Genomic DNA, 72089 nt, shown 5'->3' with positions numbered 1-72089 from the left:
CTAGCTCTTTTAGGAAGAGCAAGGAGTGCAGCTTCGGTGGATCTAGGGATCCACCAAGGTGGGTGGGATCCCTGACTGTAGGGCCTATGGAAGTTTCACATGCCAACACTTCTGGTTATTTCTCTCTTTCCACAATGCACTACATAGTGAGCAACGAAATTTCTTGACATGAGAAATTTTCACGGCTCCTCCAAGATGTATTTCTTAGGTCCATGCTATCCATTTGTTTTTTCATATCATTTTAGGATATGAGCCCAAAAACAAGGTAGAACCATATATCGAGTGGACCACACCACAAGAAAACAATGGGAATTGGACTCCCACCATTGAAAACTTCTTGGGGCCACACAAAGTCTCTGATCAAGCCGATAGTCATGTTTTACCTTAACCCAAGTCTATGTAAGCTTATGAACAAGTTAAATGGGAAATAAACCTTGTAGTTGGCCTTACGAAGGTTTTAATAGTAGCTTTTTCAATCCCCACTACTTTTAGTGGCGATGTCTAATTGAGCGCGTTGGAATTGTCTCATTTTTGGACTCATGTGCTAAAATGATCTGAAAAAATTGATGGGTAGTGTGGATCAAATACATAAATTATGGTGGGCCTAAAAAAAACTTCACACATTAAAAGTTGTGTTGTGTAGTACGCATTCTATTTGGAATAGAAAATCGGCATGTTTTGTGAGCTATATGATGTATACTAATGAGAAGCGAGGGGTTCGAATTTCCCGCTATATGCTTTCGCATGAAGTTAATTAGGGTGCTTAGTGGGGCCATTGTGATATTTTTGAGAAATCCACCTCATCTACCCATTTTGTGAGCTCATTTTAGCATATGTTGCAAAAAAAGAGGTGGATCCAAATCTCAAGTGGGCCATAGCACATAAAACATTGGTCATGGAAACAAGCCATTAAGATTATTGATCCCTAAAGTGTCGATGCTGAAAAAATTATGGCCACGTCATGATGTATGTGCTATATCAACGTCGTCCGTTGGTTTTACAACTGATTTTAGGGCATGAGCCAAAAATTGAAGTAGATCTATATCTTATGTGGACTACACCACAAAAAAAAATAAAAATAAATAATTGTCATCGAACATGCACCATTAAAAACCTCCTAAGGCCCAAAATGATGTTAAATTGTCATCCTACCTATTCATGAGGTCACACCAACCTAGATGAAGGGAAAACATAAATACCAGCTTGATCCGAAACTTTTACTGCCCATAAGAAGTTTATAATGGTGGGTGTTCAATCACCGTTGTTTCGTGTGGTAGGACCCATATACGATTCAGATCTAACTTATTTTTTGGATTGGTGTCCTAAAATGAGTTGATAAAATGGATGGATAGTGTCAATCACACACCTTAAATTAAGGTGGGCCCCATTATTATTTTTTTGCATGCCCACTCCCTTTATAACAGGGTATAACCATAAATACCAATGGGTGTGAGGGCAAACATGTCTTTTTCACACATTAAGGATGTTTTTCCTAAGTGACGGTCAAAATCCAAGAGGTGGCTATTTTTTTGTATTTACAAAGCATAATCTCGTTGAATTAACTATTTTAAAATCAAGCAATTATAGGTCGATGGCCTTGAAGGCGGGCCGTTATATGGAAAAACCTCTAACTCCTACTAAATCATTATATAAGGATGTTTTTTAAATACCTTACCAAAGTTGTGTTGTTGAAATGCTCAATCCTTCAATCCATGTCGTAACCGAGGGCCCTCCTTAATGCATGTGTCACATATTCTCTCCATCCACCGTTTTGCCAGCTTATTTTAGAATCTTAGCCTAAAAATTAACCAAATCTATATATCTATAGACCACACCATAGGAAATGGTGGGTGATTGAGCACCCACGATTAAAAACAAACTTGTACATGGGTCGAGTTAGCTTGGTCAGGTCACTCAACTTGACTCGAAAAAGCTCGACTCACCTCAGCTCAAGATTGGATTCGGACTAAGTCAAATTGGTTTTTGGAGCTCAAAAAATTTCGAGCCGAGGTCGAGCTTGCCCAAGCTCAACTTGACCTGGCTCGAACCCCAACTTGGATCGAATTGGCTCAGTGACTCAATCATTTTGATCTTGATTTTGCTCACTAAGTGCTTGATGAAATACATAAACGAAGTGTTGTTTCTTAGACTACCCTCATACTAGGGTACTCTTGAAATGGGTGTTTGAAGGAAGATTAAATAAACAAATCCTTTCATTAAAAATAAAAAATTATACGGTAAGACTTCCATCATATCTTGATAATGATGTTGCTTGCCGAGTGTTTGATGAAATACTTACAAAACGCTCTTACTAATTTGTATTCGATGTGTGGGAGATTGAAGTGCAATTTATGTGTTTGGGAAAATTTTGCATAGGCTCAAACTCGGCTCGAGGTGGCCAAACTCATTGATTAAACCAAGCCAAGCTAGCTAGTCGGGTTCAAGGACCGAGTTGGGCTAAGTTCGAGGTAGGGTTGGTTGTTGGCTAAGCTATGCTAAGCTCGACTTGGTTCGACTCGTGTATAACTCTAATTAAAAACTTCTTAGGGCCCACCGTAATATTTATCTGTCATCTAACCTATTGTTAAGGTCACATAAACCAGGATGAAGAGAACACAAATATCAGCATGAACCAAAACTCCTGTGGCCCCCTAGAAGTTTTTGTTCAATCATCATGTTTCCTATGACGTATTCCACTGGAGTTTTGGATTTGCTTCATTTTTGGGCTCATGCTTCAAAACGAGCTGGCAAATTAGATGGATCAGATGGCATGGATATACAAAACATACATTGAGTGTCCACGATCATGGCCTGATTATGTTGTTACCCCAACCTAACATAATATGCTTCATCTCCTCTTGCTGGACGTGGATTGCACGGTGAACCCAACTCCACCTACCTAAAGCCCACTGTGACTTTTCTTAGAAATCCGTCCAATCAACTCATTTTCCCATATTAATAGGAGGTGAGCCCAAAAATCAAGCATATCTAAAGCTTAAGTGGGCCATAGAGAAGGAAACAATGAAGATTGAATGACCACCATTGAAATCTTCTTGGGGTCCATTGTGCTGATCATTCGCCATCCAAAATAGTCATAAGGTCACTCCCACCCCATAAGATCATACGAAGAAACCAGTGGACAGGTGAATATTTCAAAAAACCACTGTGGGCCTCATGACTATTTCAACAATTTGGGTTCACTATCATTATTACAAGTAGTGTGGTCCACTTGAGTGTTGGATCTACCTCATATTTGGGCCCACAACCTAAATATAATCTGATGAAAATTGTAGACAGGATGGGCACTTCAAAACCATTATGGTGGGGCACTCTTTATTTTTTTTGAGCTCCTCCATTCTAGTGACGGTGGGGTTCAATAACATTGTTTAAGCTATGTGGCCCACTTGAGTTTTGGATCTTCATTATATTTGCACCCACCGCATAGATTTTTAAAAAACATCATAGGTAGATTTCCCAACATGATACATACGTTCATCATGTGGAACATTCGTCAGGTTAGAGGTTGGAGCCCCGCGCACTACTAGCAATGGCCTTGCTTTAAGATACTTTTTGTAAGTTGAAACACGAAAAGAAAAAAAAAAAACTTAAGAAATTATATTACTTACTTAAGTTTAGTAACCAAACAAACTTAACTAAGAAAAGTAGTTTATAAACTTACATAAGTTTTTTTTTTTTTTTTTTTTTTTTAAAAAAAAACCTACCTATTCAGTGGTATCCAAATGGGCCCTTAGTTTGGTGAAATAAGTCTGTTTGGATTTTTACATGTTTAGCTGTCCAGTGAATGCCAACCAATCCACTAGATGATCAAATAAGCAAAAATTTTAGGTCACAGTACATCTAGCTAAAAACCATGGCCAGGACAAGTTGGGCACAGAAAATGACACATTCTATTTTGGATGTTAATCTTACAAATTGAGCGGCACAATTACATGATCATATATCGAGGATCCAAAATATGGAATCCGGTAGCTTACTCAAATCAACCACATGCAAGAAGACAAACCAACTCACCTCGGTAATTAACAATGGAGATAGTATACTGAAGACACGGTCATGATTACATGCAAGTGGACAAGCCCCATTATATTTTCTCTTCTTTCCTGGACTCATTTTCTTGCAAGTGCATTAGAGAGGGAGTGCAAATGTCGTGGCCTTGTGGATACCCCACTTAAAATGGAACTAAATTACTCTTCAAACTTCTGCTGAGCTTCAATAAAATCATTCCCAAGTAATTCGATAACCATTGAAAATCTAATTAATCAAAGGAGTAAGACTCTCAACATGTCACAGGAACAACCAATGGACTTGATTGGCAGATTCGGAACCTGACCAATGAAATTATGGCCAATCATCTAGACTTCCCGAAAACCTTGTGTTACACCTTATTTTGAAAAAACTATCTCTAATCGAACCACAAAGCATAAAAAATCCAAACAGGTCAAATAGAAAGGGTCACCAACACCTCTCGAAAGCAACCAATGGACCTAATTGGCAAAATAAAATCCTAGACTTGCAACGAGTCAATGGTGACATTATCATCCCTAGTTTCATTTTTCATTCCAATGAGTGTCGAGGAACCATTTTTATGAAAGGAAAATGTGCCAAGCAAACCATCGGCCCACTACAAGCCAACGACCACTTGACATGCTTTATACCTAACAAAGATCTTGCCTAGCTTCGCAAATGCCAAAATCTCAAAGCGGGGACAAGTGTCAATATTGTCTACTTACCATGAGCTGACGATCTCAATATATAAATCCAGTGCCGGAGTTGCCATTTGGTGGGCTCATGAACTCAACAAGATAGAAGTCGAAAAGAGTGATTAAAAGGAGTGTCAAGAGAGGGCCATGTTCTTCAAAGATTTCAAAGATTTTATAATTAATGCCAAGGTCCTGCCCGACTAAAAAGTCTGCCACTTGTAACAAACATCACATTAGTAGAAGTCAACAAAGTCAAGAGTAATGTTAGAATCAGGGATATCTGATAATTTCTTTTGCATAAAAATAGTGTTCGGTCTCTTATTTTCCTTCTCACATCTCATTCAAGCATAGATCACATTTCATTTCACACATCCCAGTCACAAAAATAACAATCATATTTATTTTATTTAAACCATTATTCTTTCCAACTTTACTTGCCTACCCAAAGTCATTTGGCTTTGTAAAGTAAGGTTATGATCTTTTTATTTTTGTCTCTCTAGCCCCTCTTAGATTATGTGAAGCATGACTAGATATATAATGCCGAAATTTTGTTAAATTCCATATAAATCATAAAATCTTGTAAAGTAGAGACAACATATTGTTTGTGTAGAAAAGGGTGCCTAACCTCTTCCTCTTTTGTCACCTTGACCCTTACTCGAAATCTATGGTTGCAGTTTAACCGCAAGAGTCACTTCAGTCGAGGAATCTTGTAATCTCCTAACTGTAATGTCTTGGAAAAATTCGTACAAAGACCCAAGTACCACCTCAGGTAGAAATCACCCAGGACCGAAACCTTTAGAAATTAGGTTAATATTAGCAAGTGTTAAACGGGAGTACTTATGAAATTAGCACTAATCACTTTAAATATGATCTGCAAGACTCGAACCATGTAAAATCATTGACGCTACATTACCTTGAAATCTAGAATCCATCCCTAAACCCAGTTGCTCTCGGGAGCACACCGAAACTCCATATCGGACCTGAACCGCATGTCGAAAGTTCGATAACTGCAAAACTATACATCTATGACCGCATCACTGTACTTGACAACCCTCTCAAAAATCAAGTCTTAATTGTGTCTAGAAATGCATAACTTGAGCCCGGAGCAAAGTGTGTGAGAAACGTGAATATTTTTAGAAATAAAATTCGAATTTAAGTAAACTGAGTCGTGTCACTTGCGGGTCAAATTTAAGGATTCAGACCGTTAGAATCTGACCGAAATATACCCTCGGATCAGGAAAATTTTTCCATACATGGCAGTGTACTTGTGGCCCTGATCGAGTGACGGTGACCGTCGAACTGAAACTGGTCCGCTACGGTCGATTTGTAAACCCGATCGGAGCAAAAACTCAGCCTGACCTAGATCCAATGTCAGCGAGCTTAAGTCCGACCGCACGCAGAAAAGGAGGCTCCAAAAGTGCTCCGTTGGATCGAAATAGCCGATCTTTAGACATAACCTAAGTATACCATGGCCTTGGGGCCATTCCCATCAGTTCTGGGCCTATATAAGGGCCTTAAACCCTCTCTCTTATATGTCATATGAATTTTAAACTCTAAGAAAGAGAGGAGAGGAAAAGGAAAGAAAAGAGAGAGAAAGAGAGAGAGAGAGAGAGAGTTGGAGATTCATCCTGGGGTTTGATCCCGTTGCTCTACGCACTTAGCCACCCTATCTATATCATAAATTCGGCATTTTCGACAATGTACTTGGGTAAGAAAACCTAACCCTAATCTGTTTTAGGGTTTCAAATAGTGTAAAGCGTGAAATAACTAACCTATCTCATACTATAGGTTGCCGTTGTGCCGTAGATAAAGACTTGGTATACAAACTGAGTTCGATACTTATTTTCCGGCGTAAGGTGCGGGCTATAAACATTTAGGTTATGATTTTCAAGGCTTTCAATGTCGGTTAATGATTTATTACTGACATGGGTGCTATTTCACATGCCAAATGCGACGTTTGTTTCGCGTTTCAGATATATATGAACTATATTGAGTTTAGTGTATTCCATGTATTGTAGATGGGATCGTATATGTATAGAATTTGATAGTGTGTTTGCCATGATTAATTGTCGTGTGTTTATACTAGTCGTATGTGTAACAACTCCTTGGCAAAAGGATTTGCCCCAATACATGTTATGGCCAACATATGTCATGTATGTTAAAAAGTGTAGTCTAAGTGTTTGTAAAAATGTCTGAATGAACTAGTAGTTAGTAAATTGTACTTTATATGATTGTTGAGTTATGATTCTCAACTATCTTAATTATGTGTATGATTTCCTCCATGTTTTTTTTATACTATAGTGCCTGTTTAGGTATGGAATGTATATGTGTGAATTCATGTTTAAATTGTATTCCCTAATATGCTCAAATGATTGTATGAATTGAATTATTGATTCATTGCTGCCTTGATTTTCTTATATGATTATCTGTTGAAATTGAATGTGCTTGGGACTATGATATAGTACAGGCAATCGGTAACAAGCCCTGATTTGGTGGCTGAGGTTGTTTTCGCCCCACAGGACGTGTTCGATGAGTCCAAGCTGTACTTCGGTTGTCGACAGTGGTTAGGCCACACGGAGTGCTCGTGCACTTCATGTCAATTAATTCGATGTGCGCTCATACCAGTCGAGCTCGTCAAGTAACCTGATTAACCCGATGTATGTTCACCACGTATGGACGCTACTGTTTGAATCTAAGGTACCAAACTCACCAGTGGAAACCCCTTTAACCTTGGTACCTCGATCCGCTAAGACTCATGAGCCGTGCATGGTGGTATGGGACACCATGGTCGAGCTGTCTGCCTACGCTGGGGTGACAAGCCTCCCCATAGTGTCCAGTAAGCAACACAGCCTCGTGAGCCGAATACGGTGATATGGGACACTGTATTCAAGCTGTTGGCCTACACTGATAAGGTGACGAGCCCTTTGTAGTGACCTCGAGCATACTCTAAGACCGCGTAGAAGCGACGGGCCTTTACGTAGTAACAAGAGTACATACTAGGCCTGCACTGATAAGGTGACGAGCCCTTTGTAGTAACCTAGAACCGTAACATCATATAAGATTTACTAGGACTGACAACCCTATAATGGATCATCGTTTGGAAATTGATATAAGGGAGGTACCTTAGCTTCCCAATCCCACTGTATGAAAAAGGTATAATAAGAAACTCGGTAATCATATTCATGCACCGCATTACGTATGCGTTTGACGTAGCAGGTTAAGCACCGAGGAAGGGTTGCATGCCGCGATCGTGAGATGAAGTCGCTGAGGGAGAATAGGCGAGGGCATGGATCATTATTTCATATCATTCTTGCATTAATCAGAGTATTTAAGGATATTTGATTGTGCTGCTTTATCATTACTGCTTGACTGAATTGATAACATGCTAACCTTTGCTTCATAGTTCCACTGAGTTGATCACTCACTCCCACGTTACGGGACGGTGTTTTAAACACCAACTAGACCCAGTTGTAGTTTCAGGTGATGGCGCAGCCTGCGAGGCGGAGCTAGACTTTGAGGATAATGAGGAGGCATTCTCATACATGCAGTATTCAGGCGGGTTTACATAGACCGTTCTGAATCGACGGGGCTTCAGGGCTGATACTTTGTAGCGGACCACCACATTTTGATATTTTGTATTTTGAAATAATACTTATAACTATTCGACCTAGTAATATGATCATACTTGGGAGACTCACAATCACTTACATATTTTACATACTTATCATAGTCTTCCGCTTGCGCAATCTAACTGTCTCCGGAGTATGATATGCTGTTTTGGTATAATCTCATTCATGTTAAATACACTAATATGGACAACATTTAATCATCATTATCGATGTTGCATAAGTGATGCGTTGGAACTTGGGAGTTGGGCCGATGCTCGACCCCCGATTTTCAGGGTGTTACACTAACCTACCACATGGAATCCCTCCTGCTTTTGCAGGTGAGTTCTTATGGAAGTTTGTGCGGGCCTCTGGTCCATCAGATTTGCTTTGCAATAGTCTTAACGGCTAATGGGCCTCGGCTTGAGCCCAACTTAGGCTTGGTTTTGGACTAACGTTAGGTCCAATTTTGGTCAAGTATTTGGGGTTGGATTAGCTAGGTTTAGGCTAAGCTAACTCGGTTGAGTTGACTGGGTTGAATTGTATTTGATCAGTTTGCTGGCCTTAAGTAGGGTATCTACAACATTTTGGCCTGGCTTATATTGATCATGTGTGGATGTTTTTCAACAACATTTACAACTTAATAATTCTACAAGCCTTAACTATCCTTACCTTGAAGGAAAGTAATGGACAAAGTGGACCACCTATCACAGTGCATGCCGATCATTACAAATGCATTATAATATAAGAATTGAAATTGGTTTCAATGTAAAGATTGGTCATGATCGAAAAAGAAGTATAGAGAATTTAAAAAACATACATTGGGTATACATCGAGAGATGTGTTGGGAGGGGCTAGACTCTGGTGTTACTTTTGCACCACTGAAAAAATGGCAGTGACTATTCAAAGAATGCATATGGGGTATTTGTACAACAATCCAAACCATCCAGGTCGCTGACCAAACTGTTTATGGTACCCAGAAATTCCACTGGGAAGATAGTATTAAATAGCTATTTTTTAGCTTTAAATTTGGAGCACTCGCTATTTTACCGTTAACCATCCATTTGATAGAAATTAATTGAATGGTGAGGATTGTTTGATCGATTTTAAATTATCCTCTATCCTAAACAGATCCACAATTTGGATGTTGTAGTAGCTCCTAATTCGTAGGAGTGTTCTCATCTTACACATCCACGTACATGTGCCATTGTGACATTGACGTAGGGAAGGACGTGAGGTCGAGCATCGTCTTCTTCGTGAGGATAACTATTCTGAATCCACGGAACTTCTCTGGACTCCTCACAGAGACTTCTCGAATCCACGAGGAAAGAAAGAAAAAAATAGAAATAAATTCAAAATTGATTAATGAATGAATAAAAACGAGTTCACAAGCCTTTAAATAGGGGCACCAAGCAATGAGAAAGAAATCAGATTCAAACTACAACTAAAACTCCTGGAATTCGTGACTTATTATAAATAGTAAACTTACTATTTATAAACAGTCGTGGTGTCTACTAGTGCGCAAGGTTTTCAGCTAAAAATAGTAAGTGTCCTATTAGGCTTCACCAAACTGTTCTCCTAATTTTTCTAAGCTCTTTTTACGTTGGACGCAACTCTTAAAGCCCAACGGATGAAGAGTTATAATCATACTAAAACTTAGTATTTATAGTAAAAAAATGAAATTAAAATAGGGAAATGACCGTCGATCTGGCAGTATTTCGCAAATCCAGCTTGGGCAAGCTGGCGTAGAAGGGTTGGTTGGCTAAAGTAGCTCGTTCTACCCCAAAATCATATATTTTACGTCAAATCAATTATTCCGGATTGCGAGATACGCCCGGTTTAAGGTCCGATGGTTTGGATCACTTCTGTTGTCGACCGGGCCTTTTCTGATCCATCTTGGCCATGTAACTATTCGCAACCCGCTTTACATCAGTCTTCTCTACCTCAAAAGAACTCGTCCTCGAGTTCTCATCTTGCTCTGGTTCATGATACTCGGTCAGGTCCGCGACGTTGAAAGCCCGTGAGATCGCCATGTCATCTAGAAGATCAACAACATAAGCGTTGTCATTGATCTTTCGGATGATTGGTACCGGTCCAATCTTTTTATTCTTCAACTTGTTGTATATTCCGGTTAGAAATCTTTCTTTACGCAGATAAACCATTACTTAGTCGCTCACCTCGAACACCTTTTGTCACCGATGCTTGTCCGCTTGTGTAACACCTCGGATTTTTGCCAACCTAGAGTTAGACGTCCTTAGGCAATGAGTCAACCATAACACTCTCAAAGCTCAATCCCAAAGCGTAAAGTCTCCTTTTAACCATTTTCCTTCGAAATCTCACCTTTCATTATCCTATCCTTTAAATTTTTCTAAGAATATCCATAATACATACCAATCCTAGGGTATGAATGATGAAGAACAATACTAAAACTAAAGCTTACCATAAATAGTAAATAAATGGATGAAGTGGGTTTTTGACCCTTAAAATTTTGGAATCTAACAAAACAAATAGGTTAGTTGGATAGATTAGCATCTCCTACCCCAAAATCATATATTATATGTTACGTAACTCATTCCGGTTTGCAAATTGGACCCAAAAACGCCTCACGCGGACTCGTGGGCCCAAACGACTTAATTTGGGGGGACCCGGGGTGGGTCCCACATGTTTCCGGCAACCCCGGGGGGGGGGAGGACATCGCCCCTGGGGCGAGCCCTCGCCGATATGTCCAATGACTGGCGAGGGGCTCGCCGTTTTGGCGAGGCCTCGTCCGTACAACGGATTGGGCAGCTTGTTTTCTGCATTTCTTTGCCATTTTATCCAACTTTGAAAAATCATATCTCCCTCGTTATAACTTCGATTTAGGTGATTCAAAAACCAAACTAAAGCTAAATAAGTCTAGTTTTATAAAAAAATAAGTAAAAAATATAATAAAATATTTAATATAGTTTAAAGTAGGTTGTTGTGACAACTATCTGAAAATCACTTGTTGGACAGCTGCTACTTATGGAATTTTTAGAATTTTTCTACATCATGAAATCTCATGAAATTTGGTGGAGACGGGGTAAACTTGATGATGAACTATTAAAAAAATAACTAAAATAATATAATAACTAGAAGTGTAAAATGGGGGCATAGAATGGCCCTAGGACCGTATTCTGCCATAATTAGGCTAGAATTTGGTTAAGTACTAAACTGAACAATCAGTAGAATTTGCTTGAACTACTTTAAATACGAGCTACAAGACCCAAAATAAGTAGGACTGCTAATGCTACGTTACCTAGAAACCTAGGATCAATCTCTAAACCCAGTTGCTCTTGGGAGCATCGTGAAACTTTGTTTCGGACCTGGACCGCGCGTTGAAAGTCCGATAGCGATAAACTTAGAAAATTATGATCGCCTAGTTGGACTTGACAATCACCTCGAAAATCAAGTCCAGATGATGCCCTGAGACTATTTCCTTGAGTCCGGAGTGAAGAGTGTGAGAAAGGTGAATCTATTTAGAAATTAAATATGAATTTAAGAAATCTGAGTCGTGTCACTTGCGCGCCGATTTTAAGCATTCTGACCATCAGAATCTGACGTAATTTCACCCTCGGATCAGGGAAGATGACCCAGACATGTCCAAGTGCCGGTGGACCTGATCGAGTTTCGGTGACTGTTGAATTGAGAGTGGTCCGCCACGGCTAATCTGTAAATCCGATCAGTGCAAAAACTCAGCCTGACCCAGATCCATGGTCAGTGAGCTTAAGTCTGGCCGCACGTGGAAAAAGGACCACCGGAAGTGCTTCGTTGGATCGAGAGAGGCCTGATTTGGTTATAACCTAAGTATACCTTGGCCCTGGGGCTATTTTCATCAATATTAGGCCTATATAAAGACCTTAAAACCCTCACTCTCTCATTCCATACGAATTTAGAAAACCTAGGAGAGAGAAGAGAGCAAAGAGAGAAGGAAAGAGAGAGAAATTGAGAGAGAGTAGGCGCTTCTTCCTGGGATTCCATCCCATCGCTCCACGCACTTGTTTACCATGTCCGTATAGCAAATCCGGCATTTCCGACAACGTACTTGGGTAAGGAATCTTAACCCTAACCTGTTGTAGCGACTCAAATAGAACAGATGATAGAATAGCTAACATATTCCCTGTTATAGGTTATTCTGGCGCCGTAGATAAGGACTTAGTGTCTAAACTGAACCCGTTACGTGTCTACCGGCGTCAGGTGCGGACTATAAACGTATAGGTTATGGTTTTCAAGGCTTTCAATGTCGGTTAATGATTTATAACTGACGTGGGTGCTATTTCACATGCAAAATGAGTCGTCTATTTCGCTTTACAATCATATATGAACTATGTTGAATATAGTATATTCTATGTATATGTTGAGATATTTGAATATGTATGGAATTTGGATTTGTGCCTAACATGATTATTTGTCATGGATATATGCTTGTTATATATGTGATAACTTCTTAGCGAAAGGACTTGCCCTAAATCACATCACGGCCAATATACAATATATGTGTTAAAGTGTGTAGCCCAAGTGTTTGTGGAAATGATTGAATGAATATGGAACCCGGATTCATGCACGCCATGATTATCCGCCGTGGGTACATGCGTGTGGTATACGGGGCAACTCCCTAGTGAAAGGATTTGGTCTAATACATGTGTAATCAACATACAACATATATGATGACGTATGTAGTCTAAGTGTTTGTAGAAACGTCTGAATGAGCTAGTTGTTACTAAGGAGTGCTTGTATGAGGATTGAGATACAAATCTCGGTTACCTTAATTATGTGTATGATTTCCTCCATGTACGTTACATTATGATGTTTGTTTTATTTATGAAATGAATGTGTGTGAAATCATGTTTGTGTTACACTTCACAACATGCTCATATGATTGTATGATTTGAATTATGGATCCATTACTCCTTTGATTGTTTCATATGAATATTTATTATGATCGAATGTGGTTGAGACTATGATATAGTCCAGGCAATTGGTAATAGGTTCTGATTTGGTAGCTGAGGTTGTTTGCCACGTAGGACGTGCCTGACAAATTCGAGCCGTACTTCGGTTGTCGACAGTGGTTAGGCCACACGGAGTGTTTATGCACTTCATGTCGATCAACTTGACGTGCGCTCATACTAGTCGAGCTCATCAAGTAACCCGATTGACCCTATTGTATGTTCACCATGTTTGGATGCTACTGCTTGAACCTAAGGTACCAAACTTACCAGTGCAAATCCCGTTAACCATGGTACCTCGATCCGCTAAGACTCATGAGCCGGGCATGGTGGTATGGGACACCGTGGTCGAGCTGTCGGCCTACGCTGGGGTGACGAGCCTCCCCGTAGTGACCAGTGAACAACCAAACTCGTGAGCCGATTATGGTGATATTGGACACTATATTCGTGCTGTCGGCCTACATTGATTGGTGACGAGCCCTTTTGTAGTGACCTCGAGCATACCTTGATACTGCATTGAGGTGACGAGCCTTAGGGTAGTAACTAAGTTATGATAGGCATGCATTGATTGGTGACGAGCCCTTTGCAGTGACCTAGAACCATATGATCGTATGAGATTGTCTAGGACTGACGACCTTAGAATGGATCACCGTTTGGGAATTAATATGAGGAAGGTACCTTAGCTTCCCAATCCTGCTGTATGAAAAGGACTAATAACAACTTGGTAATCATGTTCATGCACCGCATTTGCATGTGCATGGAAGTCGTTGGCACTGCGGGAGGTTGTCATGCGTAACGTGAGATGAAGACGCTGAGGGAGTAAGGCGAGGGCATGCATCATTCTACATACATCCTTGTATTAACAAGAGTAATTAGGACATGTTTGATTGTATTGCTTTATCATTACTACTTGACCGAATTGATAGCATGTTAACCTTTGCTTTATTGTTCCACTGAGTTGATCACTCACTCCCACGTTATGGGATGGTGTTGTACACACCAACCAGACTCTGTCTTAGATGCAGATGATGATGCGACCTGCGAGGCAGAGCAGGAGTTTGAGGATGATGAGGAGGCGTTCTCCTTTATGCAGTTCTTAGGCGGGTTCATGTGAGTCGTGTCCTGAGCTACGGGTATTCAGGGTTATTGTTGTAGTGGTTTGATTCATTTTGATACTTGTAATTGGAGACAAACACTTGTAATTTGACCTGACAGAGCATACATATCTCAGGGACTTATATTGATATATATATATATATGTCTTTAGTCTTCCGCTTGCATATTTTACCTGTCCCTGGATTATGTTTGCAGTTTTGGCTTAATCTACCTCATGTTTTATGCACTAATACAGACAACATACATTCATCATTACATATGTTGCATAAGTGATGTTTTGAAACTCGGGAGCTGAGTTATGCTTGACCCCCATTTTTCAGGGCGTTACAGCTTGCTCTTTGTACTTTTCGTTCGAGGCATGTAGCTTGGTCTGTACCTCCGCATGAATGCCTATGATCCCGTTTGCCATATGTTCTACGGCAATGCTCATGCCTAGGAGCTTGGGCAGATGGACCAAGTCTAGTGTGTGGTGAGGTACTTGTCCGTAGATAACATGAAACAGAGATTTCCTTGTCGAGCGGTTCACCATATTGTTAAATGCAAACTCCGATTGAGATAAGGCCAAATCCCACTGCTTCGATTTTTCTCCTGAAATATAGGAGGTTTCCCAATGTGCGATTACAACTTCGGTTTGCCCGTCAATCTGTGGGTGGTAGGCGCTGCTGAACTGAAGTCATGTATTGAATCGAGTCCACAAAGTTCGCTAAAAGTGGCTTATGAACTTCATGTCATGGTCAGAAGTAATAGTCTTAGAAACCCCGTGTAACCGTACAATTTCTTTGAAGAATAGATTTGCCATGTGTGTTGCATAGAGAGTCTTCTTGCATGGAGTAAAGTGCGCCATCTTGGAGAAACGATCTAGTACCACGAACACCAAATCCATGCCGCGTTGTGTTCGTGGGAGATCAAGCACAAAGTCTATAGATAAATCCTCCCAAGGGCCGTCAGACATGGGTAACGGGGTATAGAGGCCTGTATTATGAGCTTGCCCCTTGGAGGTCTGACAAATATAACAATGTTGGACTGTCTTTCCTACATCACATACCAACTGCGGCCAGTAATACCGTTCTTCCACTAGAGCTTGCATCTTGTCTCACCCAATGTATCCACTAAGGCCACCTCCATGTAACTCTTGGATTATTTGTTCCCTCAGCGAACAGTTGGGGATGCATAATCGATTTCCCTTAAAAAGGAACCTGTCTTGTATATGTAAGTCGCTGAGGTGACCTTCTAAGCATCTAATCCATGCGTCCTTAAAGTCGTCGTCGTTGGCATATATATTTTTGAGGCGCTCGAACCCGACTACCTCATTACTCATAGTGACTAACAAAGTTGCACGGCGACTCAGCCCATCGGCTACCTTATTCTGTTGTCCTAACTTATGTTTTAACACGAACATGAATTCTGCAAAAACGAGATCCATTTAGCATGCACACGGTTAATGTTAGCTTGACTATTAATGAATTTGAGAGCTTGATGGTCCGTGTAAAGTATGAATTCCTTTTGAATCAAATAATGTCGCCGGTGTCGCAGGGCCTAGACCACTGCGTACAACTCGATCTCATATGTAGACCACTTCTTGTGTGCATCGCTAAGTTTCTCACTGTAGAAGGCTACTGGCCTACTTTCTTGAAACAAAGCTCCTCCAACCTCGACATATAAGGTGTCACATTCGACTTCGAACAATTTGTCGAAGTTGAAAAGTACAAGAACCAGAGTTGTGGATAATCTGTGCTTGATTTCGACAAAACTCTTGTCGGCTTCGTCAGTCCACTAAAACTGTCCTTTTTTCATGCAATCTGTGATTGGTGACACAATGGTATTGAAATTTTTCACGAACCGATGATAGAATGTCGTCAGTCCATGAAAACTTCGCAGTTCGTGAATATTTGTGGGAACCAACCATTCTCTGATTGCCTTCACCTTTTTCTCATCCACACGAATGCCCGTAGATGTTATGATAAAACCTAGAAACAATAGGCTATCAGTCATGAAGCTACACTCTTTTAAATTGAGATACAATTTATTTTTAGTGAGCACTTGAACGACCTTCTCGAGGTGTTCCATATGGGTGGTTTCGTCTTGATTGTATATCAAAATATCATCGAAATAAACCACAATGAACCGCTCAATGAAAGGTTTCAGAACTTGGTTCATCAATCTCATGAATGTGCTAGGCACATTCGAAAGACCGAAGGGCATGACCATCTATTCGTACAATCCTGCATTGGTCTTAAAGTTCGTTTTCCACTCATCACCAGACCGTATTCAAATCTGATGGTAGCCGCTCCTTGGGTCCAGTTTAGAGAATATTTTTGCACCCTCTAGCATGTCCAGCATATCGTCCAACCGTGGTATAGGAAACCTGTATTTTATAGTGATTTTGTTGATGGCCCGTCTGTCGACACACATGCACCAACTCCCATATTTTTTTGGAGTTAATAGAGCTAGTACAATACATGGGCTCATGCTTTCTCGAATAAGACCCTTACGGATCAGCTCCTCCACTTGCCCTTGCAGAATCTCGCACTCATTTAGACTCATTTGATAATGGAGACGATTGGGTAAATTAAACATGGGGACAAAGTCGATATGGTGTTGGATATCCTGCATGGGAGGTAACCCATCGGGAAGGTCATTGGGCCATATTTCTTTGAAGTCATGTAACAAGGGCCTTAGTCTTTCAGGGATGATGGTAGGCTCGAGTTCTTTCCCTTTTACAATTAATGCATAAGCCTATCCTGTTTTTTTGGATTCTTCCATGAAGTCCCGTATGATTAAGAGAAAATGGCCATCCACTTTAGAAGTTTCAGGTGGTCCCTCTGGATCCATAGGGGCCAATATGGTCTTCCAGCCGTCCTTGACGAAGATATATATGTTATCTTTCCTTTTATGAGTGGCGTCAAGGTCAGATTGCCAGGGTCGACCAAGTAGTATATGACATGCTTCAATGTTAACAACATCGCATACTATTTCATCCTTATAATATTTTGCAATTGAAAATGATATAATGCACTGTTCAGTTACCTTTGTTTCGCTGACCTTCTTGATCCAACCGATTGTATATGGGGAGGGATGACACTCTGTTTTCAATTACAATTTTTCACCATGACCTTGGAGACGATGTTCTCGCTACTTCCACTATCAATGATCATGTCACAAACATTTCGATTCACCGTACACCTAGTGCGGAAGATGTTATGCCGCTGTGGATGCACTTCTTTTTGTGGCGCATATAATAGCCGCCTCACGACGAGTGACTCATCGCGATCTTGCTGAACCCAACTTGAATCATCTGCCTCGTCCTCGATGGTATGCTCCTGTTCTTCAATATATGGATCTTCATAGGCATTTTTAGCACTACCATCATTGATGGCGAGGTTTGCCACTTTTTGCTGGGAACAAGTATTTGATAGGTGGCCCAGTTGGCCACAATGATAGCAGTTGTCGGGCCTTGGTTGAGCATAGGGGTTTGGGATTCTACTTGGACCAGTAGCAGTCGATACGCTCCTTTGGGGTCTATATTGCCCGCTTCCCTGATCTCGGCTCTCAGACGTAGGAGGTTGAGTGCGTGCTCCTACGGACTCATTCCCCTTAGGCTGTGGAGCTCCCTGGGGTGGACCTACCGCAGTGATCCTTGCTGTAGGATAGGTATGGGTATTAGGACGTTCAAGTTGCGCTTTCGCCCGAGTAGCCAACTTGATCGCATCATTCATCGTTTAGACGGACTGCATCTGGACCCGATCCTGGATCGCCATATGCAATCCACCGTTGAATCGGGTGACTTACTGTGATTCAATCTCGACCAAATCATTACATGCCGCTAGAGGTGTACACAAACCGTGCTAGCCCGGTTAACTCGCTCGACCCGGCCCGAAAAAACTCGACTCGGCCCGACCCGGAACTGAGTTCAGGTCAGGACGGGCTAGTTTCTGCAGCCCGAAACTGAGTTCGGGCTGAGTTCGGATACGTCCCAGTTCGGCCCGACTCGGCCCGAAACCCGACTCGACCCGTCCCGACTCGGCCCGACCTGTCCCGACTCGCCATACGTATATATATATACCCCTTTAAAAAAAATCTAGGTCGTTTTCCCTTTCCCTTTTCCTTTTGAGAAAACGCCCGACCCCAGCCGTCCCCACCAAACCCTATCCCCTGCTCGCTCTCTCACTACCGGACCCCACCAAATCTCTCTCTCTCTCTCTCTCTACTCTCTCTCTCTCTCTCTCCCGGCCCTCTACTCCCCTGATTCCCTTCCATCTCTCTATCTATGCATCTCTCTGATCGTCCGACCAGCAGAGGCCGTCCACATCTCTCGCTCGTCCAGGCCACTAGAAGTCGTCGCCTCTTTTGCGAGCCCCTCTCTCTGCCTCGTCCGACCTGCAGAGGCCGTCCGCCTCTCTCTGCTCGTCCGACCACCAGAGGCCGTCCGCCTCTCTTAGTCTCTACTCGTCCGACCACCAGAGGCCGTCCGCCTCTCTCTGCTCATCCGTCCGTCCAACCACCAGAGGACCTCCGCCCCTCTCTCTGCTCGTCCGTCCGTCAAACCGCCAGAGGACCTCCGCCTCTCTACTCTTCTCGCCATCCGTCCAGCAGAGCTCGCTCGTCTTTCCGTCTAACTGCAACGAGTATGATTTCTCTCTCTCTCTCTCTCTCAGTGTGAATTCCAAATCTCTCTCTTTTTTGTGTTTATTTCATAATAATAGGAGATTCTGAATCCAAGATGCCAAACACGGCATGGCCGTTCATCGAAAGCCCATGGTAAAACATCACCTTGATTGGATGAGCTTAACCCTTTTGAAGTGGGCCATCTTTTACAACCATCCATTTTTAGGTTTTATAGATCGGATGCATGGCATGATCAAATCTTGCTTCTTTTGATATATAGAATAGACATTTCAAGATGATGATTGGAACTATTTCGTTTCTTTACTTGCTAGTTGCTAGTGACTCCATTTTTTCATGACGCTAGGACTATTGTATAGCATGATTTTTACATTCTAACATTTGTCCCAGATGAAAGAATGAATAAACGGTTGAAATTGATGAGTGATGACTGATCATGACACATGTCACATAAAATAAAGAAATTACATCTTCACCTGAACGGCTTATTGCTGTGAATTTAATACGGTTAAAATGAAACATAACCAATGGTCCTTATTCACTGAACAAATGGTCCATTAATCAGAGTTTAGAACTCTTTGATCAATCTAATTTTGAAATTATGACCAATCTACAGTTGGTAATATTTAACTTGGTATGTAGATTTGGACAGTTTAACTTGAGTTATGCACATGGCAATATTTAAGTTCTTAGTGCATGTATATGAATCATTATACTCTCCAGCAACCAAGAGAGTATCCTGCATAACTCCTTGGCAGTTTTACCTCAAAATCCTATAATAATTCTTATTTTAACAAAGTAGTAAAATCGAGAATTGTGGGCTGTATGATATATGTATGACATCTAATCCGTCCAACAAATACAATCCAACAAGACAATCAGATGAACTGAAAATATGTGTGATTTAATCATAAGGCGGGTCCACAAAAATATGCACCACCCTATCTATTCAAAATTCACATGTAACTCATATGATGAACGGGTTGAAAGTCATATACATAATACATGCCACATGGGCCCTACAAATTTTAATTTTTCCCTATTTAAAATAATAATAATAATAATAATAATGAAGGCATTTTGGCCGTTTCTCTCCCAAAAAATACTACCCTGATAGCATTATAGAATGAAATGACAACTCCCAAGAAATTTCGTGGTAAAAAATCATTTTTCCTTTAAATTTTCCTCCTGGTAAAGGAGAAATTCTACTGATTTTCCTGCCAACTGTTTTGAAGTCACCCTTCTATGGACTGGGGGATCCCTGATGTGTGTCATTGGTGTCGTGTGGCCCATCTAACATTCAAAATGAGCGGTATGGATATTGCCTTGGTACGCACTCAGCTTCTGTATGCATCACACATGTACCTAAATCTTCTTTTGCTTTTAAATAGGACTTCATGTATGAGTATATAGTATATACTAGAAAGCTCCACATGAAATCTTTTATCACAAATGTTTTCTGTTTTTGTTAGTTAGTCTTAATCTATGCTTATACCAATTGCCTATTAGATACATTTTTAATTTTTTTGTTCTTGTTGTTGTAGTATAGGATAATCAGTTGCCCATTTGAGGATTTCTATGTTGCCAGACATAGATTGAGTGTGTTCATGGATGCATAGAAATTCTCAAATTGTCCCTTTTTGGACAGTTCAATGTTGGATAGATAGTAATGTTTTCATTTATTCTAATTTAAATGCACATGCTTGTTTCGGTTCGTCTCTTCTAATTCTCTCTGGATGTATTTCTTGTATTTATTTCCTCATCAAATATCCACACTTTATGTGGATAGTTGACGTGTGAATCAAATTCAAGATTAATATATTCTGGAGAGATAAGGGGAGATGCTGCCGAAATTTTGGCGTGGCATTTAAATTGAATAATGAAAGCATTACTATCTATTCAACATTGAATGGGTAACTGATTTAATTATTTTTTATATTTTTGTTGTAATATAGGATAATCAGTTACCCATTTGAGGATTTCTATATTGCTAGGCATAGATTGAGTGTGTTCATGGATGCATAGAAATTCTTACGTAATTGTCCCTTTTTGGACAGTTCAATATTAGATAGATATTAATATTTTCATTTATTCTACTTTAAATGCACATGCTTGTTTCGGTTCGTCTCTCCTAATTCTCTCTGGATATATTTCTTGCATTTACTTCCTCATCAAATATCCACACTTTGTGTGGATAGTTGACGTGTGAATCAAATACAAGATTAATATATTCTGGAGAGATAAGGGGAGATGGTGTCGAAATTTTGGCGTAGCATTTAAATTAAATAATGAAAACATTACTATCTATCCAGCATTGAATAGGTAACTGATTTATCAGCTTAGGAAATTCTTTACTAAGGTATAAGGATAAATGAAATTGTTTCATATATTTAGATATGGCTAGTGAGGATGAAGTCCAACCTAACCCTAGTGCCGGTGCCGGTGCGTCAGCCACTTCACCACTTGTTGTTGAGGGAGAGGGGTCTTCAGTTGCAAACAAAGGAAAGAAACGGTCAGCTGTCTGGGATGATTTTGAAGAAGTAGTAGTTAACAATGTACCTAAGATTAGATGTATGCACTGCAAAAGTCTATATACCAAAAGTGTCGGGGGGTCGACGTCTCATTTAAACAGACATAGACAAAGCTGTGCAAGGAGACCTAGACTTCCACGTTCAGGCCAACAATTGCTATCATTTACAAAGTCCGAAGGATCTGGTTCTGAAGGTACGCTTACCACTCATAAGTTTGAAATGAGAAACTAAAGGAGTGGTTTGCAAAGCTTATTATCATTGATGAGCAGCCATTTAAGATGGTAGAGAGTGAAATATTTATGGGATACAGCAAATACCTTAATCCTCAGTTTGAGAAGGTCTCCCGTGTTACTGTGAAGAGGGAGTGCATGAAGATGTATGCCAGTGAGAAAATGAAGCTGAAAGCAGTTTTAGATTCGGTTTCAAGGGTAAGCTTGACGTCTGATATGTGGACGGCGCAAAATCAAAGAAAGGGTTACATTTCATTGACTGCACACTATGTTGATGAAAATTGGAAACTCTGTAAGAGAATATTGAACTTTCGCCACCTTCCACCTCCCCATTCCAGTCTGGTTATTTCAGATTGCATTTACAACTGTCTATGAGATTGGGGCATTGAAAAAAAAGTCGTTCATTAACTTTAGATAATGCTTCGACAAATGACAGTGTCATACAATTCTTACGTAACCAGTTCAAGGCAACCGACAGTTTATTTTTTGAGGGAAAAATATTTCATGTTCGGTGTTGTGCACACATTCTCAACTTAATTGTACAAGAAGGGTTGAGATCAATTGACCAAACTATAGAGAATGTGAGGGAGAGTGTGAAGTACATAAGAGGCTCGCCGTCAAGATTGAGTATATGGAATGACATTGTCCAACGTTTGAATTTGACGTCTCCAAAAACGTTGAAGCTAGATGTATGCACGCGTTGGAATTCCACTTTTGAGATGTTGGATTCAGCTCTGGAATTGAAACATGCCTTTCCAGAATATGCAGCGCGTGATAGAACATATGCTTGGTTGCCTACTGATGATGATTGGAGCAAAGCAAAAGAAGTTCACAAATTTTTGAAGGTTTTTTATGAGTGCACGAAAATATTTTCTGGCAATAAGTTTCCTACAGCAAATATGTTTCTTCCATCTGTGTGGAGGATCAAGGATGCCTTGAAGAAAGCTGCTGATGACGGTCCATTTTTTCTCCAAATCATGACAGGTGGTATGCAAATGAAGTTCGATAAGTACTGGGATGATTGTCACCTGATAATGTCTTTAGCTGTTGTTCTTGATCCTCGGCGCAAGATGAGTTATGTTAAGTATATCTTCACGAGGATTTATCCTACTGAAAATGCAATATCTGAAACCTCGAAGGTTCGTGACGCAATTGAAGCATTGTACAACGCGTACATAACCACAGTGTCCACACCAAGCGTTTCTGAAGTTAGATCGCAAGTTGCTTCAAGCTTTGACGATGATGATTTCATGTCTTTCTTAGAAAAAGAAAATACAGACACAAGCACGAAAGAATCAGAGTTAGACATGTATCTCAAAGAGTCGGTCATACTACGGCAGGATTCAGAGTTTGATGTTTTGGAATGGTAGAAATTGCGAGTTAGTGAAGGAAAATATCTTACACTATCGACGATGGCACGAGATATTTTATCAATTCCTATTTCAACAGTGGCATCGGAATCTGCGTTTAGCACAGGGAGCAGGGTCGTGAGCAAGACTAGAAGTTCCCTTGCACCAGATACAGTAGAAGCATTAATTTGTACACAAGATTGGTTGCGTCCGAGTCTAGGAGGTGTTCTTGATGAAGAAGATGAGGAGAATGTGAATGAAGCCGCAACACATGAAACAACAGCAATATGATGGATGTTTGGGATGGATATTATGATCTTTTTAGTTTATTTGAATTTGCAAATGTTGTAATGGGTACTCTTTTGACTTTTATTTTTATTTATCTGTTATGTTGAAGGATATTATGCAAGCTGCGCAATGCATTTCTACATCTGTCTGCTGACTTTTATTTTTATTTATCTGTTATGTTGATGGATGTTATGCAAGCTGCGCAATGCATTTTTACATCTGTTTACTGACTTTTATTTTTATTTATCAGTTATGTTGACTTTTATTATTTTTTAATCCATAAATTGTTTTTATCTTATGTTGATATTTCATTATTGTTAAAAAGCCTAAAATACTTTTCCAACACAATATGTAGATATGTCTTCAAGCGAACCATCGATTAACGTTTGGGACTATGGTTCCTTAGTCCATTCTCCAAAGTCTGGAAAGTTCAAGATTTTGTGTAATTTGTGTGGAGCCAAGTTTGTTAATAAAACTAATCGGCTTAGATTACACTTATCCTGTCGGGGTGGAGATGCAAGACCATGTCCTAAAGCCTCAAAAGAAATCCAAGTTATTTTCCAAGCAGTTCTTGATTCAAACAAAAAAGCTTCCACTCCTCAATCCAAACTTTCTGAGGCAGAGAAGGAAGCTAAACTATTAGCATTGGAAGAAGAACAATTTCAACTCGCCTTAAAGCGCAGTATGGAAGAAGCTTCTACACATCAGCGATGTCCTCCAAGACCACATGATGTCGAAGCAGGTTCAAGCTGCACGGGTAAAGAGAAAAATAGTAAGAATTCAGCTAAATTTCTCTCCAGTCTGGGTGCGTTTTACAGGACGTTGGGAACTACGTATAAATCTTCTCACAAACATAGTTTGAAAAATCTAATTCAAACTATACAAGAGGAGGGCGATAAAAAGCTATCTCCACCTTCTGAAGAGGGAGAGGTGAATGAGTACGTATACGAAGATTTATGTAGCAGCTCGGGCTCAGATGAATCTCCTCGACAGTAGTTAGTAGTGTATGACTGTATTCAGTTTGTATGAAATGTTTTATTTTATGCTTTGTCAAATGCATGTAAATATAGTAAAATTATAATATATCCTCTCTCTCATGAACTTGTAAATTATAGTGGGACGCGGATTACCTACCAAAGCCCTTCCCATAAACTTGCCATAAGGTTCGAAACTGGCCCGAACTCGAAGGTTCGAAACTGGCCCGAACTCGGCCCGAACTCGCCCGATTGCTGCCGGGCCGGGTTCGGGCTGGTGATGTTGGCCCGGTGACCAGGCCCGGCCGGGTTCGGGCTTGGTGGGGCTGTTGAACGGGCCTGGACGGGCTGAGGCCAGTTCGACTCGGCCCGACCCGTGTACACCCCTACGTGCCGCCATGCGGTAAAATTCTTCTGCGTATTCTCTCACTGACCGACTACCCTGTCGATAATTTTGATATTGTTGGAATAATACCTGATCATAATCGCTAGGGAGGAATCGGGCACGTAGTAGCTACTTCATCCGCTGCTGCGTGCGGATTGGTGCTTTCATCTGCCTTGTTCATACGAGTTGCAGTTGTTTCCACCAAGCTGAAGCTCCTCCTTTCAACTTGTAGGCCACAAGCTTGACCTTCTTTGCTTCAGGGATGTCTATATAGTCGAAAAATCGCTCAACTTCAGAAAACCAATCGAGGAAATCCTTAATGTGTAGTTGGCCATTGAAGTTAGGAATATCAACCCGCATCTTGAATTTTCGATCTGTTCGATCTACTCCATCGCCGCCTTGTCTGGGGTGTTGGAAGATTATGTCGTCGATCTCCTCCTCACTGGAGCCCCCTTCCTCGAAAATGACCCTTGGATGCACTGCCGGTACTATCCTGTGATCAGGGCGATTACGAGTTTCAGCAATTGGCGGTGGAGGATTACCACCAAGAACACGGAGTTACCCTAGGGTTTCCGCTAAGAGATCCACTATGTGGTCGATGGAAGCCTACAACCCTTGCATAGCTTGCCAATTCTCTTGCTACGCTGCTTCGAAAGCTGCCGCCATTAAAGGTAAATTCTCTGAAGTACCGCCTATGAGATTGTTGCTCGACCCATTGTTGAAGCTATCCGAGGAAAAACCTCGCTTTGATACCAAATTGATGCATGGAAGGACGTGAGGTCGAGCATCATCTTCCTCAAGAGGATAACTATTCCGAATCCACAGAACTTCTCTGAACTCCTCACAGAGACTTCTTGAATCCACGAGGAAAGAAAACAGAAAATAGAAATAAATTCTAATAAATTTGAAATTGATTAATGAATGAATAAAAACGAGTTCACAACCCTTTAAATAGGGGCACCAAGCAATGAGAAAGAAATCAGAATCAAACTACAACTAAAACTCCTAGAATTCGCGACTTACTATAAATAGTAAACTTACTATTTATAGACGGTCGTGATGTCTACTAGTGCGCAAGGTTTTCAGCCAAAAATAGTAAGTGTCCTATCTGGCTTCACCAAACCGTTCTCCTAATTTTTCTAAGCTCTTTTCACGTTGGACGCAACTCCTAAAGCCCAACGGATGAAGAGTTATAATCAAACTAAAACATACTATTTATAGTAAAAACGAAATTAAAATAGGGAAACGACCGTCGATTTGGCGGTATTTCGCAAATCCGGCTTGGGCAACCCGGTGTAGCAGGGTTAGTTGGCTAAAGTTGCTCGTTCTACCCCAAAATCATATATTTTACGTCAGATGACTCATTGTGGATTGCGAGATACGCCCGATTTAAGGTCCGATGGTCTGGATTACTTCTTTCATCGACCGAGCCTTTTTTGATCCATCTTGGCTATGTAACTGTCCGCGACCCGCTCTACATCAGACATGTGGAACATTTAAGTTTTTCACAAGGTGAGTTACACTGGTTATGGCATAAAAGCAGGCGATTTCACACATCGGGTGGGCCACAAAATATAAAAATTAATTTCAACCAGCCAAAAAAATAAAAAATAATTTCAATTGTCAATTTTACTTTATACGACATGGCCAACCTCAAGGGAGGAATTGTTTGACTTTTCAAGAAAACAGGAATTTTACAAAAAACTACTTTATTATTTTGGGATTACCATTCTATTACATTTTTCAAAAAAGTTTTAAAATAGTTACCTCATTAATTAATATAATTATAATCTAACTACCTTCTGTTGCGTTTCTTTAAAGGCTGGTTGAGTGGGCGTCCTAGCAGATGGGCTGGCTGCTTGAATAGGTCCACCATGATGTTCATGTAAAATTCATCCTGGCCGCCAGATGTATCAACTTATGTTATGGCAAGGGCTCAAAAATCAGCTCCATCCATGTATATCACATGATTGGAAATAGTGTGTAGGGGCAACGATCACATTCCTAACTGTTTACCTTAATATGGCCGACTTGAATCACACAAATGGGCCTGATTTTTAAGCAGAGTCTAAATTTTAGGGTAGCAACTAATGGTTTAAGTAGATTTCATGTAATCAGCAAGGTGGGCCCTGTAAAAATCAACGGTACACATCTTGCTCTCAACTGTTTTCTTAGGTGTGGCCCCCATGAATCACAAGTTGGCCTAAATCTTTTGGTTTGGGCCTAAACTTGGATTACATATTTTATGAGCAGAGTGTATTTCAAATACATATTACAGTGGGCCCTACCAAAAATAAAGTCCATGCCTCCCTCTCCAACTTCACAAGAGGATTATTACGTAACATTCACTATGACCATTAGACATTTCATCTCATTTTAGGCCCTAATAAAATAAAATAAAATAAATCAGACAAACATGTGATTTTGGTGAGCCACACTAATGGAAACAATTAAGAGAGACATCCCGTAGACACCCCACCTTAGCGTGATCCAACTTATCTTGGATCACTTGAGATGGCTTGTGAGCGTGAAAACCCCTTAGGAATATAGCCTAGCTAGCCGCCCGAATCTTTACAAATATGAATAGATCCCGGTATCTCTCTCAAGATCTTTCCGAATAGTTGGTTTGGGAAAACGAACAGACGTGTGACAATGCGATCCCTGCTCCCGAGGTAAGACAATCATTTCATTCCCTCAAATCGTGAAATTATCTGTTTTACCACTTATTAAAGTAATTCCAAAGTGCCACGTGTCCTTCAATTGTCCAGAGGTCATGCCACATACATGTTTGCTCTCCAAGTTGTTACAAAATGTGAGAAAACTAAGGCCAACATCTATAAATAAGGGCCCACCTTTCTCATTTAAGGGGACCCCAAATACTTGGATGCTTCGAGATAGAGAGAGCTCCCAACTCCCAGCACTTGGCTTCCAAATCCTTACAACCTCAAACTCCCTAAGGTCACATTTGTGAGTTCAAATCCAATATCAACTGTTGATTTTAGAATTCCCTAACATCTAACCCATCTCAATCTTCCATCTCAGCCCATATGCACATTCTAGCAACTCACATTCAAGATTGATGGAGTAAGGTCGGGATCTGAGATTTATGGTCATCTTCTCCGGAAGAGTGCCCTAGCTCTCCTTTCCTCCTCCCACATGTCCTTGGGTGTAGTGTGTGTGTCTATATATATATATATATATAAAATTCTTGCTATTATTGCATCTTTCATACATCACATTTTGCATCCTTGTTCTTTCCTCATTGTTACTATCTTTTCCAAACATACCCTAAGTTGAGCCAGCGTGATCTCCTGGTGGAACACTGTACATGGAGTAATGTATAATTACCAATAAAACCTACATATTCATGTAATGTGGCTCACCTAACTTTTGAAATTGGCTGACTTGGAGGTATGTTTTTTAATTCCCTCATGTAAATGCATGCAAATGAGTAATTTATTAATTACCAGGGTAATTCCATTCAAATGAGTAATGATTAATTACCAAGCACCGTTTTCTGCGTTGACAGTGATGGTTTGCTTTTTGGAAACTGAAATCGAGAAATGTGCCAATTTCATGTGGGGCGACTTTGATATATGTGGCTTATCAACGCAGTCCATCCATTTTGTAGGCTGATTTTAGGGCATGATCTGAAAGTTAAGGCAGATCCAAAGCTCAAGTGGACCATACCACATGTAAGAGTGGGTTGAATGCCTATCATTATATTTTTTTTATGACCATGATTCCTATGGTGTGGACCACTTGAGCTTCGGATTTGCCTCATTTTTGGGCTCATGTCCTAAAATGTTCAGTTACAATGGATGGATGCCGTGGATGACAATGGGGCCCATGAATTGACATTTATACTTTTCAAATCATTTTTGCATAGAGGTAATTAGGGCTGCACTAAACATGAGTAAACAATAATTATTAACCATCTGCATGTATTTACTTGATGGAATTGAAAAACAAACAACCTAATTGATGGGTTGGATAACATATTCATAACTATAGCTCTACACAACTCATGTTAGCTTGGCAGCTTGCTCGACTCGACTTGGAAAAGCTCGACTTGCCTCTACTCAAAATTCGATTTGGACCGAGTTGAGCTAGTTTTAGGAGCTTGAAATTTTTTCGAGCTAAGTTCGAGCATGACTCGACTCGGATCGAATCTCAACTTGAATCAACTCGGATCGAATTGGCTTGGTGACTTTGTTATTTTGATATTGACACTGCTTGCCAAGTGTTTGATGAAATAATTCAACGAAGCATTGTTTTGGGTTCATACATTCTCTGAAAGATCAACTAGGGGTGAGGAATGAATGAATACGAAACAAATTACTACAAAAAAAACTTTACATTATAATACTACCATCATATCTTGATTTTGATGTTGCCCGTCGACTGTTTGATGAAATACTTGTAAATTGCTGTCACTGTTTTGTGTTATATGAAAAATTGAAGATGCATTATATAAGTTTGAGAAAATGTCGCATAGGCTCAAGTTGCTGACCGAACCAAGACGAGCTGGCCAGTTAGGCTTGAGGACCGAGCCGAGCCGAGTCGAGTTGTGCCAAGCTTGACCCGGTTCAACTGGTGTACAGCTCTAATCATAATACTAGGAACCCCAAATTCCATCTAGACATTTCTAGGGTGGACGTCCCCTCCCAAAGTCCCTTACTGTTTCCTTTGGTGTGTTCCACCTGACTTATGGATCAGGATGGGGTTTTAGATGTGGTGTTAGAGGTAGGGGGTGCATGGACAGTTGACATAGAAGTAAGGTGGACCCACAGAGCTCAATAAAACACAAATATATGATAATAATAATAATAATAACTTTGGCAACCATGCAGGGTTTGTGAAAATCACCCGGGTTGAACGGTTACTCATTTGGACCGGCGAATCCCATCCAGGCCCAGGTGAGTTAGTCTCAAATTGGGAGATTTTATAGGGAGCAACCCGTTCTATAGGGCGGTCCGGTCCAACCATGCGCATCCAAGCACAACTCCTGAATCATTCCGATCCGTGCGAACTCTTAAGATGTAGTTTCTGTTTCCCATGCTTTTTTAGTTTGGTAAACAGATGCTTGTATACAATTACTCTTACATATGGAACATATCCAACAACTCCTAACTGTCGCAATATCTTGATTTGCTTCTATCATTCTGACAGATACAAGTGTTAAAGATGGACTTATGTTCCCCATGCTTTAGTTGGGAGAGAAGGGAAAGAAGTAGAAACTAACAATGACTTGTTACTTAGCCAAAAGGCTTTTCTTCTTCTTCTTTTAAAGAAATGAAAATAAGTAAATGGTTTGTAGATTCCTTTTCTTCTTCTTCTTCTTCTTCAACAAGGTAGCTTTTGATATATGACATCATAATATTCATTCTAACCATCCAATCAATGGCCAATGACCAGTAAAATGGATTTAAGAATCGCTAGGAAAATGTATGGTCTATGCTAAATATGTTAAGAGCGATTGGTCTAGATTATCCATCATGTAAGTTCCACCTTTGATTGATTATGACCCTCAAGAATCAGTTTGATATGGTGATTCTAATAATTTGATCCATGGACAAGAAAGTGGACAACCGAAAGTTGTCATACTAGAAAATGTATAATCATTGATATGGACCATCTATTATATATGAGTTACACTTGATTGACTAACTCTCAAGAACCACTTAAACCAAGTAATGCTATCCATTCGATCAATGGGCAAGATAATATGAGGTCCAGATCGATTAAAATAAAATCTTGTCATTGATTTGGACTATGCACAATTTATGCCCACCTTTGATTTGCCACAAATCTCAAGAACCACTTTGATTGAATAATTCTAGCCACTTGATTAATGGTCAAGAAAATGGATGGTCCAGATTAGTTATACTAAAAAAAGGCCTATTTGTTGATCTTGATCGTTTATCGTGTTGCCCCCACCTTTAATTGAGTATAGCTTTAAATATTCACTTTGATCAAGTGATTCTGATCATCCCATCAATGGCTATGAAAACTGATGGTCCTGATTGATTGCACTAAAAATGGTATATTTGAACCATCTATCCTGTATATGTTGTATTTGATTGACCATAATCTCGAGAACCACTTTGATAAGGTGATCTTAACTATTTGATTAATGATCAAGGACGATTGAGATTGATTATGTTAAAAAAGATCTAATAATGATCTGGACCATCTATCATGTAGGCACTGCCTCAAGAATCACTTTGATTAGATGATCCTAACCATCTGCTCAGTGGTTAAGAAAATGGATGTTCTAGATTAATTATATTGTGAAAAGGTCTGATCAATGATCCCAATAGCCTATTTTGTAGAAACTACCTTTAATTGACTATAACTCTCAGGAATCACTTTGATTAAAGTGATTCTAACCATATGATCAGTGACTAGGAAAATGGATGGTCTAGAATGGTTGTAGTGGAAAAGGTCTTACCATTGATTTGGACAATCAATCATATAGACACCCTTTTGATCAACCATAACTCTTAAGAAACACTTTGGTTGGGTGACTATAACCATCTGATCAATGAAAAAGAAAATTGATGTGGTCATACATTAAACAAAATTTACTCATTGATCTTAGACTATCTACCTAAGGTAGCATTTATGCCAGCCATCATATCGACTTCCACCTCAAACTTTCATTCTAAGGAACCTAATAAGTCAACCAAATGAAAACCTCTAATTTCCAAATTTCAATCCTAGTTTCTGTATAGAATCCAGAAACTCTAATTTTTTGGGCTGAAATGGTATTTTGAGTGAATGGTATTGCACCAGCCCCACAATGTAACTTTCAAATACCGTGTAGTTTAACTAGTATCCAGCTAAATTGCAATTCAGGGGCTGTACAAACACACCCTAAAAGGCAAAGAGCGGTGCTAATATTTGAGTAAAAAAGTTAACTAATTAAACCACAGAGCATAACATGTTAAGGAAAGGCTTAACATGATAGGATTCCAATACAATCATACTGATTTCTCATTCAATAAATAAATAATTAAATAGAAATGAAACTAAGCCAAAGAACAACATTAGATGAGAAGATTTTGCAAGAAAGAAAAAAAAAAAAGAAAAAAAAAAGAAAAGAAAAAAGAAAAAAAGAAGAAGAAGAAGAAAACCACTGAAAAGACTCGACCCAAACAAGAAGGATCTTGGACAACCTTTTGAGGAGCTTCCTCCAACATTTCAAATGCAACCTCTCATTGATAGTGTTGAGGATTTCAACATAACAGGTCTTTAGTCTTGCATGTTACCTGCCTTCCTACTCTATAGAATTACCAGGTCGTCCTGAGCATCAGCAAATGTATGGATTGTTAAGGTACATGTCTGTTCACATTCCACTGATCTAGATGGTCCCACCATGGATAGCCAGGTTCACGAGAGCCGCCGACATTGGAAGATGCTAGCATTGTGACCAGCAGCCTCCAAATGGAAGATTAAGAATAATAATAATAAGGAATGGTCTGTGTTCAACAGCAAATAGGACATATCAAACAGTTAACATCTTCTAACATGGGAGTTTTTAAGGGCATCCCTGTTCATGGAGAGAACCATCAGATCAATGGTCTGGATCGTAGTCACACCCCTTCCAAAAGTTCTAGTTATTGTCTATAAGCCTCGTAGTCACATGAGAACCAGTTTGACAAAACAGAAGAAAAACTTAGCTTGAGCTCTTTTTGGAATTGATGTTGTGGATAACATGAAATATTCTTCACGCTACTGACCTCTACCCTGAAAGACAAGACTCCAATGAAAAGATGGATTCTTCATCATCATCTACATAGGCAGGGGAAAAACATAGAGGCACTCCAGATCAAAGATATGAATCAACCAACAGCTGTTACCATCAGGTCCTAGGAGCCTCAAATTTCACCCGTCCCCAGAGGCTGCCTTGACGTGTCCCCAGAAGCCCATGCCTGGTAATCCTTAACAAGCTGAGTAATCATTCAAGAACAACAGTAAATGGTCAAAATGACAAGTCAAAAACTACTCTTAGGGTCTGTTTGGATGCTATATGGAATTAAACTGCAATTATTAGTTCGATGAAGAGAAAATAACCGAATTCCAGCTTCTGAGTATTCGCATTGAGGGCATGGAAGCAAAATTGCAATTGAGTTACTTTAAGGCCAAGCTTGAAATAAATGTAACTGCAATTTGAGGGATACTTCCTCATTAAGAATTTTAGGAAACATCAGTCTTTTGTCATTTTCCTCTTGATTAAACTGAATATTTGCAATTAGATTTTGCATCCAAATGTCTCAATAGCATATGTATTTTGCATCCGAGAATACAGAGTTGCTGAACAGAACGTAATAAAGTAAAATGAGTAGAAGAAAGGACACATGCAATGCCATCTACAGTGTATGCAACTATGCCACTCATCCAGTTAATAAACTAACAACATTTAAAGGCAGGGTAAAATTTCAATATTCAAAATTTGCACGGGCTATGCCTGACCCATTTTTCACCCATCTGTAACTTGATCGAGGCCACTGTGAACATGTCTGGGCCTGAAAATCAGGAAGGTTAAGTTATCAGGTGAAGCTACATGTGTACATTGAATATACACTTACTCGTATTTTTCAAACCATCCAATTTTACAAACATGTGTGGCCCATATGATGAGTTGGCAGGATTTTTGATCCAAGAATTATTCACAGCAACCCACATCTGATGAGTGACACATCTGTGTCATGTCAGCATGTGTGCCACAGCTGCTTCTCCAATTTCTCCTTGCATAAATTGCGTAGAACTTTTGTTTATTGTAGGATAAACCACCAGGGAACTAGTGAGCCATCTCCTGAGATCTACGCATAACCTACAAATATGATAAAATTTTTATATAAATAAAAATACATATTTTAATTTCTTTTATATTATCTTATAAAGAGACCAATAAAAAAATATACATAATATTTTATATAGACACTTAACTTTTCTTTTTCGTTTTTCAAAGAAATTTAGACATTTAAAAAAAATTATTATTATTTTTTTACATTTTTACATTGAGAGGCTCTCTTCCTCTCTCCTACTGGAATTGGTTCCCATTTAATGCAAGTTGAAGGCTCTCTTCTCTCGCACGTCATAGCACTATTAGAATAAAAATAGCGCTATGCACATATGCAATTTTGTGGTGACTTAATAGGCTATTGCTCAGTGTAGTCAACAAAATAACGCTATTCCATGCCTTTTTTCTCATATTAATTGCTACATTATGCTAATTGCTTGATTCGAAGAAAGAAATGGAATGCAGCCATTTATATAAGAGAGGCATTATAGTGTCCCTTGCTTAGCCACTTGAAAGGAAGAAACCTTAATGAGATCCACACCATCCATTAGGCGTGCCACCTCATGTTCACCCTGGAACTTAGAAATAAAGCCAATCCAAAACTCAGGTGGACCACATCATAGGAAATAGTTGGGATGGGGAAGCCTACCACTAGTTGTGTTCGGGGCCAACCATGGTATTACATGCATCCAATCTATTCATTTGATGGATGCTATGAGGATGAAGAGACACCCCAAGAATAAGGTGATTTGAAAACCAAGGCGGGACCCACCATGTGAGGTTAGATGTTTCAAGCAGGATTTTCACTAGTTCCTATGATTTGGCCAACCTAAGTTTTGGATTGGTCTAACTTTTGGGAATCAAGGCCAAACATGGGGCGGTCCATTTGATGGATGGTATGGGTCTTATGCATGTAAGCGCCGCCCGGCAACCCCCCCAGGCACATCCCATGCATGCCCACTGAATTAATACAAAGAAATTGTTCTTTCCAATCTATTTGGTAATAGAAACAGACTAAGGTGGGTTGGTGGAGTATGATGGTTGTGCATTTAGAAAATTGTACGTGTGGTGATCGAAGTCAATCCAAACCATCCAAATTGTTGAATCAACCATGGATGGATTATAACCGAAAAATTGCAAGTTTCCAAGACTCCTATTGACAACCTAAGTCTGACAGTCTGTTTGAGGGTGATAGGCAGAAGAAAATTGAAGCCTTGTCCCCCATCATGTGCTATAGTGTCTTCCAAAAATAGCTCATAAAGCGTACATCATGATCAGACACTATGGTCTTAGGTAGACCATGTAAATGCACTACCTCCCCAAAGAAAAGCTTAGCCACATTGGAGGCATTTGACGTTTTTGAGCACGGAATGAAAATGGGCCATTTTGGAAAAACGGTCCACAACCATAAATACGAAATCATGTTTCTTAATAGTTTTAACACGAAATCCATACTAATGTCCTGCCACGGAACATGGGGTACTGGCAAAGGCGTATACAATCCTGTATTTTGCTTTCCCTGCTTTGCTAGTTGACAAGTCCTGCATGCCCAATGATCTTGGCTACATCTCGTTTGAGACTTGGCCAATGAAATCTATCATCCACAAGGGCAATGGTTATGTCCCTCTCTAAATGACCAACTACCCCTCCTGCATAAAGTTCCCAAACTAAGAAATCACGGAGGGAGTTACGGGGAATGCAGAGTCTGTCACCTTTAAATAGGAACTCATCGATAATGACAAACTTGCGACTGTCGGTTGATTGACCATCTCGTAGTGACACATACAAATCACCAAAGTCTGGGCATGTAGAATACTTTTCTCTCAGCCAATCAAACCCAGTCACTTCCACTCTCATACTCTAGAGTAGCACCACATGACGACTAAGGGCATCAACAGATTTGTTCTTGACCCCATCCTTATGTTTGAGAACGAAAGAATATTCTTGAAGAAATTAGACCCATTTAGCATGCCTAGGGTATAGTTTCTTCTGGGAACTAAGGTAACGTACGACCTCATGGTCAGAGAACAAGGTAAATTCTTGTTGTAAGAAATAATGCCGCCAATGGTGCAAGGTTTGGACGACCGCATAAAACTCTGTCATAGGTGGAATACCATTGCCTTGCCTCATTCAACTTCTCACTAAAATAAGCAAAGGGGTGTCCTTCTTGACTAAGCACTCCACCTATACCTACCCTAGATGCATTATATGCAATTTCAAAGACTTTGGAAAAGTCTGGAAGGCGTATGACGGGGGCTTCGCTTATCTTATCCTTAATCCACTTAAATGCTATAGAGGCAGCTTTAGTCCACACAAACTCCCCTTTCTTGATGCAATCCGTGATGGAGCTAAACCCTCTAATGAACCGCCTATAAAAGTTGCTAAGCCATGAAAGCTTCGCACCTTGTGAATATTGCGCAGTTCAAGCCACTCAACTATGACCCCGACTTTCTCGGGGTTCGCTCTCATGCCCTCAGACTATACGATGAACCCTTAGAAGATAACGCTCTTTGACATGAATGTACACTTCTTAAGGTTGGCATACAACTTTGCAGTTCTAAGGACCCCCCAAACTTGCCTCAGATGGTGGACATGTTGTTCCTTTGAATGTGTTATATATAAGAATGTCATCAAAATATACCACAAGGAACTTACCCATAAAAGGTCTCAACACCTGGGTCGTCACTCTCATAAATGTGCTCAAGGCATTAGTCAAACCAAATGGCATAACTAGCCACTTGTATAGCCATCCTTCGTCTTGAATGTTGTCTTCCACTCGTCTCTTGGGCGTATACGTATTTGGTGATACCCACTCTTGAGGTCAATCTTCAAAAAGATGGTGGCACTCGCCATCATGTCTAACATATCATTAAGACGCAGAATGGGAAACCGGTACTTAACCGTGATTTTGTTGATGGCTCTATTGTCCACACACATGCGCCACGTGCCATATTTCTTAGGCATGGCACAGAAACTCAAACTCTCCTGAATGAAACCCTTTTTGGGGAGCTCATCTACTTGTCTCTTCAACTCTGCATACTCCATAGGGTTCATTCGCTAATGAGGAAGGTTTGGTAGAGTCGACCCAGGGACAAGATCAATTGCATGCTGGATGTCCCTCATGGGTGGAAGCTCATCTGGTAAGTTTTCTGGAAATATATCGTGAAACTAATCCATAATCGGCTTCACCTCAGGGGGTCCCTCTATACTAACCTCGAGTGTAACTTCTTTAGCCACTAAGGCGCACACCATCAAATCCACCATAGTCTCTCTCTTAAACTCATTGGTGTTGATAACATGGAGAGACTTAGGTTGAGATTTCCTCGTATCCCTTGGGTTACTCGACTTCCCCTCAACTTTCTTCTTCGCATTGCTTTTTGGTGGGAAAGGAACTATAGTGATCTTCTTGCCTCGATGCATAATGAACATACATTTGAGCGGCCCTATATCGTCACATCGCAGTCAAATAACCAAGGCCATCCTAAAATGATGTGTCCAACATCCATAGGTAAAACACTGCACCACAGTGAATATAAATATGATCCAAAGTTAACAGGCACGAGACATCGCTGGGTAACAGGCATAGAAGATGCATCCACCCATGACACTCTATGGGGAAGAGGGTGCGGTTCGGGTTTCAAACCCAAGCAGGATAAAGTGCTAGTGGAGACCACATTGGTACAACTACCACTATCGACGATCACCTTGCAATTCTTTTCTCCACATTTTTCATAGGTGTAAAATATCGTAGTCCAATGCCAATCATCATTCTCCTTAACATTGGTCAAGGTGCACCTGACTACTATAAGTGGTGCGGTCTCTTCTTCTTTTACTTCCTTATCACTAGCACCAATGATATTGGGTTGATAGACTTCTTCAAAATTGCCATGTTCATCTCCTTCTTCCTCACCATCGTTAATCACAAGGGCCTTGTTCCTATCTTTTGAGGGACACTGATGTGCAAAGTGACCAAATCCTTGGCAATTGAAGTACCACGTTTATTCACCTCCCCTATAGCTAGCACTTGCTATCCCTTTTCCCTTGACATCTCTAGAGTTGGATTATGAACCAATTCGGGGTTTGGACAGACTCCCCATGTTAGACTTAGTCCCTTTAGGGTAAGTCTCGACACTTGGATCCTGAGAGTCATAACGCCTACCAACTGGTGCTTTGAGATAGTGTTCAATGTCTTGCACCATGTGCTCCAATGTGCGAACATCATGAGAATAAAGTTCCCATTGGATCTCAAATTGGAGGCCCATCCTGATTTTAGACAATGTAATCATCGGGTCCTCCTCAATGTCACATTACATCATGTATTCCTTGAACCTGACAATGTAATTTGGCATGGTCATGGATTCCTGGCGTAAGGCCTGCAATTGGTCTAAGAGCCTATGGTGATAAGAAAGAGGGAGATACTTTTCCTCAAGGACATCTTTCATCTCAGCCCAGTGCGCAACTAGAGGTTCTCTCCTTTCAATTTTACGCTCCATGTTGGTCCAAAAAAGTTTGGCCTGGCCCACCAACTTCATCCTGGAAAATCTCACTTGACGGGCATCAAACATATCATACCACTCAAAATAGTGGTCCATGTCTGCCACCCAATCAAGGAATGCTTTAGGGTTCAAGCGAGCATCAAAACTGGGAGCCTCAATTTTTGCATCCTTCATGACTTGTGCATCTGGATCATGATGGTCATAATGTTCCTTACGTTGTGGTGGCACTTGTGCTCAACCACGACCAATGCCTTGGCCATGACCACACCCTCGCCTATCAACTTGATCTCTAGTCTGAGATTGAACATCTTCCCTAGTGTCGGGGTTTGCCTATAGGGAGGCCTCAAGTTGATTGACGCGCATATTAGTTGCGGTTAATTGAGTGGCAATGGTTCTATTGTGCACTTCAATGGTTGTCAGATTGATATCATTAAGGGCCTCAATAACCTGCTCTAGATTCATTATGGGTTGTAGACCAAAACCACATCCCGAATAAGTGGGCATGCACACGGAAACTCCAAAAGGAGACCCTAGGTCTTAGGACAATGTTATGACAATGATAAAACCGCCCTAGAGATCAAATTGGACACACTAGAAGCACTAGTCTGAAAATTCAGCAAGTCATTGCCCTCAAATATTATGTTGGAAATTCAGCAAGGTGGTAATTTGAGGGTGCCAAACTGAAAATTCAGCAATGTGACAACCTGAGATTACTATGCTGAAAATTCAACAATGGCAAAAGTGGAAATGCTAGCTGAAAATTTAGCAATAGAATACTCCCAACTATGACATAAAAAAAATAAATCAGCAATATGATCTTATATGCAATGTATGCTTTACTAACCCTAGATATGACTCTAACCTATATGCGACACAAAAATCCTATGCTAAACCTAGGGTCTTTGATACCAAATTTGATGTAGGACCAATGCATGAACTCAAATATCGTGTGAGATCAAGTAACAAAATTAAAGTAATTAACAAAAAGCACAAAACTTGCTATTATCATCACAAACACCAAAATCTCAAGAGAAGATCATACATAATCCTAGCCTAGGTTACCAAGCATCATCATATAAGGTCATTAAATAAAGGAAACTAGGATCTAATGGATGTAGGGACATCCAATTAGCATAGGGTAAAGCCTATTTCAAAGGAGAAGATCTAATACTACCTAGGGTGAAATTAGGGTTTAGGGAAATTGGGGGAAAAAGGAAAATTAGGGATTTCTAAGTTTAGGATTAGGGTTTGGTAAAGAGAGAATAGGGTTTTGATTCAAGGGTGATGGAAAGCAGAAGGGACAAGAGTGTGGCTGTACGGCCAACCCAATGGGTTCACACGTGTGGGCTAGGTTGTGAGGGTTTGGGTCTTTAGGGTTTGGTTCTTCGATAGGTGTGGAAGGAATAAGGATTGGAAGAATGGTGAAGGTTTGGGATGGAGAAGATCGAAGAACTTAAAGAATACCTCGATGGTCGATGAATGAATGAGAATGTGGGGATAGAAGGAAGCCTTGCACCCCCGTTGATGAAGATTAACTTCGCACAAATCTTCCTTCCAAATCACATGTAAATCACATGAAGATGGAAGAAGAAGCAATAAGTTTTTTCTCTTCTTTAACACACCCCACCCCCCCCCCCCCCCGGTTGTCAAAAGATGTCTTAAATCTGGAAAAGTTTGGAATTTCCATGATCCTCGACTAGTCGAAGGTTAGGCTCGACTAGTCGAAGGTTACGCAGACTGCGTAAATTTGAGGCGCTTTCCGGACTATTCCAAGTCGGTGCGAAAGTGGGGTTTCCTAAACTATAAATAGGAGTCCCTAGGGCCATTCTAAAACATCCAAAGGCTTTCTAAAGGTATTCCAAGGGTTTCTAAAAGGGTTCTAGGGTTTGCAAAGGGCGTAGCGAGGGTGAGATTCGAGGTTGTTCGAATCGGGTAAGTCCTCTCTCTCTTTGTAATTTATGCTTTCATAGTAGATTTTTGTCGCTCTGTGCCGTGGTTTTTTCTCGAAAGGGTTTCCCACATTAAATCTTTGCGTTTGCTTGGTGCTCTTGGATTGCTATCCTAGATCCATCTCTATGTGATTCCGCATAACAAATCCCAACAAGTGGGCAATGACGGTGCCTGCAATGTTTTGGCTGTTGGTACGGTACGCATCAAGATATTTGATGGGATAGAGCGTACCCTGACTGAGGTGAGGCACGTTCTCGACATGAAGAAGAGTTTGATCTCTCAGTGTACTTGAGGCAAAGGGATGCAAGTTCACCGGACTTGATGGTGCCCTTAGAGTACATAAGGGGGCACGGGTAATTATGAAAGTGCAATGACTCGGTAATCTTTACAGGTTGATCGGAAGCACTTCAACAGGTGGAGCTGCAGTGGATGTAGTGGATTCCACCTCTGCTTGTGTGTGGCATGCTGGGCATGGCCACATGAGCGGGCAAGGCATGAAAGCTGAGACGCGCGAACACAAATACAGAGTAGGTGGAGCAGCTACCTGTGAGAAGAATCACACAACATAATCGCAAGATATCGGCGAGGTACATGGACGACTCCAATATTGCATATGCTCTCGTTACAGACGAGGGGGATCCATCTACTATTCAGATGGCTCTAGGTGAGCCTAGTGCTGAGAAGTAGAAGGTGACTATAGATGATGTGATGGACTTGTTGTACCAGATCGACACATGGGAGCTGGTGGAGCTTCTAGTGGGTCGGAAAGCGGTTGGATGCAGGTGGATCTTCAAGAGGATACATCATAAATACAAGCGAGGCTGGTAGCGAAGGGTCATGCTTAGAGATAAGGGATCGACTTCTCAGAGATATTCGCACCGACGGTATAGCAGGTGTCTATTAGATTCATATTGGCGCTGGTTGCCCAATGCGATCTCGAGCTGGAATGGATGGATGTGGAGACTGCACTTCTGCACAGGAAATCAGAAGTGTTGTTATTCATGAAACAACCAGAGCAGTTTGAAGTTTAAAGGGGTTGAAAAAAAAGTTTGCAGGAGGTCGTGGTACGACCTGTCACCTAGGCAGTGGTATCAAATTTGATTCCTTCATGATGAGTCAGGAATTGTATGTTGATCACATGTAGATCACCATTCATGTTATGTCTGAAATCAACGTACTAAAGACTTGGTTAAGTGGGGCATTTGAGATAAAGGATCGGGGGGTTGCAAAGATGGTTCTTGGCATTGATATTCATACAGATTGGAAGAGGAAAAGGCTTTGGTAATCACAGGTAAAATACCTTGAGCAGGTATGCGATGGACTAGGCAAAGCCGATGAGCGTTCCCTACGCGGCTCACTTCAAGTTTTCCTCAGGTCGTGTCCAAAAACAGATGAAGAAAAGCAGGATATGTCTTATGAGCCTTATTTGAATGCGGTTGGCGGTGCATGCCATGGTCTGTATTAGACCGGTTATTTCACAGGCAATCGATGTTACAAGTAAATACCCCGGCAAACAACATTGGATGGCAGTGAGATGGTTACTTCGATACATTCGAAGTACAGAAGACTACGTCTTATTTTTTGAGAGATCTGGCAGACATGCTCACCAAGGTCATTCCTACAGAGAAGTTCAAGTTCTGTGCTACTTCTTTGGGCTTGGCAATGATGAAAAAGAAGGACAGAGTGCGCACGAGAAACTATGATGTGATGCAGAGATAAGAGAAGAGGGCAAGAAGCTACACATTTGAAGATTGAAGACATGGTGGAGATTGTTGTTAAAAGATGTCTTAAATATGGAAAAGTTTGGAATTTCCATGATCCTCGACCAATCAAAGGTTACGCAGACTGCGCGCGGACTAGGTAAATTTGAGGCGGTTTCTGTACTATTCAAAGTCGGTGAGAAAGTCGGATTTCCTAAACTATAAATAGGAGTTCCTAGGGCCATTCTAAAACATCCTATGGCTTTTTAAAGGTATTCCAAGGGTTTCTAAAATGGTTCTAGGGTTTGCAAAGGGTGTAGCAAGGGTGAGATTCGAGGTTGTTCGAATCGGGTAAGTCCTCTCTTCGTAATTTATGCTTTCATAGTGGATTTCTGTCGCTTTGCGCCGTGGTTTTTTCCCGAAAGGGTTTTCCATATTAAATCTGTGTTCTCGTGTTTGCTTGGTGCTCTTGAATTGCTATCCTAGATCCATCTTTGTGTGATTCCGCAAAACAAATCCCAACACCGCCCCCCTCTTTTATAGCTTCAATGACTTTCGAAAATTACAATTTCAACCATCTTGTGCAAGTTAATGAAAATGACCCTAGTCTAAAGAAAAATCAACTAAAATCACTCATAAGGTGTCTAAACATAAAGTAATTATAAACTAAATCCTAAAAGATAATAAAGTCTAAAAACTGATGAAGACGATCCATGATCAATGCCCCGATCATTTGATCCATTTGATCCAATGGCCCAATCGTCACGTCCCTCAAATTTGACAGTCTAGATCACTCCCTAAAGCACCCCATATGCATCTTCCCAGTGTGGGGTCTTCTAGATGCTTGCACATGCACATGAGGTCTTCAACATGAACAATGGTACTCGCCTAGCCACAGGGAAATCGATGTGGCCCGCCTCTTCGGATACTTACGCAAATGTGTGCTTGAAGTGATGTCCCCATCACTTGCACTTAAAAGAAATCACTTCTTGTTAGAGAGAAAAAAAGTCATTAGGAGAGGGAAAAAAAAACTCTACCTACATGTCTAACCCCATTCTTATCTAAATTACGTCATGTCCCAAATTACATAAAATACTCTTGGAACTAAAGACAAGAGAAAAACCAAAAGAAAGAAAAATAATAAGAGAAATACGATGGGAATAAGAGATGGCCCATGTTCTAGAGAGATAAGGCCCATGGTCCAGAGAGATCTATATTCCCCCTCAAGTCGAGGCATGAATATCAATCATGCCCAACTTGTCAAGAATACATCGTCCAACTTCAACAGTAAGAGCCTTAGTGAAGATATCCGCAAGTTGAGTGGTAGACGGAATGAAGAAAATAGAATAATGGCAGCAACAACCTTTTCACAAATAAAGTGACAATTAGCTTCAATGTGCTTTGTTCGCTCATGAAAAACAAAATTAGTAGCTATATGAATTGCGGCTTGATTACCACAATACATAAATACAAGAGTCTTAACTAGAAATCCCAATTCGGCAACAAAACTTTTTAACCATAAAATTTCACATGTGGCATTCACCATAGTACAGTACCTAGCCTTAGCACTAGATCGTGCGACAACTGTTTGTTTTTTTAGTTTTCCAAGTAACGGGATTGCTTTAGAAAAAAGTACAACATCCTATTATAGAGCGTTGATCATCTGGTGAGCATGTCCAATCTACTTAAGAATAGACTTTAATATCAAGATTATTGTCACAACTAAACAAGATGCCACATCCCGGAGAAGTTTTAATTTAGCATAGGATGCGACGAACAACTTCCAGGAGACTAGATCAAGGAGCATGCATGAACTGGTTAACCAAACTCACTGCATGAGGTAGATCTACACGATTAATAGTCAAATATATCAAACGACCAACCAAAAGCAGATACACGCGAGGATAATCAAGAAGTTCCCATCATTGGCCCGAAGCTTCTTGTTAATCTCTAATAGTGAATTCGTAGGTTTAACACCAAGATTACCCATTGAAGTTAATAAATCAATGGCATATTTTTCTTTTAGACAAAACGATGCCCTTCTTAGAACGAAACACTTTAATTCTATGAAAATAATTTAGTGGTCTCAAATCTTTGATGTCAAAAATCTTACTCAGATAGAGTTTTAACTAAGAAATTGCACTACCATCATCATTTGTAATAATGATATTATCCACATAAGCACTCACAATGATATACCCAGCGTTCGAAATATCGGTATCGCGCAATGTATTGCACCCTTGGGATACAGATACATATCGGTTATCGCATGGGATATATCGTTTGTATCGCGTAATTTATCACACTTTTTGGGAAACATGGGGAAACATTAGGAAAATGGTTGAATTTTTTAATGAAACTTTAGGGATTATTAAAAAAGACATTAATACACACTTTTAAATCATAATATCTCAAAAAAAAAAGAGTGCACGTAATAGATTTCCATTGTATAGGGTCCTAAGTATGCGCTGTTTGTCTAAACAAATGCAACTATATTAAAATATAATGCATAACATTTATAAATGTATGAAGACATGTATGAGATCACATCCAATTCATTCACAAGTAGATGACATAATAGAAAGTAATATTTAGAGTGATGGGCATCCAAAGGTGGACCCACATGATCGACTTCAAAAATGCAAATAGTTCGAATAGATAAAGAATCACATACACAACATATATGAACCTTCGCATACATCTCTTAACGTCCTTTCCAGCCTATAAATTGAGCCGGTTCACTTATCAGGTGGGGCCTATTGAAATCAATGGACAAACAATGGTCTGATACAGTGCAACCTACCTAATATGTGATCCACTTGAATTTATATCTTTCTCATTTTCAGGCTCATGAGCTAAAATGATCCAGAAAAATAAATGGGCCTGTTGATAAAACAAACACATCACGGTGGCCCTCACAGAGAAGTGTCCAGAAGCCACCTCGCTACTAGCGTGGGGTCTACTGTAATTTATATATTTTGTCCACGTGGTCCACTTGTGCATTGGATATGCTTCAATTTTGAGCTCAACCCATTAAATGAGCTGGAAAAACGGATGGATAAACTAAATACATTCGCTGTGGGCCCAATAGAGTTTACTCGTAAGAGTGTATTAACTAGTACGCAATCTGATTTCAACCAGGTAGGGGTAGTACCCAGTCGCGCGTTTGACCGAGCTAGGATTTAGGTGGGACCTAATTGCCGCCCCACCATGATGTATGTGTTGTATCCACACTATCCATCCATTTGGAGATATCGTTTTAGATCACGAGCCAAAGAATGAGGTTGATCCAAAGCTTAAGTGGACCCACCGCATAAAATAGTAGGGACAGATGGGTAACGTTGAAACTTGAAACCATTTGTGGGGGGCACACCAAGATGTTTATTTGATATCCAACTTGTTTATAAGTTTAGGCAGACATGGACGAAAAGAAAGCACATATATCAGCTTGATCCAAAACTTATGTGGCTCCAAGCCCTAAAAAAGTTTTTATTGGTAGGCCTTTAATCCCCACTATATATTTTTTTGCAGGGTCCACTTGAGCTTTGGATTTGCCTCATTCTTTTTCTCATGACCTAAAATGATATCTCTAAATGGATGGACGGAATTACTGTACAATACATACATCAAGGTGGGCCCCACTGAAAGGGCCGCACTGTCTTTTGTGCAATCGCGTCGTACCGAATCCACTCTCCCTGACGTTAAAGAAATCGGATTGCATACTAAGTTACTCAGTACACTCTTATTGTACTAAGTAAACTCAATTGAGCTCACCTTGAATGTATATGGACTATCCAAGCCGTCCATCCATTTTTCCATCTAATTTAAAGGGTTGATCCCAAAATTGAAGCATATCCAAATATCAAGTGGATCATACCACAGGAAACGGTGGGTATAATGATTTCCACCGTTGAAACCTTGCTAGGCCCCACAGTGATGTTTATTTGTCATCCAACCTATTCATGAGATCATAAAGACATGGATGAACGGTAAACACAAATATAAGCTTGGTCCAAAACTTCTATGGCCCCTAAGAAATTTTCAACGGTAAACGTTCAAATCAATTGTTTCCTGTGGTGTGGTCCATTTGAACATTTTATATGATTCATTTTTGGGCTCAAGCACTAAAATTATTTGGGAAAATGGATGGACAGAGCGGATAAAATAAATAAATCAAGGTGGACCTTACAGAGTGCGTAGTGAGTAAATCCGCTTCCTAAGTTAAGGGGTGAGGATTAGGTGTTACCCTATAATAGTTTAGTGGGTGTTCACCTTAATTTAGGGCCCACCTTGATGATATGCTGTATATCTAATCTGTCCATTCGTTTTTTCAACCCATTTTAGGTCATGGTCCCAAACATTAAGCACATCCAAATCTCAGGTGGACCACACCACATGAAATAGGGATTATTGAACGCTCATCATTAAAAAATTCCCAAGGCCCACCTGAGACTTGGATCTGCTTACGTTTTTGGATAACATCCTTAAATAATTGAAAAGAAATGATGTGTGGCGTGGATATAAAACACACTTAACCCACTTGGTTGTAATCCGCATAACCCTAAGTTAAGAGAGAGAGAGAGAGAGAGTTCTTCGACTCTCTTCTCCGTTAAAGACGAGACAGAGGGTCCTTCGACTCTCTTCTTCGTTAAAGACAGTCAAACGAATGGTGCAATCCATGCCAAAATCTTGCCGGCATGGCAATATTTCCAAAAATCTCTCCCAAAAATCTTTCTTTTTGCAAATCCCAACCCAAATCCGCATTAACCTTGCTGGAAATATGGTTTTCTTCGAAAATATTTATCTTCGAAGGAAAAAAAAGGAAGGTTTTAGGGATCTTCTTACATGATCCGGCGATGTCGACAGCGGCCCACCAAATCCAGAAGAAAGCAGCTCCATCAGTAAGATCACAATCGCAAGAGAAATTTTTTCTATATTTTTTCTCCAATATCAGTGATATCGGTCGATATTTTGCGATATCATGCAATATATCGTATGATACGAAGGAGTTTATCAAATTTTCTTTAATTTTTTTCTAATTTCTGAGGGTTTCGTATCGCTGGATTGTACCGATAATATCGGCCGATAGTATCAATATTGCGAACACTGGATATACCTTGTACACGCCGCTTAACAAACACAAAATTGTCAGAATAAACATGAGTAAATTCAATACAAATTAGGGCCTCATTGAACTTCTCAAACTAAGCTCAAAGAGCTCACTTTAAATTATATATAGCCTTCTTAAGATGACGTTCCTTTCGTTTCTCCCCCTTTCTAATAAAACCACGACGGGGAAGCATATAAATCTCCTGAATTCGATCACCATTTAAAAAGACATTCTTAACATCTAATTGGTGTAACGACTAATTCAAATTAGGAACAAGAGAAATTATCACCTTTACCAAATTCATCTTAACAACGTGAATAAAAGTCTCAGAATAATTATCATCATATGTCTATGTAAATTCTTTAGCTACAAGATGAGCTTTATATCAAACTATACTACCATCGGAGTTGTACTTAAGAGCATACACCCAACGACAACCCACCGAATTCTTCCCAACTAGTAAATCAATTATCTCCCATGTAAGGTTCTTCTACAAGGTAGTCATCTCCTCCTCCATAGCATGTCACTATAGAGAAAAATTAAGAGCCTCTTTAAGATTTTTAGGAATAGTAGAAGAAGAACACTTAAATGTCATAAACAAAGGGCCCGTGTATTGGAGACAGAACAGTAGGGAACAAAACGTTCAATAGGATGAAAAGTACAATCTTCTGGCTTTCTTTTATAGCAATAGGAAAATCTAAGGATGAGTCTAAATATTGATTAATATAAATACAAAAGCAATTAGGAACGCTATTAATACTTGTCACTAAAGAAGCATGCTTCGTGGTGACCTGAGGAAGAACTAGAGTGAAGACATTCTTCTTTCATACACCTTCAAGTCTGGTTTAGTCGATAGTGAAACAGAAAAAACCTTGTCTTTAACACTATTGTCTTTAAAGGAAATAAAAACAATCAGACTGGATTTAAGAATAGGAACACGAACAACAAAATTGTGTTCCTCGCTGACCTATAAAAAATATGAAGTGCCATCAAAATACTTAACATACATGGAGAAATAATGCTTTTTAGTGACCAGATTGAAACACTTATACCCCTTTCAAGTATTCTAAGAAAATACATTTCACGACCTGATTTGACAGTTGATTTCAATGATGATCAATATTATAGACATAATAAGCACACCAAACGAGCCATAATGGGATTTCAGAGATAGGAAAGGATGCTGAAAAATATTGAATGGGAGATTTACCAGAAAGAACCTTTGTAGGCAAACGATTAATCAAATAACATGTAGTTAAGGAAAGCATCCGTCAAAAAGATTTAGGAACAAACATATCAATAAGAAAGAGTACGAGTAACTTCTAGGAGATGCCCATTCTTTCTTTCAACAATTTCATTCTGTTAAAGGGTATATGCAGAAGTGGTTTAAGAATTAATACTATGCTCTTGAAAATAAGAAATTATAGTATGGGAAAGATATTCCTTTGCATTATCTGTACGAAGAGTACTAATATTCATACTAAATTAATTTTTTACCCAACTACGAAACACTTTGAAAATGGAGCCAACCTCGTCTCTAATTTTCATTAAATAAATCCACATCATACAACAAGCAATATCAGAACTAATAAAATGGAGGACAAGAAGAACAATGGTGAAATGGAAATATTACCCCTTTCCCTAATGGGTTTTAGGGTACCATCTGCTAATTTCACACAATCTAAATTAGGATTCGGGATAAATGAAGAAAAATAAATAGACGTACGTATCATATGATTAGTAGCCCATGAATCAATTACCCAAGGACTTGATGCAAAAATAGTGTGAAAGGTCATAAAAGTATTACCTACTTGAGTCAAGGACAAAGATGAAGAGACATTGTTCTAAGTGATATCCTTAATAATGCATCATACTCGCCTTTCAAAAACAAAAAAGAAAAAAGAAAGAAAGAAAGTTAAAGCATCATACACAGTTTTCGAGAGATGAACCACATCACCAACGGATGGAACAAGTGAATTTGCCAATGGATAGCATCCCCAACAGTATCTTTGAGACTTGTATGTAGTTGCAGAATTAGTGGCTCGATTTTAAGATTGACTACAAAGGACCCAACAATAATCAATATTATGTCCATATCCACCGCAGTGAGTGCATAGATGATCCATACCAAGACCACAACCAATACCACCATCACGACCACCTCTTACAGTACCTCTACCTTGACTAGCACCAGCATTATCAAAATTCCTAAATCCTGTAATTAGAGTAGATTTCTCAACCACAATTGCTTTAATTATTATATGATGCTTCTCATCTTGTAAAAGCAAAACATATAAACTGTTAAGTGAAGGTAAAGTAGGAGAACCAAGAATCTAAGCTCGAACGTGCTTAAATTCAGAATTAAGACTTGCCAACAATTCAAATGCCATTTTCTTCTCAACATTCCTTTTATATGCCTTTGCATTTGTAGAATGAATAAATTGAAGATCATCTAAGAAAGATAATTTCTGCCACAAACCACACATTTTAGTATGATAATAATCTATCCCTTGGTCTCAAATGACCACCTCCTGATAAATATTGTAAATTCGGGCCATATTTCTCTGACCAACATGCAATTCATAAGTAGTCAACCAAATTTCACGCGCAGTGGACAACAAAATAAGTCCTTCACTAACCTCTGCTTTCGTAGAATTCAAGAGTCAGAACAACTAACACAATTTTCAATTTCTACTCTTTATAAGCAATCATAGGAGGTTCTGATATATTATTATTTATATATCCCAACTTTTGTTTTCCTCCAACAAACATCTCAACAACTTTTAACCATTGGAGATAATTGTTGAACTTAAGTTTATGAGTTGTAATATGCAACCTAGGATTCTTATAATGAACAATCAACCTCTCCATCTTGGAGGTCATGGGATCAACTGTCTTAGATTGTGGATAGGGGTGTCAACGAGCTGAGTTACGGCCAAGCCAAGCTCTGACCAAACCCAGCCCAGGCCAAAATAGTCCAGCTCAAGCTTGGCTCGACATATTTATACAAAAACTGGCCTGAGCTCAGCCCAAGCTTTAGCCCTCTCAAAAGGAAAAATGAAGTGGAAGAAATGGCATTTCAACATATACATGTTGAAGAAGAAACGAAAGAATTTGGAATATACATCGTTGACAACGGTTGCAACGAAGGGTGTTTTTGGAACCAGGGACATTTGGTGGTTAGGATTAGCGTTGGGGTTAGGGTTTGCATGAGGTAGGATTTAGAGGGGTTCTTCACGGGGTTCGGATTTTGGGGGAAATGAGAGAAGGGTTCAGATTTCGGTTCAATTTTGGGAGAAATGAGAGGGGGTTCGGATTTTGGTTAGATTTTAAGAGAAATGAGAGAGAGAGAGAGAGAGAGAGAGAGAGAGAGAGAGAGAGAGAGAGAGAGAGATGGAAAATTAGATAGCAAAACACCAACGCGGGCTGGGTCAAGCTGACTTGCTTTTGGAAGGCTAAGTCCAAGCCCGGCTTGCTTGAGAAATGACCTTGACTTTTAGGCTTGAACCTAGCCCTCAGGCCAGATACTCTAGCCCAAGCCTGGCTCGAGGTGGGCCACACCCGGAAGCCCATCGAGCCAGCCTGACCCATTGATAGACTTAATTGTTGACGATGAAGCTATATTTAATTCTAAACAATTAAAAGGGTACTAAATATCAAGACTTCACACCAATTTTTATATATATAAATATATATATATATATATATATATATATATAACTTCTATAACCACCATAGCTTGTGATAGTCTAAAAAAAGACCCAAAAAATTAGAAAAAGGACTCAAATCCTCGTGACTCCAAATCAAACCACCAAAGAGGAGAACGGAATCTTACGGTTAAATTCACTAGATATCAACAAATTTTGATAATCTTAAAAAAGAAAAATAAATCTTCAATACCTACTTGTTGGCTGCAGAAGAATTGTTGTAAATCAGGTCGAAGAGAACAAGAAAAACCCAAAAAAAACAAAACCATCCAAATGAATATCCAGCAAACCTTAGCTATCACAAACCAGTTTCTGAAAAAAAAACTGGAAGAAAAAATGCCCCAAAACCTGATCGAAACTTAATGTCCAACAATCCTTCAAAGAAAATCAGAAATTGCCACAAGATCCCTCATTTATCACTTTTAATCATTGATTAGGCTACAATGATACTCAAATTGAGAGAAAAATCTGCGAAGAAGAAAGAGAGGAGAAAGAAGAAGAAAAAAGAGAGAAAAGAGAGAAAAGAGAGAGGGAGATTAAGAAGGGAGGATGTAAAGAAAACTATAGGAGCTTTTTTGCTCTAATACTATGTCAAAGAGAAAAAAGCTTTGGGTAGAAAACAAAAAAAAAAAAAAAAAAAAAAAAAAAACACTGACTAGGGCTAGATGTCCAGTCCCCTTCTTATTTATATCAAGTAATGTCCAAAATTACAAAAAATACTCTTGGAACCAAGGACAAAGAAGAAAAATGATAATAATAAGAGACGGCCCATGGTCCAGAGAGAGGGCCTGTGGTCCAGAAATATCTACAATTCGCAAGACAACCAGGCTAGCACGTAATAAGATTTCAACAGACTTCAACTTGCAGATTGCACAATCAGCCAAGAGTTGGTGCAACACATAGAGGGCATCCCACACAATCATGGCGCAATTCCACTTTCACAGATAGAGTGAGCTCACAAGTCAACATGTGCTCCGATTTCTAGTTTGATGGAAGCTGCATATCTCATCCAATAAGTGTGCAACGCATGACCATAACCGTCATTTGGGTGGGAAATAACTGCCTAATCATCCTTTTGGAGGAAAAATGAGTTAGAAGAATCCCCCAAAGGCTTATAAATACACCCTGGGTCCTCATTTGCAGATCTTCATGCCACTTTGATTGTCTCTCTGCTGACAAGATTTGCCTGTTTGAGAACGCTCCTGCCTTCTTCGTTCCATGAGCATCAAGACAAGGTGAGCATGGAGGGGTCAGGATTCGCTATCTTGAGAATCATTTCTTAGAGGTCCCCCTTTTAAGAGAGCTGGGTTCATGCAAGATGATTTCTTGTTTCACGCAATAATAGCAGTGGGCTTCATGCCAACTATCTGAGACCTTCATGCTGGCCTCGCGCCATGTGGTGCATGGCCTTACATCAAGGGCTAAGGGCCAGGTCATGCCATCCTATTTCCCCAGTGAAGTGGCTTCACGTCATCACTCCAGTGGCTTTGGTCATCCTTTGTTTTATTAGAAGAATGGTCATGCTCCATCTTTTCTGAGGTTCCCAAAATGCCTCAGGGCTGACAGGGCAAGGATGACAATCTGTCAGTTTAGTCCAATTGACATATGAGACCCATGATAATGTCAATACTTGAAGTCTTAACCATGACAGTGTTGCAAGAAACTGTCTGATGGGGTAAAGGCAGCCTGTTGCTAAACAGGACATGTACACCACAAGGCTACGTGAATATCTGAAGCCTATGCCTCCCTGGGTGCACGACATGAGGCCTATGCTAATATCTTGATGCCCAATTAGCAATATAAGACGCTTCAGGCTACCAAACACTAGAAGGCTCCATCTTGATCGATGATCCAGACACTGAGATGAAGGACAGATTAGGATTTCATGCATCATTTGCATATTGTTCTATATTATGTACAGGTTAGCTTCGTTGGTTTTTACCTTTTAATCAAGGGTTTTCCCCAAGGGATTGTAATTTAGGACTTGCAGTCTGAGGCGGCCTAAATTTTTTTCTTCCTAGATTAATAAAAGCCTTTCGAAAAGGCATTTTTGGGTGCAAACATTGTCTAATCTTGCTATTAATCAAACATAATTGAAACGAGACCATTTTTTAGAAACCTTATCATTCTTATGCAGTCTAGACTTAGCACAATTTGAACCAAAATACAAGATGACATAATGACAATTATAATGCATGGAACCATCATGTTTTGACATAAATTATTAGTTTGTAGAGTTAGGGAAACCGATGAAATATTTTTATGAGGTTTATAATGTTGAGGAGCTTCCTTAATTCAACATGGAATGTTGCTTTCTTGTTACAGTCAGCTTGCTTACCTTTCAAAAGATGTGCCTCTATCAATGAAAACTTCCGTTCCCTTCAACAGGAGACTAGTTTCCTAGAAAAAGGGAACTTAAGTCCTATCAAGATGCTACCTTCCTGTATTTAAAAGAAGTGGGGTTTCCTGTCTACTGGTTTCTAAATCAGGTACATGTTACCAGGTGAGTTTACCAGAAGCAGGTACCCAAAAATTAGTCACAAAGCTCAAACCCAATCCCAAAATGGAAAACCTCATGCACAATGTCTGTAAGATTCATTCTATTAAAGAACACAAGAAAAGAACATCATGTTTATTTTATTAAAACAGCATGTAATATGATGCCCTAGACATGAAAACTAAATCAATTGACAGAAACAACACCTAATAATTATCCAAAGAACAATACAAAAAGTAGTAAACAAAATGCACGTTTAGACAGGAAAGTTTTTCTTAGTGTAGAAGCTTTAACATGAATCTGGTTAACTTAAAAATTTCCTCTGGTGACCCTCAAAACCCATTAGTTCTGGCATTAACAGGCTAAAGAAATTGGTGTTCATTTGATTGAATGTTACAGATAATGGAATGAAACTTTCCCACATTTAACTCTTTTGATTTCATAGATTCCTTATGCACTGAGATAGTGAAACATGAAAAATTAGCTGCATAAATATTATTGAAGCTCCACCATAGAAACAAAAACAACAAAAGGCAACATGTGAACTTAGTTAGCATGGCCATAAATCCTAAAAAATTAGAGGCCACAAAGTATTTTCTTTCTATCTTTTTCTTGACTGCAGAAGAAACAGTTAAATATAAGTTCTACTGACCTGAGTCAAAAATCGTGGAAGCACTATCTTTAGAAGTTGTTCAAGAACTTGGGTCCCAGTTGATTCAATCACTTTCACCGGTATTACTTGAAACGCAGAAGGAATATCAATAACAACCTGAATATGATAACTTTGTCAAAAGTAAATCAAAGAACATTCCAACAGGGCTTTCAATGGGTTGGGCCTGGACCAAGCAAAATGAAAAAAATTTAATAGGGCCTGCCCGAACATTTCAAAATCCAGGCAGAAGCCAACCACTTGCCCTGCCTCTTTACAGCCCTGCAATCCAACCACCTAACAAATTTCATGCCATGCGTTGATATTTACACCGCGAGGAATTGAGGGGCAGTCACCTCAATAGCTGCATCTGAAGTGAGCTGCTGCACTGATGAGTTGCCCAGATCGGAACTGCAAGATAGTTTATTCACCATTGAAGCTGCATTTCCCATACCAAATCAATGTCAAAGGACTCCTGAAAAGGCATTACATAATTCAATTTAGAGCTAGGACTTAACTTTGATTGTTAATCATAATTGCAAGATATTTTATTCACCATTGAAGTTGCATTTTCCATTACAAAACAATGTCAAAGGACTCCTGAAAAGGCATTGCATAATTCAATTTATAGCTATGACTTCAATTTTGATTGATTGTTACCAACTTAGAAGGAAGATCCTTTCAAGGACTTCAATTTTGATGGATTGTTACCAACTTAGAAGGAAGCTCCTTTCAAGGTAACTTCTGCAGGAGTAAGGAAAAATGGCCAAAATGACTGATCCTAGCCAGGCAGGAATCAGAAGTTGAAAAGTACAAACAAATAATTATCTTCCTGCTGAAACGGAAGAACTTTGGTGATCGATTGTCATGGGCACAACTCCTGAACACAGGTTTTGAAGTTCTTTACTTTAAAGAGCATCTACTGATTGAATTGAAAAAGATAAAAGTTATACACACAAGAATATTAAAAAGGAGAATGGTGCAAAAAGGCATGCCCTTCTAGGAACTTCAGTTGGATACAGCATTTCAGTAAGAAAATCTAGGGCAACATTTTTTTTTTCTTTTTTTGAGAAATAAAATGTAGAGAAACATTGAGAAAAAGAACATTAAATTGAAGATGCAGTTGCAAGTTGCAACAGATTAAACAACTTCACCCTTTCTGTTGGTGCATTGCGTGAACTCTAAGATGAATCACTATAATTATCATTAACAAATTAGTAGGGACTAAAATACCCTATAATACATCAGAACCTATGTAGAAAAAGATTCAATATGTTCCATAACATAAATGACTTTAAAACCCTTCAATCCTGAGATATGTTAGTGTCTACAGTCTCCAGCATACACGTTTTGTAGCGCATTTGACTGTGAGAATATGCAGTTGTCCTGTGGTACATCATATCCTTGGAGATAATGGTGCACCTTTTTAGATTTCATTTGTATTTATTTTGATCTTGTCAGTTATAACAAATGGTCTATAAATAAGAGATATTTGAGGGCAAGAGACATAAACATAAGGAAATAATTCTCCTCTATTTTCTTCCCCTCTTCCACGATGTAGTCTTTTGAGTTTAACATGGTATCATAGCCATAATACCTCTCTTCTTTCCAATCTCTATTATTTTTCCTTACCTTTTTTTCCTTTCTTACAGTGCTGTCATGAAGTTTTAAAGGACTCTCTCTCACTGATAGATCTAATAGCCTCTCTAGATCTGTCCAAATAAAAGAGTCCCATTGGGTGTCGGCAACCACTGGAAGTGGTGCCATTTTGTCATCCAGCCACAGGAAGTGCTGCTGGAATGTCATCCAGCCATTGGCAATGCTGCTGGATCGTCATCGAGTCACTAGGGGGCCGTTTGGCATCTCTATTAATAAGAGCTTATTGCTTATTCTTAAAAAAATAAGCTCTTATTTGGGAAATAGACTGTTTGGTAAAGCTCTAATTTTAGAGCTTAGTTTTTTTTTAGAAACTAGTTAAAAAGCTCTTAAAAAATAAGTCATGGGGAGGTCACTTTTTGTTAAAGAGCTTATTTGACTTAAGCGGGTACACATTTTTTTAAATTAATTTTTGGACAAGTTTATCCTTTTAACTTTTGAAATAATTCCCATGTGGCTCCACATGATGAATGGTCCACATCAAGGTGGGCCACATAATGCATGGTCACATCACAGGTGGGTCCCACATGATGGATATCCCACATCAGGTGTGGCCCCACATGATAGACAACCCACATTAAAGGTGGGACCCACATGATGGAAGGTTGACATCAAAGGCGGGCCCACATGATGAACGGCTCATATTGAAGGTTGGGCTCCATATGATTGACGGTCCACAACAAAGGTGGGACCCAATGATGGATAATGAACATCAAAGGTGGATCCCACATGATGGATGGCCCACATCAAAATATGGCCCTGCATGATGGACTATCGATATCAAGTGGGCCCCATGTGATGGATGGTCCATAGCAAAGGTGGGCCCGCATGATGAACCACCCATATTGAAGGTGCTCCCCATATAATGAATGGTCCACATCAAGGTGTGCCCACATAATGCATGGTTCACATCAAAGGTGGGCCCCACATGATGGATGACCGACATCAAAGTGTGGCCTAGCATGATGGACCATTTGCGTTAAGTAGGCCCCACTTGATGGATGGTCCACATCAAAGGTGGGGGGACCTACGTAATGGATGATGGACATCAAAGGTGGGCCGACATGATGAACGACCCGTATTGAAGGTGGGGCCCCACAATGAATGGTCCACATCAAGGTGGCTCACTTAATGGATGGAGTGGGCCTCACATGATGGATGGCCCACATCAAAGTGTGGCCCCTCATGATGGACAATACACATCAAGTAGGCCCCACCTAATGGACGGTCCACATCCAAGCAAGGTGTTCCGTATCCGTTACGATACGCCCATAAAAGGGCGATCTGTATAGGTAACGGCCATGACTGTTATACAATACGGGGGTGAAATGGGGCAGTTGACTTTTTGGGACCGTATTAGCTGTTACGATGGCAGTAAAGGCCGTTACCCTCATAACGGTTGAAAAATGACAACTTTTTATTATTATATATAAATTCATTTTTCTCCTCATTTTTTGATGTAGGACAATTAACCACTTGCTCTAAAAGCTCGAATTGATAGAACATGGCGAATAAATCCCTTTATCTCATAGCCTGGGCCCCGCATCCCATGGATTAGGACCTCAGCCGAATCCTCCTCATGGGCCCCACATCAAATGGGTACTGCCTCACACGGGCCGCCCACCCTGAGTGTGCCCTTGCATCCCACATGTAATCCCACTCGAGCCTGGTGTGAAAATGCCCCTTCATTATTTTTCCTCTTTTCTCATTTCAAAAACTCTCCTAAATCATTTTACAACAGATTTTGACCACTCTTACTATACTTTTTAAGATTAAAATCGTAAATTGAAGTGATTTGATCGAATAGAAGCTCCGAGGGTCTTTTATTATTATTATTGTAGTAATTATGTTTTTTTTTTCTAGTTCTAATGCTTGATTGTGACGTGTAAACATTAGAGAAATATAATAATGTTCACAAATTCACTAAACAACCTGATACAACACTATTACCAAAGAGTGAACCATTACACTACCATAAACATGTTAAAAAAATGAATACATATTTAGAATATTTACATTATTATGGATTTTCTAATATTTTTCCATATTTTTTTAAGCAAAAGAAAATTTTCAACTGTTATGGGGATCGTAACAATCGTTACACCCCCGTATCGGCCGTTACAACCGATATCTGTATCGGTAATGGTGGTGACCATTACGGCCACCGTTACCGCTATGGAATACCTTGCATCCAAGGTCTCGAATGATGGATGACATATCCACAGTAGCCCAACATGATAGATGATCCACATAGTAGGTGCGCCCCACATGATAGATGGTGGACATCAAAAGTGGGCACCACATGATGGACAACTCACAATGAAGGTGGGGCCCACACGATGGACACATCAAATGTGGATTCCACATGATGGGTAGTGGATATTGAGGGGGCCCATATAAAGGATAATTAGCATTGATGGTGGGCCCTACATGATGGATGACCTACATGAAGGTGGGCCCCACATAATGGATGGTCTAATTCAAAGGTCAACCTCTAATGATGAACAGTCCACATCCAAGACCAGCCTCGCATGATGGATAGCCCACTTTGAAGATTTGGCTCACACAATGGAGGATCCACATCAAAGGTGGGCTCCATATGATGGCCGATCCACATCCAATGTCCAAAATAATGGATGACCCAAATGTCTTAAAACATGAAGGTTGTAGCCATACATTCTTTTGCCATTTGGGGCATAGTCAACTTATGATGAGATCCACCAAAACAACCATTTGGATTGCTCTTATAATGGAGTTGTTGTAATCTTTAAAAATGACATCAACTACCCCTAAAAGAGCTCTTATTTGAACGTTTTAACGATCGTGATTATTTCATATAAGAACCTTTTTTGGTTTTGAAAACCCGATTTTACCAAACAAACTTTTTTTAAAACAAGAGCTAGAATAAAAAGAACTTATTAGAGTAGCTCTTATTTGAAAAGCTCTTATTAGTTATTAGATTAGAGTAGAGATGCCAAACGAACACTAGAAGTGCCGTCGAAACTTCATTTAGCCACCGATAATGATGCCAGAATGTCCTTCAGCCACCTGAAGTGTTGCCCTCTAATACGACAGCCACCAGAAGAGTAATCAGCCCTTTGTTAGCCATTGGAAATGCCCGTGACTCGCATCCCAACCACCGGAAATGTTGTCGGATTGTCCTCCAACCACCGGAAATGTTGTTGCATAATACAACACCCTTGGTCAGTCCTTTGGCAGCCAGCAAAAATGTTTGTGACTCACATCCCAGCCACCACAGTTATCAGAAGTGCAGCCATCCTCTCCCACAATCTTCGCAATCATTGGCAAGCATGGCATGCAAAATATACATGCTCTAGCATGAGGGGTGAGTGTTAGAGTAGTCTTAGTGTACATGCATTGTAGTGTATTTGAGTGTGAAAAGTACACATATTTAGTTATCCTGTGCAGCACCATATCCTTGGAGAAATTTTGTATCTTTTAGATATCATCTGCATTTATTTTGAGCTTATCAGTTGTAACAAATGGTCTACAAATAATAGTAGAGGGAGAGAGATATGAAGAAATTATCTCCTCTTCTCTCTTTTCCTCTCCACATCTTCCACAATGTGGTCTCTTGCATTTAATAATAAATGTAGGGCTAGTATTTATGTATCAATAGCATCAGCAGATATACTGGCCACCACTATCATTATCGCGCATGACCAACATGATATTCAGGGGGATTTGTAAACATCCCCTGTATCGACCAAAACATCAAATGTGCATGAGATATATCAAAATATTATCGTTATCGCAGTATATCACACAGGGAGCCTAAAAATGCACTTCATCGCGCCACATGCATCGATGATACGTATCGAAAATCCTTTCAAATTCAGGAAAATTTAAAAAAATGTTAAAATCAAAGAAAGCCCTTTTTTCTTCAATTTTTTTGTAGGAAAGTATAGCCCTTTTTTCTTCAATTTTTTTTTGTAGGAAAGTATGTGTTGGTATGTTTTGACAACTCCCCTTGAGTTATTTTGTATCGAAACATGATTTTGGTGTAGAAATCACAGTCTAAGAGCGAAAACAGGCCAAAATCAACTCAGTAATAAAAGTTAGATTAAATGCATTTTTAAATCACTTCTTTTGCATAGATTGGGAAGAAAATATTTGCAAATCCATATCTATGCATGATTTTCATGCATTGACATTATTTAAATTTTAAAGTAATAATTTTAGAACTTGAATGTGGAAAATGGAGAAATTGAGGAAGTCCAAGATTCTTTTGTTTGTACCCTTTTAAAATTCAAATGGAGTGTGAAAAAATTATATGCTGATGAGTGTAGGCTGATATATAGACTATTTTTACTTTCAGAAAAATAATTTTCAATTAAAAGTATAAAATTAAAAATACATTTAGAAAAATATGATAATCAACCAAAATTGGTTGATCTATAGATACGTTGATGGCTAATGAGTATAGGACAATCTATAGATTGGTAACATTCTTTTATGTTTTTCTGAAAACAAATATATATCATCATCATCATCATCATCATCCAAGCCTCATTCCAACTAACTTAAATCATAGGTCATCAAGTCTTTTCTTACTACCTCTACCCATGTCCCTTTGGGCCTTCTCCTTGCTCTTTTAGAGTCTTCAACTTGAACCAACTCACTCCTAAATGGTGCAGTTCTTGGTTTTTGTCATATGGCAAAACCATCTACATCTACTTCTCCTCATCTTCCCATGAATGCATTCATTTTCTATCCTCCCTCATTTCGCCAGTCGTCCATCTCAACATCCTCATGCTCTTGGTGATGGACTTGTCAGGCACTTGCATTAGTGGATTCACTCAATTCTCTAGGATGAGAGACCCATCGTGCCTAGACTAGATTGACTTATAAATGTATTAGCGTTAACAAATCTAATCCTTAGATTTGAGGAAGTGTGAGGAGTTCATGGTCCTAGTGATATATGCTTTAGCTCACTCTACGAGGTTACATTGGTGGCCAGCATGAGGGTGGTGTTGGTTGCATGCATCAAGGTCCAGTTGAGGCTCACATGATTCCACATGGGATCCACTTGTTTACACGGGATGTGTTTATGGATCAATCTTGTGGTTTGAACCGGGTCGTTGGAAAGCACATCCATTGTTTTCTAATGATCAACAAAGGTTTGTCAATCGCTGAAACTTAGTTTTAACTGTTGACTTGTTTTGAATCAATCTTCAATGGTTAAGATATGTGAATTTATCCCTTGCACTTCTATGGGATTAGGCCAGGGATGGTAGGCATAAGAGTGGAAGGAAACTTAGGGAAAATGTTGCTAACAAGGAAATAGGCACTCCATTTGTCAAGTCCCAAGATCAAGTAGTAAAACATGTTCAGAAGGTTTTAAGTCAAGTTCATTTGGATAGATTCTTTGTCAAGCTGGGCATTCATGATATATATGCTCTAGCTCAAGGGGGAGTATTGATGCTTGTGTTATGACCACACGTGTGGGCCATCCTAACCACACGCGGTCCCCCCAATCACCCATGCAGTCCACATGTTTGTGTCTATGTTGGGCCTCGTTATGTGTTTGGGTTAGAGTTCTTAGGCCCATACCCATTAGCTTATTTATTTATTTTATCATTTAGCGAAGAGGGATATAAGCGTAATTTCATTGTAATAAGTGATTGCCTTATTTGATAATAAAAGCATGGTATGCCAAATCGGTTACGTATCGGCCGTATCGGCCGATACGTAACGGTAACGGTGCGAACCGTTACCCGTTTCGGGGCCGAAACGGCCGATTCAATTTTTTGTACTCGTATCGGCCGATACGGGACCGATACGGGCGTAACGGGCCGTTACGGGCCCGAAACGGTAACTTTTTTTTTTTTTTTTTTTAGCTCTGTTTTTGCTGTTTTTTTGAAACCTCTTGCTTCCAAACTGTTTCTAACTCCCTCTATTACTAATTTCGACCAACCTTAGCTAGGTATTTGATAGAAAAACACATTATATTATAGATTTTTTTGAATCAAAGCTCGGTGGGCCATTTTTCAAAAATTCGTCAAAAATAGGTATTTATACTTTTTTTAATATATTTTGCTGTTTTAATCATGTCATATGATGTGTTAATCATAGTAGAACATGTTAATGTGCATTTTACAGATTTGGGGTGCCATTTAATAATTTTTTAATTTTTTTTCTATTTACGCATGAATTTTGGCCTCTTTTTTTAAAATTCGAAAAATCAGTTTTTAATGGTTGTTTTGCTGTTTTAATCATGCCATTTGATGTATTAATCATAGTAGAACATGTTAATGTGCATTTTACAGATTTGGGGTGCCATTTTATATTTTTTTAATATTTTTTTCTATTTACGCATTTATTTTGGCCCTTTTTTTGAAAATTCGAAAAACCATTTTTAAATGATTCTTTTGCTGTTTTAATGATGTCATATGATGTGTTAATCATAGTAGAACATGTTAATGTGCATTTTACAGATTTGGGGTTCCATTTTATATATTTTTTATATTTTTTTCTATTTACGCATTTATTTTGGCCCTTTTTTTGAAAATTCGAAAAATCATTTTTTAATGATTCTTTTGCTGTTTTAATGATGCCATATGATGTGTTAATCATAGTAGAACATGTTAATATGCATTTTACAGATTTGGGGTGCCATTTTATATTTTTTTTCTATTTACGCATTTATTTCGGCCCTTTTTTTGAAAATTCGAAAAATCATTTTTTAATGATTCTTTTGCTGTTTTAATGATGCCATATGATGTGTTAATCATAGTAGAACATGTTAATGTGCATTTTACATATTTGGGGTGCCATTTTATATTTTTATTTTTATTTTTTTCTATTTACGCATTTATTTCGGCCCTTTTTTTGAAAATTCGAAAAATCATTTTTTAATGATTCTTTTGCTGTTTTAATGATGCCATATGATGTGTTAATCATAGTAGAACATGTTAATGTGCATTTTACATATTTGGGGTGCCATTTTATATTTTTTTCTATTTACGCATGAATTTTGGCCCTCAAAAATAATTGCAAACACCTAAATGTAAGATATTTTCATATTACATTCATTCTAATATATCTATCATTGATAGTAGATAGTTAGAAAATTAAATATATGAATTTTGTAGTCAAATTCAGGTTATCTGGTTCATAAATTCATCAGACAGTCCGATACAACTTCTCACTAAAGAGTGGACCGTTACACCACCATAAACATGTTCCAATTTATAAATGAATGCATATTTGGAATGCTTAGAATATTCCGGATTTAATCCATATTTTTTCATATTTTTTTGGCAAAAAAAAAATTTTGCGCCGTTACGCCCCCGTATCCGTATCGGTTTTGGAGGTCACCGTTACGCCAACCGATACCGATACGGGACACCTTGAATAAAAGAGATGTGGGGAATGTGGAGCTCTCTATGCTCTCTCCTCTCCTCTTCTCCTTCCTCTCCTCTTTCTTCCTTTCTTCTTCTCTTCTTCCATCTCGAACTACAAAAGGTAAAGTCGACACATTTGTAAGAGTTATGATTCCAAAATAGATTTGGCAACCCAACAACAGCCCTTTGAAACAACAATATAATGGCAAGCAACACTTTTCTAAGTCTAGAGGTTACATCTCAGCTAAGATCTTTTATATCAACCCCCATGAGGCTTATAGGACAATCATCTTTGGCCTCCTATGGCCTTTTTGGAAAAAAAATAAAAAAATAAAAAAATACAAGTATCATTGTTACTTTTTTTAAGTCTCTTTTTTTGCAACTCATGCAATATTTCCATCACCTTTCCTTCAACAACCACCCACTAAAGTTGGACAAAAACCAGGAGAGATGCCATTGAGACCTAGAGCTTTATCTTTCTGAGATCCATAATCACCTTTCTTACTTCCACATATAACTCTATTACCAAAAAAATCCACCCAATATGAAAGGATTTTATCGAAATGAAGGCCATCAAGGATTGGACCAATGTTTACTGTATCAATAAAGCGTTACATATCGCATCCTTGGGATGCGGATACGCATCATTATCTCATGGGCCATATCATTTGTATCGTGGAATTTATCGCATGTTTTGGGAAACATGGAGAAACATTGGGAAATTGGTCGAATTTGTCAATGAAACTTCAGGGATTGTTAAAAATGACATTAATACACACTTTTAAATCCCAAAGCCAAAAATTAGAGTGTATGTGATGATGATTTCATCAAATACTCCCTATATAATCTAAAATTGGGCCCAATTGACCGCTGATAGAAGTGAAATTTCAAAAAAAAAAATTTGTAATATTTTTTATAAGTATTTTTAATAAAAAATAAAAAATTTCCTAAAAAATCTCTAAAACTACACGAATCAGTAGATTAGGCCTCATACACGTTTAATTTCATGTTTGGACAGTAAGTTTGCAACCAATTTGGCAGAAATTGTAGAATTCTTGAAATTTCCCCAAATTTCCCAAAAAGCGGACCAACTACCCTCAAATCTCGAAATTGAAGATCCAAATCCTTGATTTTTCATGGGAAACATGAAGAATCAAGCATTTCTAACCTTTTGACACTGATGTGATATGATTTAAACACAAAAATGGATCAAAATGTGAAAATACTCACCAACTCGAAGCTGGCCCCAAATCCGCTTTGATCTTGATTCAGGCTCGAAAACTTTGTTTTCTTCCTAAAAGATTCAAGAGGATGGACTAGAATCCACCCTAGAGGTGTTTAGAAGAGGGAAGAAAGAAGGAAAAAGATGACACAACCGTAGTTCCCTAATAGTATCGACAATATCTATTGATATCGACAAATATCGCCGATACAGAGAAAAAACAAAAGAAAGCGTAGCGATATCGCGCAATATATCGTGATATCTACGAGATCGGCGAGACATGGGATTTTTTATACCCCACAGGGGTTTTGTATCACTAAGTTGTGATACCAATAATATCAGCTGATATTATCAATACTGCAAACACTAGTTTGGACTACACCTCCTCCCCCTAGAGGTTCTCAAAGAAGTCTACAAAAGTTTTCTTAATCAAATCCTGAACTACAATAATAGAGTCCTCAGCTTTCAAAACAGGTAGGGTTGTATTTCACCCCCACCATTTTATTTCATTAAGGTACTCATATTAAGCTACATTCTAACATCTAATACTAGAATGAATGAAATACTCAAGAATATCAACTAGTACATACTAGAGATCATTAGTTGTTAACGATAGGAAGTTAGTTTCTCAAAATATTATCAAATGTTAGAAATTACTTGTTGTTACTAGAATATTAGTCTTTAGAGGGCGTAATGCCAAGAAATTGGAAGCACAAGGACAAAGCAGGTAAACATAGCACAATGAGCCACTATAAGGAACAAACGCTGGAAGACAAAGAAAAAAAATACAATTAGGAAAAGTGATTTTGTTGTTATAAAATGTAATTAGATAATATAGGAAGGAAGTAGCCCTACGAACTTCTAAAATGGTTCAAAGAAATTGTTTTATTGTTGGCTACTTGATGATAATTGGGAGCCATTACTCAGTCAACGCCAACAACATTTCAAGTTCACTCTGCAAGTTTTGAACAGTAGGAGACACAATAGATGCATTTAGAATCATTCGAAAGCCAATTAACTATTCATTATCAATGAATCACTAACCACCTCATCAAACCATACCAAGAATCATTAACATCATGGTTCTAAATCTCGATAGTGGGGGGTGTATCGGCTCAGCCGAAAACTGATACAATACGGGCACATTGTTTTCGTATCAACTTGTACCAATTAACATATTTTTTAAGCCAAAGAACTAAGGAAAGATATAGAAAAAGGGAAAATGAGAATTCAAGAATCTGTCAATGTTATGTATTTTCAGCACTTACGTGATGATATATCTAGCCATTCTTTGATAAGAATGTTGTTTGTGGGCTTGACCTAGTGAAAGTCAACTAAATGGGCCCTAATTGAACACAGATCAAGGGCAATTTGGTGTGCTAGGCTCCATTACATTGAAATACAACAAGAAGAAGATGAAAAATGAAATAAAGTGATGGTTTACCCTTTTTTCAAAAATTTCCCATAATGGTCCGTTTTACTTCAATTCGTTGAATCCCGGTCCAATCTTGTGCTTTGATGCCCAAAATAGGCCTAGAACTAGTCCAAAATGGGTTTTAAGCTTCTTCCATGGTTTTGAAATGAAAAAAGAAGAGGAAAAATGATAAAGAATTTCAATTTGGGCCTCTATGGGTTAATCGGCCTGTGTCGCGGCAAGACAGGCCATTTTTAAGATAAGCCAATTTGGACCCATATCACATATCAGCCAATACAATACTGATAACCAAATCTATAATTAACAGGTAGGAATCACGATAATACATGAGATGGACTGCAATTCAGGGTTAAACTTTGACAGAAGGACCTGAAACAATTCATTTGTATCAACCACCTGAAATGGCAAAACCACAACCTTCCAAGCACATGCTTTCTATGAGAGAAAGGGGAGGAATTGGTGCTTGACTTATTCATCCATTGCAATGTGGAGATTTTGGGACACCTTTTTTTTTAAAATTTTGTTTAGCATGGCCTGGGTTTTCTAAAGTGTGCTGGGTGTGACCATGATGGGCGCTGGGTAGCGATACGATTAAAACCAGTGGTAGAATCCTCTGGAAACTGCTTCCTATGGCGTGAAGTTTGCAAATAAGAAATTGCCGGATATTCAAGGGCGACAAAGCTCCCTTCTTGAACATAGTCAAAAGAATCAAAAGTATCCTTGTTTGTTTGTCAGGCTCTTACATCACCGGAATTTTGGGTTGACTAGTTCAGATATTATCTATGAATTTGGTCCTCAGTGATAAACAGTGAACTTCTAAAATGAAATTTGCTCCTACATGTTGGTGCCCCTGCCCGGTGGGATTGCTTTTCTATTTTCAGATCCCCCATGTGATGCGACCAACCAAAGCCTTGGTGTTGGATCTAAAAGAAAGCCCTCATCTTTTCACGTTTAAACCATCTGGTCTAGGTATTGTTGGAGAGGATTCTGTCAATGCTCCATTTCTATCAGAACTATGGTTCCTTTGTTTTGGTGTACCTTTTTGTTTTCTTTAAATGAAATTATTACCTTCCCAAAATTGGAAAAATGTCTCAGTTCCTACCATGAAGAATCATGTTGCCCACAAACACATGATAAAAAAGAATTGCTTTCGACATTTTATCAGAGCACAAATACCAAACAATCCAAATGCTCTGAGATGATGATTCATAAAATTTGCAGATGCAAGACAAACTATGGAGGACAACCTAAAAGGAAAGAGCATCTCGTACCAGAGAACTTATCGTTCTGAGCAACAACAATCGGTGAACCCTCCAACTAGCATCGGCAATCAGCAAGTCCATTTCACATACAAGATGACGGACAAGAATAAGAACGGGAAGAAATTGGGGAGAAATCGCAATTCCCAAACATGCATACTGCATCTCACTAACTTCCACATGAATGGAATAGAAGTAAAAAAGACACAAAAAGCCAAGCATGCGTTTGAATGGACCACAAATTTCGAGAGGATTGGATTTTCCGTTCTACTACGAGTTTGGGTCATCATGGAAAACCAAAACAGCAGCAGTCAGGATCTGCTTGTTCTGCCTTAATCAAAACTGGACGTATTTCGGATCAAACACCTCCAATATTGGTAGAGAGAGAGAGAGAGAGAGAGAGAGAGAGAGAGAGAGACCTTGCAAGACAAGAGGCGAATGCAGCAGCCATTGGACTCTTCTTCCACTCTAACCACAAGGACTGGGGAAAGTTCCAAAGAGAAGAAATTCAACCTGTGCAAATAGCATCGGAACGTGTTCTCACTCACACGTTCGATGCGCTCTCCGTCCAACACCGAGTACTGGCTAGCAGGCAAGCTCATATATTCAGCTTGCAACAGATATTTAAAAAAGAAAAAGAAAAAAGAAGAAGAAAACGAGTATCAAAATATCAAACTCGGAAACATGTAAATGAAGGAAATGAAAAAGACGGACAGAGAGAGAGAGCTGGATGTTATGGTACCAAGAGGGCGCTGGAGTTGCTGGACAGAGATCATTTCCGAACGCTTGGCAACGAAGCGAGCTTTCAAGTCAGCGGAGATGCGAAAGGAGGGTCTTTTCTGGCATGTAGTGCTTCTGTTTGAATAAATGCTCGAGAGAACGTTCTCGGCGTAAGAAACGTTGTTGCTGCAACTTCTTTGAACCCGTCTTGTGGAAGGAGCTCGCACCGAATAGGAGCTGAGTGCCATCTTTGTTATTGTTGCGTTTGCATGAGACGGATGAAACGAGGAAAAAGACGAGCTCAAAGAGATGATGTACCGGAATCATCTACAACTCCTGTTTTTACGCAGCTCCAGCTCTGTAGGACCCACACTGTTTGAATATGTAAAATCCACTCCATCCATCAGGTTCTATCCTCAACTCTAGAATTTTAATTAAACAAATCGCCAGGCCCACAGCTCAGGTGGGCCACACCCGATGGAACAATGGGGATAGGATGCCAACCATAAGCCTGCTTGTGGGGCCGCCATGATGTGTTTCTTTCATCTAACCCGTTAATAAAATGTAAATCATCAGGACGAAGTGAAGAAACAAAAATCAGCTTGATCAACAACTCGGGTAGGCCATACTTCGTTAACTTACAGGTTTTAGAAGATTCTTTTACATTGTTACCATTGGCAAAGCCTATCAGAGCTTTCTATTGGGCTTATATTTTTAATTTACGGTTCAAATAAGGGTTAAGACCTGATGGACGGGGTGGATTTACATATACAACTTGGTGGGATCCACAGTATTTGGTGTTTTGCGCGTAAAACAAGTGTTGTAGACGATTCCTATCCTCCATCGAGTAGTGGCAGCTGCTGGTACGAATGAAATCTGTACTGGATTCATGTGGTGGTCGTTCGTGGATAGGGTCGCGGGACCACTCACTGGTAGTAGGGTGGGCATCCGGGATTGGGTCCAACTAAACTCAGTCCGAAATTACCCGAACTCAGATTCCATCCGGATCGAGTCCGGGTCATCTGACTCGATCCGATCCTGTGCACATGTGGCCTGATCCGAACCGAGTTCAAACAGATCGGCTTGGGTACAGTTCGGACCGAATTGGATATGGATCTCTGTTGGGATGACCAATCTCTTCATTTCTTCCCCAACACAGACGGCAAGGAATCCTTTCAGGATGGCTCCATCACCAGTGTTGCTGGAGAGAGATAAAACAGAGTTGTCTAAGAAGGACATAGTCCTTTTAAAGAACTTCATACTCTTGTTATTGCTGGTTGGGGTTGGTTTTGGAGCATTTGCCAGCTTCTTCCATTTCTTGAAGTCGGTTGAAGACTAACAATCTCACCGGTCTTGTTCGGCTTCTTTTGATCCATGGTTTTCTTGAATGGAGATTACTCTCTCTCTCTCTATTAATTTTGCTGGTTGAAATGCTTCGATAAACAAAACTCAGAAAAGATATTTGTTGGTATTCTTTGAAAATTTTAGAGGGGTGATTGATTTGGATTGTTGAAATGCTTCAAGAAGAGAAACCCACCAAGGATTCTCTATTTTGGTTTATGCAGAAATCTCATATAGTTGGGTGCACCGCTCGAATGAGTAGAAAAGAGGGATTAGGGATTTAAGACTATCATTTATACAGAGAGTGGTAAAAGAGTTTTTTAAAAGAAGAAGAAGAAGAAGAAGAAGTTAAAATAGGTCATATAAGACTCGACTAGATTGGATCCAATCGGATCGGTCTAGATTGGCCACTGCTCCGAACTCGACTCGATTGACATTCGGATCTAAGGGGGCTTACTCGAACTGACCCAATCCGGTTTAGATCAGGTCAGATCTGTGAGATCGGGTCAGATTCTGCCGAGCTCTACTAGGTAGGCTTATGTTAAAAAGACTGTGGCTCAGACCGACTCTTTCGGTTCCGAGTCAATTGAACCGTACGGGTCAAACTGAGTCTCTCAATTTAGTTTTTTTTTTTTTCCTGATTTCCATTAACCGGTTCTATATCCACTCCTAGCATCCTTTATGCCAGCTCCTTTAGAAACTGAGATAGAAATATCAGGAAGGTTCAAAACTCAGGTGGGCCACACCACGAGAACCCGTGAGATTGAACGCCTACCATTTAGACTTTGGGGCATAGAAATTTTGGATCCGACTGACATTTGTGTTACAGTTTTTGGTGGGAATGTCCTCATGAAGGGGCTGGACGGATGTAAACGTCAAGACGGGCCTTAGGAAGTTTCAATGGCAAGCAAATCATGTCATTCGCACTTTCCAGTAATGGGACTCGGTTTCGATGGTGACCTCCAGTACGTAGGCGGATTAGCTACTGACAGCGTCACTGACAAATTCGCTACTGAATTCCCCGTAATGTATGTATTGTACCCGCACCAATCATCTATTCGGAGAAGATCATTTTATGGTACGAGACAGACTGTTTATCCACTGGGAGACAACATTTTAGGGCCTGTTTCGCCATTTGCGCTAGGGTGGATTACATGTGATAGAATTATGCCGACAGCAACATTTATGATAGACATCGGATTGTCTTCGGATAAAAGTATACACCTCTATCCTAGGATTAGTCTTCGTTATGTTTGGATTCTTTTCATCCCGGATATCACGGAGTGGGGTTATTTGGATTGCCCATGAGATACGACGTATGGTAAAACTAAAAATACCTTGATGAACGGTCCACAGTCAATACTCAAATATATCATTGGGGATTGTTGGATGGGCCTGGTTTTTGGACACAGTCACATCCAAGGTGGGGCCTACCTAATGTCCACCTTGGATACATGCCCCACCATATATGTGATTGGGCTAAAGGACAGCCCGGTCCGCTCATCAGGTGGACTGCAAAAGTACACTCAAAGTGGACCCTTGGTCATTACCGGTCGATTTAGAAAGGTGGCTGATGAGTAGGACACTGCAAGATTGCCTAGTCTATGGGCCCCACCATGATGTATGCGTTTTATTCACACTGTCCATCTATTTTGCAGCACATTTTAGGACCTGAGCAAAAAATGAGGCAGATAAAAAATCTCAAGTGGACCACACCACTGGAAACTGTGGTGATTGAACACACACCGTTAAAAACTTCTTGGGGTCACAATTATTTTTTTTGGATAAAGTTGATATCTGTGTTTTCCCTTCATCCATGTCTTTGTGACCTGATCAACAGATTGGATGACAACTAAACATAAAAGCAAGCTCTAGAAAGTTTTTAACAGTGGGGGTTCAATGAAGACTATTTTCTTATGGTGTGGTCCACCTGATATTTATATCTACCTCATTTCTGGGATCATGTCCTAAAATAATGATCCAAAATGGATGGATGACATGGATAAAACACATACATCATTGTGAGGCCCAAAACAGCAGCGCTGTGGCTAATCAACGTGTCAAAAAGGCCCTTTGAGAAGGGAAAAAACAAAATCTTATGACAATCCTCTATTATGGGCCCCAGTCGATTTTCAATGGCCAACAGATATTCAAAACTGTTTCCTGTAACGTGGTCTACTTGAGATTTTGATACATATAAATTGTGGTCTCATACCATGAAATGATGTATAAAAAGGTGATGGACGTCATAGATGAAAGACCTACATCATGGTGGGGTCTACAGAGCACCGACCACCAGCCATGGCTACATTGGGTGGATCACACCCTGGAAATAGAGGTTAACATTTGTCTAACATTAGTTGATATATTATCGCAAAAGGCATTGATGCTACCACCGATACTTTTGCTAGACTCAAGGAATCCGTTACATGCTCAAATCATATCAACTCCTGAATATTTCACAGAAAATTCTTGAACTTCTTTCACGTTGCGTCACTCTCTCCTACCAGATTACCACAATATTTATGTCATGGTGATAAATTAGATTGATGAAGCCACCTCACGGATCTTGAATCGGGAAAATGAAATGCTGTCTGCAAAAGTAATACGAAATGAATGTCGAATATTATCTCATTTTCTTGCATCTTGGAAAGAAGTCTGTAAAAAAAATGATATAGATCTACTAGTTCATTCGCTAAAACTTACACATGCTGAGAGAATCAAGTCCTTGATTTGGATGCAGGCCTCCATGGTTGTTTGTTGCATGACCTTACTGTAGAATGATGTAGAATCAAGGCAAACAATCTCAAACTGTTTATTAAATCAATTAGGCACAAACTACGAATACGTAGATATTTGGTGGAAATCATGTCATACCTCGAGAACAAGAATATATGGCTTAAGATTAAAAGCATCGTACATCGACCCAGTAAACTACTTCATATTCTTCTACCAGAGCATGAGTACTACCTATTCATTCTAGGTGATGTCAGTATGTGATGATTTGTAATGTAAGAAGGAAAAGAATAATCATACCAATTTAACACACGATCCTCCGTTGATCCGGTAGTCATCCTCCATGCAATTGATCAACTCCTATATCTACACATGCGTGCACATATTATATAGACTTATACATAAATCGATAGGATATCGAAAATTCATACCCGGCCCTTGGAAAATTGTCTTCAAATAGCTGGTCGGAATGCTGTGAACTGGATTTTCACTCCCCAATATGGGGTGATGGTTAAAAGAATGGATTGCATGCAGTAGATGAAAACCTATGTTACTGGAATAGATCAGCTACTATTTAGTACATATATATTTATAAATGGTTAAAACATGTTAATATCTTTGAGTTATACATGCCATTGAAAAAGGGTAT

General features: G+C 39.5%; 1 protein-coding gene across 7 annotated transcripts; it reads right to left on the bottom strand.

The window, feature by feature from the left end:
• Window positions 1-31733: 31733 nt before the first annotated feature.
• Window positions 31734-68119, bottom strand: LOC131248880 (uncharacterized). 7 transcript variants are annotated; one of them, XR_009172518.1, is made up of 7 exons: window positions 67386-67763; window positions 67063-67253; window positions 66656-66701; window positions 54061-54143; window positions 53708-53824; window positions 32532-32741; window positions 31734-32094 (listed from the first exon to the last, which is right to left on the bottom strand). XR_009172518.1 is itself a non-coding variant. In XM_058249380.1 (7 exons), exons 1-6 carry the CDS (start codon window positions 67609-67611, stop codon window positions 32670-32672), a joined length of 717 nt encoding a protein of 238 aa, XP_058105363.1. In that variant the 5' UTR covers window positions 67612-68116; the 3' UTR covers window positions 32462-32538; window positions 32652-32669. The 7 variants fall into 7 exon arrangements, 5 of the variants coding, with proteins under 5 accessions (XP_058105363.1, XP_058105362.1, XP_058105361.1 ...); XR_009172519.1 differs by lacking the exon at window positions 31734-32094 and adding an exon at window positions 48781-49066 and having other exon boundaries at window positions 32462-32741; window positions 67386-68116; XM_058249380.1 differs by lacking the exon at window positions 31734-32094 and having other exon boundaries at window positions 32462-32538; window positions 32652-32723; window positions 67386-68116.
• Between the last annotated feature and the right edge of the window lie 3970 nt (window positions 68120-72089).

This window comes from Magnolia sinica, chromosome 6, assembly GCF_029962835.1.
Source record: "Magnolia sinica isolate HGM2019 chromosome 6, MsV1, whole genome shotgun sequence".
Classification (NCBI taxonomy): domain Eukaryota; kingdom Viridiplantae; phylum Streptophyta; class Magnoliopsida; order Magnoliales; family Magnoliaceae; genus Magnolia; species Magnolia sinica.
Note: the sequence above shows the minus strand (reverse complement) of the source record. Positions and strands in the feature narration are given on the sequence as shown.

Excerpts from the sequence above, each read along its gene's own strand:
- LOC131248880 (XM_058249377.1), bottom strand. The coding sequence starts at position 67,611 with ATGGCACTCAGCTCCTATTCGGTGCGAGCTCCTTCCACAAGACGGGTT. Across the intron at positions 66,702-67,062 it reads TTCGCCTCTTGTCTTGCAAG|TTGGAGGGTTCACCGATTGT; the intron begins GTCTCTCTCTCT and ends TGCCGATGCTAG. Across the intron at positions 54,144-66,655 it reads TCAGAACGATAAGTTCTCTG|CTTCAATGGTGAATAAACTA; the intron begins GTACGAGATGCT and ends TGGGAAATGCAG.